Source organism: Erpetoichthys calabaricus, chromosome 6 (assembly GCF_900747795.2).
Source record: "Erpetoichthys calabaricus chromosome 6, fErpCal1.3, whole genome shotgun sequence".
NCBI classification, from domain to species: domain Eukaryota; kingdom Metazoa; phylum Chordata; class Cladistia; order Polypteriformes; family Polypteridae; genus Erpetoichthys; species Erpetoichthys calabaricus.
The window spans coordinates 77,781,313-77,853,401 of NC_041399.2; the positions used below are offsets into that span (position 1 = coordinate 77,781,313).

At 36.8% G+C, this 72,089-nt stretch overlaps 1 protein-coding gene across 1 annotated transcript; it reads right to left on the reverse strand.

Moving 5' to 3' along the window:
* Window positions 1-3,068: 3,068 nt before the first annotated feature.
* On the reverse strand, window positions 3,069-28,972 carry LOC114653419 (uncharacterized). The gene is made up of 7 exons (XM_028803740.2): window positions 28,709-28,972; window positions 19,518-19,610; window positions 17,896-18,050; window positions 16,106-16,242; window positions 15,267-15,424; window positions 11,486-11,598; window positions 3,069-5,047 (listed from the first exon to the last, which is right to left on the reverse strand). Exons 1-7 carry the CDS (start codon window positions 28,761-28,763, stop codon window positions 3,833-3,835), a joined length of 1,926 nt encoding a protein of 641 aa, XP_028659573.2. The 5' UTR covers window positions 28,764-28,972; the 3' UTR covers window positions 3,069-3,832.
* Window positions 28,973-72,089: the final 43,117 nt, after the last annotated feature.

The following is a 72,089-nucleotide window of genomic DNA, read 5'->3' on the forward strand; positions in this document are numbered from 1 at the left end:
AAAACTGAGCATTAAGACCTGTTGTGTTTCAGATAGTAAAATTTTCTCATGGTGGATTCAAAATCATCCACAACATCCTACCCGATTTATTTTAAGGACAGAAAAGGAATGAGATTTTCAGACATTAGATGACATCAGCTGCGCTTTCTATTTGTGTTCTTTGTTTTTAAATGGTCTTCTTCTGAAATATTGCCTTTTCCAGCATTTTGGAAAATGGCTAATACATCACAAAAGTGTGTAGCATCAAATCCCAGCATTCATTCACTATGCAGGTCACTTCCAGTGCTTTTCCTTGAAAATTCTCTGTGCAACCCCATGATGCATAGCTAAACCAGCGTGACATTATAGAGTTATAACATCCATGCCTGATGGACATATTCCTAGTTGATCTGCACCAAAGATACAGACACATACACACCACCTTATACAACAGTTATTCACAACATTAAAAACCACCATCAGGTGAAGTGAATAACATTGAATATATCAGTAGAATGGCACCTGTCAAGGGGTGGTATAGATTAAGCACCAAATGAACAGTCAGCTCTTGAAGGTGATGCATTCTAAGCAGTCAAAATGGGAAACCATAAGGATTGGAGTGACGTGGATGAGGAACACATTGTAATGGCTGGATGACTTGGTCAGAGCTTCTCCAAAATAGCACGTCGTGTGGGGTGTTTTCAGTATGCAGCGGTTAGTACCTACCAACAGCAGTCTAAGAAAGGATAACTGGTGAACCAGTGACAGGATCAATGGGGCCGAAGGCTTATTCATGCACAGGGTGAGTGACGGCTAGACCATCTGTTCCAGTCCCACAGTAGTGCTACGGTAGCACAATTTGCTGAATACCTTAATATGGGCCATGAGAGAAAAGTGTTAGAGCATATGGTGCGTTGCAGCTTGCTGCATAGCCGCAGACCAATCAGAGTGCCCTTGCTGATCCCTGTCCACTGCTGAAAGCACTTACAATGGGAACAGAAGCATCAACACTGGACCAAGAAAGAAGGTGGTCTGGTCAGATGAATCACATTTTCTTTTAAATCATGTGGATGGCTGGGTGCAAATGTGTTGCTTACTTGGGGAAAAAGATAGCACCAGCATGCACTATGGGAAGACGGCAAGCCGGCAGATGCACTGTTATGGTCTGTGCAGTGTTATGTTGGGAAACCTTGTGCGCTGGCCTTCATATGGATGTTACTGTGCCACAAACCCTCTAGCTAAAGACTATAGCAGACCATTTACACCCCTTCACCACAACGCCCACTTTCAGCTGGACACTGCCCTAATAATAATCAGGAATGGTTTGGGGAACCTTGCCAAGGAGTTGAAGGTGTTGACTTGGCCCCTGCAGTCACTCCAATCAAGCATATGTGTGATGAGCTGGAAAAATCAAGTCTGATGGATCGAGGTCCCATTTCACAACCTTATACAACATAGTAACTTCTGCGAACTTCATGGTGTCAGATACCACAGGATACCTTCAGCAGTCTCGTGGAGTCCATGCTTCAACTAGTCAGACTGTTTAGGTGGTACGAGGAGAGCCTACACAATATTAGGCAGGTGGTTTCAATGTAGTGGATTAGTGTATAACAATGCTTTCTGGTGCTAACCAATCTGAATAAATGACAATGCATGCATGATATCACTAGCTGAGTATTTTCATTTGAGAGATACATTAACTGACCATAATGAGACTGGATTAAGCACATTATGCTCCTTGTTAAGCAGTACAGATCAGGTAGTGACAGAGACCGACCCCACATCCCCAGTAGATAACACTGATCCCTTGCATCAATGGCTCTGTGGGGTGTAGGTAATCATGGTGATGAAAACCTCAGGAGATGCAGAGAAAGATAAAAGACTAGGATTCAAATTTTTCTCAAGGATGCATGGTGATACAGTGGTTAGCACTTTTGTTGCACAGTTCAGGTCACATTTATGTCTACAATAATCTGCCTAGAACAGTTAGAAGATGCTTCCCTAGCACTCAGGAATAATTAAAACTGCACCATTATAATCAGTTCTGTTTCTCCTTGCCGTTAATGCATTTCACCGAAATTCAAATACATCTATGCTTTTGCTGAATTTAAGGTTAAGAAAATTCACTAGTCCCTTTATACATATCTACCCAGCAAATCCACTCAGATTCATTAAGAATCTCAATGGCAAAGCCTTTTCAATAGCACACAAGGCAACAAGTGAATCTAGCTAGGGCAGAGATCCATCACCGGGCCCAACCACTTGTGCAGATTTAATTTAGCCTGCCACTAACCCAAGCACCGAGGAAAAAAACAGGGTTCCCCAAGAAACCTCAGATAGTGACCGAGACAAGATTTAAATGCAGTGTCCTGGTCCAACCATGCCACTGTGCACCTGAATCAATAATGGGAGATTAAAATCAACCTGCTAAGGTGTTTATATATTAAAAAAAAATAAAATACAGTATATAAAGTATTTTAGAATAGAAGTTGCTTTAGAAAGGTTGCATTCATGGTCTAAAGATAAACTTGGCAAAGAAAGTTTGAGATTGGAGACTTCAAGAAATTTAGGATAGACCAAAAAAATATCTAAATTTGCTTTGGCTCCAGGTTGTCCTCAGTTTATCCTAGTGCTATGCTGATTGAATGGTCCAACCTAAACAAGGAAGGTTTCTGCTTTTGAATTAAAATTACTAGGCAAACAATAGATCTGTTGTATTAAACTTTTTCAGGGCACTGTTATGCAATTGGAGATTAATCCTCAATTTAAAGTGTACTGTATGCACACGATCATACCAACATAAGTCAAAGGTAGATTTCAGTCACGCTTTAGTCTTTCCTGTTTACTCAAAGAGCCATTAGGGCCTCATTTCTCTCTCTACTCCCTCTAGAAAAAAAATGCTAAAAAAATATCAGTCTTTCTCCAGTTACATAAAAAGCTATTCTTTCACTGCCACCTGCAGGAAATACCACACATCACATTGCACCTTCTAGAGCCAATGGAGTTATGCAATATTCCTCCAAGCCTTTCGTTTGATGCCATGCTTGTTTGCAAAACAATGATGAAAATATAGTACATCACACAAAAAATGAAATGCAGTGCTTTAATTCAAGACACTCAAGTGAATGCAGTTCTTGTTCAAATTAAATATATTTAAGTTTCTCCAGTTCCAGCTTCTATTTTCAAAGGCTGACATGTCAAAAAGATTTGTTTTAGTTCAATGAAATCAAAGAGAAAACAAAGTATTCTTAGATAAACTCATAATCCTCAAGTTGATCAGATAGTGCAGTAATCTCACACTCTAAACTGCTGCTCTACACACCTGTATAAAAAGCAGTTTATACATTTCACTGTTCCCTTAAAACTAAAATCAGCTTTATGTGAATTAACCAACATTAGTTGTAATTTCACCATAACATTAAACAAAATACAAAAATTGTTTGTGGCATGCCTTGTACAAGACATCTAGTCAAACTGCAGATATGTTAACTAACATTTCATGTTCCTTTAAATAGTTTTTTTTTTTTTTTTTTAATTTAAGCTTAGCCAAGACAGCTTCTTGAATTATTTCAGTAAACATAAGGGTTTTGTAAAATCCCCAAATTAAACAAAAACGTTCACATTTCTGAAAATGCTTTCAGTTCTCTGGCTTGTTTAACAAAGTTCAATTTTTACGTAAATTGCAATGTTAATATTTTGCATCATCTTTCTTTCTAAATATTCGATTCTGATTTGGCAAGTGATCCATTTAAGGTAGACCATTAAAAGCAGTCCAGGTTTTTGTGTGTATCATCTGTGCTGCCCACAGCTTAGGCTTTTAAGTGACTAATTTGAGAACCACTACAGACAGCATTTATACATTGCCTGATTCATCCATGTTCTTATCATGTAGTTCCACTTTGGCAAGTGACCCATTTAAGATTGACTCTTTATACTCCAAATTTTTATTTTTTGCTTCATTCACATTCCTACCATCAAGTTCCAACTTGGAATGGGACTCACATGAGATAGAGCATAAGGATTCCAGTTTTACTTCGTTGTTGATCTTGTCATCAGTTTCTGCTTTTGAAGGTGACGGATATAAGACAGAGCAATTGTCCAGGTTTTCATTTTCTTTGTCTACCCTGCTTTCAAGAACGTCCCCTTTGGCAAATGACTTATCCGAGACAGAGCAGGAGTCACATTTTATACTTTCTGCATGGTCCACCTTACTATCCTCGATTTCCACTTTGGAATGCAACTCACAAGAAACCAAACATAAGGAGCCCAGTTCTTGTGCCTCATGTATCTTCTCACCAGTTTGCCCTTTGGAGAGTGATAAATCTGAGATAGAACACATAGAATCCAAATTATGTTCTGCGTTCACCACCTTCCTATCACAAACTTCTGTTCTGGCAAGTGAGTCAGAGGAGGAGGAGCATAAGGAGTCCCAGTTTTTATTTTCTGCATCATCTACCTTGCTATTCATAGCTTCCACTTTGGCAAGAAACTCATTTGAGTCAAAGTAGGAGTCAGGGTTTATAATGTCTTCATTGTCCATCTTCCTATCAATTTCCACTTTGGAAGACGGCCCATTTGAGACACAGCATAAGCTTTTATTTTCTGCATCATCTGTTTCACTTACAACACCTTCAACTTTGGCAATGGACTCATTTGAAACCAGGTATAAGGAGTCTGTGTTTTTATTTTTTGCATCATGCACTCTGCTAGCAACAGCTTTTGCCTTTTCAGGTGAGTCCTCATTTTCAGCTGTGGTGCAATAAGGCGAGAAACTGTTCAGAACTTTCAGGTGCCCATCAGATGTGTCCAGAAGTTCCTTACCATTAAGACCCAGTTGATGTGTAGTGTCAGTCACCTCAGCAGTGCTGGCAGGTAGAGTAGAGGTTTGCACAAAGTCAGAAGCTGTATCAGCACTGGCGTTACTGCTGAAATCCAGAAGCAGAGAGCCATTACACACGTATGCTCCTGAAGCCTCCTTTTTGTGCATAGAGCAGAGATCAATGCGATTGAATAACTCTGTACCAAAAGCCACTTCTTCATATTCTTTGTAGAGTGCAGCCTTTAATCTCTTAAAGATAAAATACAAACATAATAATTTATATAAAAACACACACCTTTGAAAGTAATAATCAAATGAATATTTATCTTCTACGCATAGTAGAACATATGAAGATCTTACTTTCAATAGAATGCATACATTTTCTACACATGCATCCTGTGGAGAAGTTTCAGAATTATTTTGGATGAACTAGACTCTGCAGGGTTGCTTTTCTGTCTCTTCTTTATGGACACCCTGATGACATAGATTTAGTCATTTTGCAGCTTTATAGTATGTTTGTCATTTTTTTTTTTTTTTTTTTTAATTATTCTCACCTAACAGTATTTCAGAAATTCACTGGTCCAGCTAAATACAAAAAGCTTCTTCCCTACCTACTGACATGACCTTTAGATTTTCCTCACTTCCTCTCCATCTAAACCAAGTCAAACATTCAGTTTCTTCCTTTACAAACATGCAAGTGGTCATACTTCCATCCACACATCACATGTAGTTTGTGCTGCAGTGATTACAAGAATTGGAAAAATTTAACTAAAAAAGCATATTAAATTTATCAAAACTGAATCTCTACAGCTACAGTTAGGTTCATAAATATTTGGACAGAGACAACTTTTTTCTAATTTTGGTTCTGTACATTACCACAATGAATTTTAAATGAAACAACTCTGATGCAGTTGAAGTGCAGACTTTCAGCTTTAAATTCAGTGGGGTGAACAAAACGATTGCATAAAAATGTGTGAGGCAACTAAAGCATTTTTTTAACACAATCCCTTCATTTCAGGGGCTCAAAAGTAAATTGGACAAATTAAATAACTGGAAGTAAAATGTTCATTTCTAATACTTTGTTGAAAACCCTTTGCTGGCAATGACAGGCTGAAGTCTTGAACATCACCAGATGCTGGGTTTCCTCCTTTTTAATGCTCTGCCAGGCCTTTACTGCAGCGGCTTTCAGTTGCTGTTTGTTTGTGGGCCTGTCTGTCTGAAGTTTAGTCTTCAACAAGTGAAATGCATGCTCAATTGGGTTAAGATCAGGTGACTGACTTGGCCATTCAAGAATTTTCCACTTCTTTGCTTTAATAAACTCCTGGGTTGCTTTGGCTGTATGTTTTAGGTCATTCTCCATCTGTATCATGAAACGCCGCCCAATCAATTTGACTGCATTTAGCTGGATTTGAGCATACAGTATATCTCTGAACACCTCAGAATTCATTCGGCTGCTTCTGTCCTGTGTCACATCATCAATAAACACTAGTGTCCCAGTGCCACTGGCAGCCATGCACGCCCAAGCCATCACACTGCCTTAACCATGTTTTACAGATGATGTGGTATGCTTTGGATAATGAGCTGTTCCACGCCTTCTCAGTACTTTTTTCTTGCCATCATTCTGGTAGAGATTGATTTTGGTTTCATCTGTCCAAAGAATGTTTTTCCAGAACTGTGCTGGCTTTTTTAGATGTTCTTTAGCCAAGTCCAATCTAGCCTTTCTATTCTTGAGGCTTATGAGTGGCTTGCACCTTGCAGTGCATCCTCTGTATTTACCTTCATGCAGTCTTCTCTTTATGGTAGACTTGGATATCGATACACCTGCCCCCCGGAGAGTGTTGTTCACTTGGTTGGCGGTTGTGAAGGGGTTTCTCTTAACCATGGAAATGATTCTGCGATCATCCACCACTGTTGTCTTCCGTGGACATCCAGGTCTTTTTGTGTTGCTGAGTTCACCAGTGCTTGCTTTCTTTCTCAGGATGTACCAAACTGTAGATTTTGCCACTCGAAATATTGTAGCAATTTCTCAAATGGGTTTTTTCTGTTTTTGCAGCTTAAGGATGGCTTCTTTCACCTGCATGGAGAGCTCCTTTGACCGCATGTAGTCTGTTCACAGCAAAATCGTCCACATACAAGCACCACACCTCAAATCAACTCCAGTCCTTTTATCTGCTTAATTGATAATGACATAACTTGCCCACACCTGCCCATGAAATAGCCTTTGAGTCAATTGTCCAATTACTTTTGAGCCCCTGAAATGAAGGGATTGTGTTAAAAAATGATTTAGTTGCCTCACATTTTTATACAATCGTTTTGTTCACCCCACTGAATTAAAGCTGAAAGTCTGCACTTCAACTGCATCTGAGTTGTTTCATTTAAAATTCATTGTGGTAATGTACAGAACCAAAATTAGAAAAATGTTGTCTGTCCAAATATTTATGGACCTAACTGTATAAAAAGGTATAAATTTTAACTACAAATTCTATGCATAAACTTTCACTATGCGGTCTTCTCTGAAAATAGTATTAAAAAGGTGTGAAAGAACACAGTTTAAGTGAACTAACTTCTGAGTAAGTCAGGGATAAAAGTAACCATTCCAGAAATATAGACAAAAATCATTCTGTAAAGAGAATATTGCAGGATTTTGTTTATAAAAATGGTGTCCCTTATTCATATTTGTTCAACAAGACAGAATATTCAAATAAAATGCTGTTAATTTTGACACAAACCTTACAAAACAGTGATAAATATTTCATGTAATCAATAAATCTTAAAACTGTAAAAAGAATGACAACTGGACAAAAAGATGGAAGTTTAGGATGGCATTCACAAATAGTACAAACAAATACACAACAGAACACACAAGAATCTTAAAACCATCTGAATCAGAGCCAAAAAGCTTGAGACAAATTGTTCATCAGAACTGCAGGTAAATTCCCGCAACCCCCCCCCCCCCGAGCACAGCCAGATTAATAGTCTGCTGTATGAGAAAATTACAGAGTAACCTTAATTTAAAATATTTTTAACTGCCCCCCTACACCCACCCCTTTGAAAATCATATATATGGCGTGACTAAGTGTGCTGAAGGAAAAATTTACAAGTACAGAATGAGTAAACTTTCTACAGCACAACAAGTTAAACCAAAATAGGCTGAAACAATACGCAAAATATACAATGATGAAACATTAGTAATTTAAATAAATTAAAAAAGTGATGTCAAAATACACAGTATTTTGACACCTAATCAGCTCACTAACAAAGCCTACTGCTTTCTCCACTTTTCACTTTAAAGTGACTTAAAAACGTCCAGTGTGTGCATGGGTGCCAAGTTGGAATTGTATACCATGTAGGACCGAATCTTCTCACTTGTGTAATTTGCATATCATATATAGTTAGCATCTAGTGTACAATTGTATCCAGGTTTACACAATGCATAAACCATTCAAAAATCCATTATCCAATGTCCTGAACGTTAACTAAACTTTCATTATACATTTGAAGATCAGCCTATTTTCTCATTTTACTTTTATTGCGAAACTCCAGGTCTAAACATAACCGCTTTTCATTAAATAGGTTTCTGTTTTGCTAATGAAGATGTACACTTACTCTGAATTTTACCTGTAACAAAGCACTGCAGTTCTGTTTAACAAATATTTTGAGAAAGGACTTATAGCTACAAAACTGAAATAAGTAATTCTGTCAATTAAGATGGTTTCAGCTTTTTCTATTTTTAGTATAAAATTTTATAAAGTTTAAAAAAAACAAAAAAAAAAAAAAACAACCTATAGGCCATAAATATGTAAATTGCATGGTACTTCCAGTTTCATCAAAATCTCCTCACTTTTTTTTTTAAATATACCCATATAAAGAAATCAAACTTAAACTAAAATTCAGTTCAACTCCCAGCCAAGAAAAAAAGAGAGGAAGGCCAATGGCCAGAGGAGAATGCCCCCCTAAAAATATAAAAAGCTTATTCTAAAATGTTATTGATTAAATCCTGTCAGGTTTTAAAAAAAAGTTTTGAACAGATCCTCTAAGTGAGAATTACATTCCCCCCCCCCCCCCCCCCCCCCAATTTCAAATAATATATAACCATTGGTTACCCACTGACTTCAAAGAGGTGGGCTAGGGTTCTTCCAGTTAAGCAATAGAAGGCTATGTGCTAATAGTGAAGTAAAGGCAATTACAGTTTGTCCTTCTCCACTTTAACTCCATCTTGGAGTACACCAAACACAGCGATTAATGGATTAGGAGCGATTGTGACACCAAGGCTATCTGATAGGCATTTAAAAAGATTTTAGTCCAGAATTATGTTAATTTGGTACACAATCAAAACATGACCTAATGAGGCTGGAGCTCGATTGCAACGTTTGTGTTGGCTCTTGTCCTGGAAACATTTTTAACAAGACAGATATGCTTGATAAAAGATGTTGAATAATTATATGCTTTGCGCATATGGAGCTCGAGTGAATTCTATGCATGGCTGCCTTCCACTTCTTTTTGAAATGTGAGTAAGATGTCCTTTTCCCACTGCACTCTAGGATCTTTGAAAGGAAGGTACTTTAAAATGGTTTTATATATTATAGAAATGCTGGTCGAGTCCTCAAGACTGATCAGTATTTCTTCTGGAAGTGATACAGGTGGGATGTGAGGAAAATTGGGCAGATTTAGTTTTGCAAAGTTTCTGATTTGGAAATAGTAGGAAAAAATTGTGTTGATGGGAAGCTAAAGTTGGAATGTAATTATTCATAGGATGCAAAGACATTATCTATGTACAAATCTCTAAGTGATTTAATCCTGTACATTTTCCAAACATTAAAAACTATGTCTGAGAGGATGAAAAAAAAAAAAGGTGGTTATCATGCAGAGGTGCCACAGATAAAAGCTCTTCTCTATTTTGAAGTGCTTCTTACATTGGTTTCATATTTTGAGTAAATGAAGGACAGTTGGGTTGTTAGTGTATTGATGATATCTTGCATCTACTGGGACAAAAAAAAAAAAAAAAAAAACACAAATACTTCAGGATTTAAATTTCTATTGCAGACCAAGCCAGTGTGTGTTCATCTGTTTGTGTGAATGTTCAGGTTTTTAATAGCTTGTGTAGTTGCCAGTCAATAATAAAACAAAGTTAGGTAGAGCCATGCCACCTTCTGCTTTAGGTCAATGTAGGTCACCCTTTGGATGCGTGGATGTTTTGAATTCCAAAAAAAATTAGGTTATGATTGAATCTAATTTCTTACAAATGTATATGGGGATGCTTTAAAATAGAAAAAAAGTGTAGGAAGGCTATTCATCTTGACAGTGTTGGTTTACCTTCTCACCTTAGCAGGGAGAAGGTAAACCATCTATGCACGTCTTGTTTAGGTTTTCCAGACAGCAACATTTTGTGTGTGTGTCGGGGGGAGTTTGTTTACTTGGGATGTTTATCTCCTCACTTTTTCTATACTGTGGTAAACATATCATGACACACACAAAGTACTCCCTGGCCCCAATTTAAAAAACACTCTTTAAAAGTTAATCCCAAGCAAATGCTGATAATCACAGTTGAACGTTTACATAAGCCAATGAAAAGAAGGAGGTTGACATGAGTAAGCCTTTATGAATAATTTGAATAATATGCTTATTCAAGAATATGCTTGCTATAGTTCCATTTTTTTTTTATTCATTTTGTATTATGTGGCTGAAACCTTAAAAATAATTGAAAATTAAATTTTCTTCAGTTATCTATGTGATTATGTTACCAGTGTGATGTATATAAATTTAAAGGCTTCACAATTTTGTTTTGTGCTCAGAAGACTCAGTTAATGCAAGCAAATTTATATTATGTATTTCAATATAATCATTTTTGTACTTCGCAAATGGCTTTTTAAATCTATTCCTCTATGAAAAAAACAAACTTGTAAAAATTACAATACTGTAATTCCAAAGCAATGTTCTAGTACTTGGGTGTTGTACCGTGTCGGCCATTATGGATGTAAGGGGCAAAAGTTGCCTCAAAAGCTTGAATATTGTAATCTTTCTAGTTGGCCAATAAAAGGTGTCATTTTGCTTAACTTCTCACAACAAAAGCAGTCATGCAAAAGGAGAATGTTTCTGTATCAACACTAGATGGCAGGATCCAACAAGTTTCTCCCAAAAGCTACACTGTTAATAAGTTCTTGATGCAAACAATGCATTTATCAAGTGTGACGCAAAAAATGTGATTAAATATACACATACACTATATGAATGATTGATTTACTTCTGTAATTACACTAGACTAATTTGTTAAGGGTGGAGAAACCTTATAGCAATAACACAAGGAAAGAACACCTCACACATTTTTCTTCCTCTTACTCTCCCAAAAATGAGTTACACAATTTAAAATATTTTTCCAAACCATCAAACTCTCAAATAATTTGGCATGAAAAGCTTATGTTAAAATGCTTACCTTCAAAACAAATCTCTAGAGTAAAAAAAAAAATTAAAAAAAAAAAAAATATATATATATATATATATATATATATATATATATATATAATAATAGTAATAACATCTGTAGTTTATCAAGTTCACAGTTACAGTTAAGATTAAACTGTACCAGGTGCACACCTGCCACAAAACAAAATCTTTGGTAGATGCATTTTTTCTGTTAATATAACCTGTAGAGATAAAAAGATGCTCACGTCTGTGTAAAAATGTATTTACCCTTTGCTTCAGTGCTGGGACTTTAGAGAGCTTCAATATAGTCAGATGAGGCTTAAATTCTTTGCTGCCAGAGATATTGATGTCCAGATTTTCAAAACTCCGCTTTACTGCCTCTGGAAATAGATTAAGCAAAGTGTTACCCACAGCACAACAAAACGGCCATAGAGGGTACAGTCCCTGCTCTGCCAAGGGTCTTGTACATTAGTATTTTCACAGAATGCTTTTTCACTCATTCTTTACACCTTGTTCCTTCAATAAACATGGCATCCAAAGTAACACATCACAGTCAAATACATACAATCACTTGAATCCTCCCATAAAGGGAGTGAAGGTTTTGTAGACACAAATGCTTTCTTATACCCCACTTATTAATAAAAATGTCTACTTTAACTCTTTCAATATTTGTCTTCAGCAAAATGTTTTGAGTAAAAGTTAAATATCTCGGATAGTTTTTTGGCACATGGTATTGAGAGAAAGAAAAAAAAAAAAGGTTTGTTCCATTAACATTTTCCCATTTATGCGACGCGCAATCACTTGCTCTAACACCAAGCAAAAGGTAATACACTCCCCGCTAGAAAGCGTCTCACCCAACTGTTCAATCATATAGCGTCCACTTTCTCCTAAATATTACAGGAAAAACACACACACGCGCACAAATTGCTCTAGTAAATGGATGGACAGATCCAATTATTCAGTTTCAATTTACCCTTCATTATTCATGTATTGTACTTAGCCTGGTCAGGTTAGTGGTAACAACACTTTGGATGCATCAGACCACCTTTCCCTAGTTTAAGAAAATGTTTCTATGAAATGGCAAGTTAATCCCAGGCCATCCAAATGATAATACTTACTCTGTATCCTACCTTTGCACTTACATCTCATTCTAATGTAGAGGACATCTGGCCTAGGTGCCCCTAGGCATTAAAGGTTTAAAGCAAACCTATCGTAGCTTATTTATAATTCACAGTGATTCACAAATCATTCTTGTCTTTAAAAAAACCCCACAATACAGACACACACTTATGTTCCACAAAGTCATGCCACTTTCAACTTTTTGGTCTTGCATCAGGACCTAAATAACAAGATGTAAAATCGGTGGGGTTTGGGGGGGTGGGGAGTGGTGGCTGACAGACTAAGGCCACATACACACTCCACCCATGTGTAGTTTACCAGTTTGATTTGTTCTGAACAATTCAAAAGTAAAAAAAAAAAAAAAAGTACATATACCCTGAAACAATTGGAAAGGCTGTCAGACAAAAAACAAAGACAAATTCTCCACTACCTGTTTATGCATATTTTGCTGCCTTTTGAGTTGGCTAAAGAGAAATTTCTCTATTCTTCACTGTCTATTTGAGCTCTTATTGAATTTAGTTTTAACATTTAGAGTTGGATCAAGCAGACTTGGTAAAAGTGCTTTTTTTTTTAAAAAAAAAAATAAATTTTTTAAATTAAACACCAGAATTCCAAGGAAGCCCTCTGCTGGAGACAACTGGCTCCACCGATTAGTCTAAGTATTGTGACTGTAGGAGGGTACCTAACAGGCTAAACTCCATATTCCACTCCTAAGCCTTTGCCAAGGACAGCAACTTCACATGGTTTCCTTATAAAATGTTGGCCACTGTATGTACAGCAAAAAAAGTTGTTACTTTTAGCACTTTGCAACCTAGTTGCAGCAAAATCCAATGCATTTTTCTCAGCTATACTGTAAATCTCCATCTATTATGTGAATAATAGAATCATCAAGGTTAGTTTATTCTTCCATAAAATGATGGAGTCAAGAACACATCATCCAAAAATATCTATCCTTACAGTTCCTCCAATGAAAATAATGCAGGTACTACCATCCCTTCCCAGACACTCAAAATGGTAATTCTTCAGCCGGGTCTAAACAAGGCAGGGCCAACAATGCATCATACTTGGGAAACCTGGTTGAAAGACCCAAGAGTTACATGGGTTCTGTAAGGGTTTCCTCATTCCATACCTCTGGATTGGGAGACCCTGAAAGTACCTGCAACCAGTGGCGTAGCAAGGTCTGGTGGCATCCGGTGCGGAGTTTAAACTTGTCACCTCCATGTCCACCAAAATATAAAATTTATTGAGAAAGCAATTTTTTTATTCAATTGGTTAAGACGGCATAATGTTAATTATTTTGTAAACAATTTTTATGAATAAAAAAAAAAAAAAAAGTAAAATGCCTTTATTAATAAGCCAGTTTAATGTACAATATAAGAAATCTTTTCATAGTGATAGTACCTAGTGCATAACTTATTATTATAATACAATTTAATGAAAACTCAATTGTTTACAAGTTTCGTTCTCTAGGCTCTAATCCAACAAACTGTACTTTAACATGATACTTAGAATCTCTTCTAACTTTTTGTTCTGCAAATTTTGAAACTGCGTCATCAAAATCGATACCTTCAGCTACCCTATTTTCAACTGACAAAATGGCTAAGCTAGAGAGTCATGCTTGGTTCATAGTGGATCTGAGATAATTCTTAGTTTGAGTTTTGAAAAACTCCTCTCACATGAACAGAAAACACAAAGTTAAGAGAAATCTTAATGCTAAGGTGAGATTGGGAACAGAGTCTAAAAGTTCATATTCAACCACAAACTCTAAGAATCTTAAGGAAGTCCAACCAAGAGACTCTTCTTTTGGAACTTTGGCGGCCTTCCTACGCTACTGCCTGCAACCAATGTTCGTTCTCTAGCAATGTTCAAGGCCTATACCATTGGTGTAGGTGGGCTTAATTTCTTCCCGGAAGTGCCAAGTACTCACCTTACCTCTTCCCTCCAAAACCAACATCCTGCCACTAGCAGTTTCATAGTGACTACTGTGAATAGACATTTTTGTCCATAAAACCAAATGTTTATATCAGAGAATATTGCAGCTATCAAGAATTCAAAGATAAATCTAAATACAAAGTCAGGTGTAAGCAGTAATTGATTTTCTGTAATGCTTGGATTAGATTACCAATTGAGATTTGATTTCTTTGCAAAGAGTCTTCCATTGTTTAGATCAGCAAGTGACACTCTGGTGCACACACACCCAGAAAAAAAAAAAAAAAACTACAAAAATGTTAGAGATCATCGGAGATTTAAAAACACACACACACACACACACACACACACACACACACACACACACACACAATGCAAAACACACTCACACAGTCTCCTAAATCAAATGACACCAAGAACATCTAGAATCTTATAACTAATGGCTTTAGAGACCAAAGCAGGGAGTATCAGGAGTCTGCATAAAGAACAGGTCTATATTTTTCAAAGTCAAAGTGAACTTTGTCATCTCAACCATATGCAAGTATACAGATAGACGAAATTGCGAATTAACATGTTATATCCATTTGATTAGCATTTTGATTATCTATTTGTATGAGTGACTATTTAGTGCTTGCTTTTGTACAGAACAAAACCACTCAATTTTTGTACTTGCTATTAAAAATTTCACCAAGCTTGTCTAGACTGGATTTTTGTTCAATTCTTATGATTTACTACGCTGCAGCCTGGGTGCATTTTTAAAAGTGTCACTGTATAATGTAAACATAATATCACAAGCAAAAGGGCTAGCTAATTAAAAACAAATCGAGCACAGCAGTATTTAAAACTGAATCATGTCTGGCAGTACTTGTGTTTAGAGACACATTCAGGTATCCTCACTAAATCAATTACACAATGAATGGAAAGGGTGCGATTTTTGTCTTAACTACAGCCATGACTTTGCTTCATATAATGAACTAGGGTGCACCATAGTTTTACTAACCTGACACTTCGTGGAGTGTTGGCTGTTCTGTGTCTGTCATTTTGACATATAGCACTTTACTGTGAAAATGGCCAATTCCATGAAATGTCATTTGTGGCAAACGACCCTTCAGGATTTCTTCAATTTGACCTCTGCACTGCAGAAGAGCACATGATGCCCTGCAAGAGAATCTCCAATTTTCAGAATTACATAAAAATGCACTTTTGGCTGCCAAAAGCATTTATTTTAAGTGAACAACTAGTGGAAAGTCAATATTAGAATCCATAATCTTGACAAAAGACTTCTAAAAGCATTGATCCATACTCAAGGTATGTTATAAAACCATGCATCTTTATAGTAAAAGTCACTTACTAGAACTAGACATCAGCAGATTTAAATGTGATGATCACATTATTCAAGAGGTATCACAATGTTAAAAAAAAAAATCTAAATATTTTAAAATGTGTGTAACATTACATAATTCAAAAAAATTGAAACTCACTAAACAAACCTAATTTATTCATGAATGCCTATGCTATAGTTAATCTAAAATAGGAATTAACATTTTTGGTGAAAATTCTGAGAACTTAGAAGAACTTACAGTATCTCACAGCAGTCAACTATAAAATATAGGAAACTAAAGAGTACAGCCTGAATAAGTTTTGCCCTGTAACAGACTGGCAACTTATAGCATCTGGATTCCCTTGATGCTGTACTGGAAAAAGTGGGTTAAAAATATTTTGTATACATACACATACATATGCAATAGATAGGGAAACTGACTTTTTGGAAAGATTAGACAGACAACAATTTGATTCCGATTTACAACTGTCATGGAAATAAGCCCATATATCACGTACCTTTTGACATCATCTTCATTTTTCAGATTTGCCACCAAGATTGTTAGATGTAGCTTCTCTGCCGAAATTAATGCCTTTTTTAGCACTTTTTCCTTTGATATCATCATCTTTTGAATATCTCCAATTTTTTCTAAAATCTAAGAGCAATAAATGTTGGTCCTTCAATGGTTTTACATTGTCCTGGTAAAGCCACAATTAGACAATTACAGGTTCCTCATCCTTTAACATACCACATTTTCAGAGAGCTACCGACAAGAGTCACGAACTTAGACAAATTAAATATTTTATAGCATCTCAATTTTAAAAACGCCATACTGGTATACATGAAAGCTTCATTTTCAGACAAACTACATCCATGGAGTATTAGAAAAGTGAAATGAAAACAGTTACATATACAGGGCGAGTCAAAATTATGTTGAATGGCAGAAACATTTTAATCACAAAACGTACTTCATATGTGCAAGATGATTTACAGGAATGTCTCAACTTGTTCAACACACAAAAACCATTGAGCAACAGTACCATTTAAAGCCCAGACACACATTTCACAGAGAATAGATGATACCGCAGTTCGTATTCTATCCTTCAAGTCATTGGTATCCTGAACTTTCCTGCTATACACGCGCTCCTTCACCATACCGCAGAAGCAGAAATCACAGTGTGTCAAATTAGGGAAGTGTGGAGGCCATGGCAATGGTCCACCATGACCAATCCATCAACCTGGAAAGGTGTGGTCGAGATAAAAATAATCCATTAGTGTTAAATAATTTTGACTCACCCTGTATTTTATATTATATATAAAAAAATATATTAAAAAAATCCTAAGCCTAAAAGTGCAACGATTTAGTGTCATGTTTTTAGTCGCACTTTAAAATGGGGCTTATTTTAAAACCTACATATATACGTTTGGTATCATTCTTTTCAGAATTTATAGATTCAGATTCTTATTCCGTTTTTAAAATATAAGCTAAAAAATATCAAGCACTCACATCCCGTGAAACGATACTTTGTGCCAAAACATTTAACCACGCCCGGGACCAGAAATAAAAGACAAAAAGTAGGACAGCTGCTGTACAGGCTTTTAAATGTTCGAAGCGCTGCGTGAGATGCAGATCAAGCAGCACAGCAACAGCAGCAAGCCAGCAGCTGATCAAGCAAAGAGGAGGGAAACAAACTATTTGTTTCCCATTATATCACCATTTAAGGGGGGGGGGGGGTAGGGGAGGGGTTTTCAGAGGAGCGACAGTGTCTCCTTGGGGTGCGTTCAGCCCCCCTCTTCACAACGCGAGCAGCAGAGATGCGAAGTGGCAGGTGCATAGCGCAGGCCTGGGGGGTTGGTGAGCGCAGTGAGCGGGGTGACCCCCTAGTGTGTAATTATATAATAAAAAAAGACAAATTCACTATTACCAAGTACAGAACATTATAAAGTTAGTAATAGGATATAAAGCTTAGACAAATTAGTGCCCTGGACTGACATTGTCATTTAAGACAAAAAGTTATTTCCAAAAAATAAACACACACCCCTAGCCCCTCACACATGTCAACAATACTAAACATCAGATTGATAAAGGGATAACAATAATTCCAATCCAACCCAATCAAAAGATTGCTTAACTGGAGTCCATATGAGATGTATATAGATATACTATTGAAACTTTACAGAATTTGACAAAAAGGTAAAGAAAGAAAAAACATTTCATACACAGTTTTAACTATTTTAAAAAGTGCATTAAAAGTGGAATATTGACCGAAGACAAATAAAAATGCTACCCCTAAAAAACTAGCGATACCTGCTTGTCCTTTATTGGGATGGACACAAAATAATTGGGTCTTTTCCTCACTGGCTTGTCAGTATTTTTTTCTTCATCTTTGTTTCTTGGAGTTGTCATTCGTCTCCGAAAACGTCTCCGTTTGCCACGCACAATGGAGTTCTTTTTTGTTTTAACTGTGTGGAGGGAAGAGAAAAAAAAAAAACCAAAAAAAAAAAAAACACTTGCCACACTTATTTTAATACGAAAACTCTACCTGAAAATTGAGGGGGTAACCACAGTCTCTAATGGTTGAGATTACAATGGTGTCTTGTAACTGCTCAAGATAGGATTATAGGAATTTGTAAAAATTTGAACTGGAACAGAACTACATTTATTGCTTAGGGGTAGAACACCATACTAAAATCATGTCTGAAAATGACTGACTATCTACCAACTTCATATTTGAAAACATGAGATTTGTTTCAACATCATGTGAAATTTGCACTACAATAAATTGACTTTTTTGTTTTTTTATTTTTTTAAAAACTAAATGCCACCCTCATTAATCAGTATACTTTGCAGAAGTTTCTGGATTCTGTATAAACGCATCCTATGTCCAGGTCTTCATTCTTTTGAGCAAACTCGTTCATTATGAAATTTAGATTAAGTTCTACTACCAGAATATGGAAATGAGCCACTAATGGCATTATTTAGCAACAGATTCAAAAAAGCAAATTGCACAACACAAGGACATAGATAAGGCCATGTTAAACTAAGGTCATGCAAAAACTGGATCCAAGAGCAGCAACTGGTCAAAAACTGATTTTAAAAAAGAAAAAATATTAAAAGGAATACTGTACAAAGCCAAGCCATCTCAGCATTAGGATCCGAGCTCAGCTGTGCAATGTGTGACACTTCAGCACCATTGTATCAGTGCATGCTCCCAACCTCCCTCCCCTACTCTCTCTTTGTACAAAGTATTAAATATCATTTTATCTGTTCTGAAATTAAAATGCATCTAATTTTCATTTACTGTAGAACCCTTTTCTGCTTCTTATAACCAACCCACCAAAACTTTAGAAAGCATTGATAATTATACAAGAAGTAGGTTCACTTTAAGCTAGATGCAATTAAATGGGACATGTAGGGGGAAGAAGCAAGATTAATGTTGAAGGCAGACAGTTTCCGATTTGTAATATACACATCATGCACAACTACCCCTTCATCAAGTCATCTTTATGGACTTTTCTCTCCTTAGTGAAAAAGTGACAGATGGGGAGCAGGGCAGGATTAAAACCAGTAGTGTCAAAACAGTACTGAAAAGCACAGAATTGTTTTCCTGTGTGACTGATAGATTCATAACAAAAAAATTTTACACCAGTATTTAAACATGCATATGAATCAAAACGACAATAGTAACTTGTGTGTGAAAACCTCTGACTTAAACATTTGTTCCTTGTGTTAAACACATAGTTGCATGGCTGTTGTGATATACATATAGATAAAAGATACTAAACTAAAACTATGGAGCTCTGTTATTGGTTGCACCTTCTAGGAAGCCACCATCCTTAGGTAGCACCAAAACTAGACAAAGAAACCATAACCTAGTGAATAAAGTTTTAATGGGGGTGGAGTAATAAATGAATGCATTTGCAACTTACTTTCAAAAAGTTCTGCGATGTTCTGAACATAATGAAATGGTAGCTCTACCAGCTCTGAGGAGTAAACATCAGTCAGCTCCATTGAATTTAAGTCTAAAGAAAAAAAAAAAACAAACAAAAAAACGCATCGTCTTACTCTGAGGAGCTCATTTATATAACCCATTTTTTGGTGAAATTTAAATTTGGTGAAATTCTAAACTGTGACACTTTTAGCTTATGTAACAAGATTTAGAAAACCTCTTAGCTACCACCCCTTAACTTCCACTTTAAAAGCTTGCAAAGCAGATGCACATATTTCACACGCTTTACTGGACAGGAGTGGCACTGTAGCAATGAATGTTAATGTGTACGCCTCAGCCCTGTGAAGGTTTCCAACCCAGTCATCATGTTGAATTCACTGATTAATGTTTGTGTGGGCTCTCTCTGGGCAATTTGATCTCCTCTGATATTCACACCATGTTAAATGGCCACTCTAACTGACCCAGTATGAATGTGGTTCCAGCAGCCCATCCAAGGCTAGTCATATACAATGCCTTCTAAATTGTCAGGGAAAAGGCAGTTTAAAAAAAAATAAAGTACAGATTGTTAAATGACCTGTCCACTTCATATTCTGCAGAAAACAAAAATTGCATAATAGATGAGTTATCCAGTTACCATTAACAAGTTCCTCTAAAATGCAATTTCTAGAGAGGTAAACTTACAGGATATTAGAGACACTATTAGCAATTAGAATTCCAGAATTTCAGCTTCTAAGGAAGATGAGAATCATAACTGCTGCAAGGAACAAAGGCTGTGGAAATGTGAAAGATAAGATTTGATCACCTGCTGAGCTGTAAATATGAAGCCATATTTTTCTGTGCAAAATGGCACATTATATGAACAATAACAAAAGGCTGACATCTCTTCTGAGCAACATAAATATTGAGTGTCTTTTTGTTAGAAGAATGACATAGCACTGAGCAAAATGTAGCAGTCTGCCAGCCTACAGCATTCAAAGGAAAGTAAAAATGGGAAAGAGAGGCACTTTTTTGGAAGTGGGGTTTCAAAATGTATTACAAAAACAAAGACTCTAGTTTGAAGCAAATGACAGCAGCATTTATTTCAACAGCATTAAGGTTATAGTAAGGTTAAGATGTTCTTTTGCCAATATGACTCCATTAAGAGCATGGCACACAAACAGAATATTAAATATAACCCAAGTATAGCCATTAGTGTTTTGAATGCACAAGATATATATATTATAATATAATATAATATAATATGGCTGTATAGATAGATAGATAGATAGATAGAGACACTTGTGTATAATCTGCCAAGAAATTTTTCTTCATACTGTAAAGCAGCAACTCATCATAATAGCTACAGCTTTTGGCAAAGTTGATGTTGTAGTTGTATACAAATTGCAGCAGAATTAGGAGCAGAATTAGGTTGGGCAAAGTTTAAGAAAACTGGTGTACTACTTTAAGCACACAGGAGTTTTTTTTTTTTTTTTTTTTTTTTTTTTTATATAAATACTACTGAAGAAAATAACTAAGCCTCTGTTGGCTTCCAAGGAACTATATTCATTAATTTACTAAGCAAAAAAAAAAAAAACCCACACACAAACACCACACAATTTGCCTCAAACTGCATTGTAAAAAGAATCCAGCTTAAATCGAGTTCTACAAATATACTTAGGCAAGCTATATAGAATAAAATAATGACATCAATTCCAGTTACATTAATTTCCAGGTCACCTCTTTACCTACTTGGTTGACCCACCCCCACCCCTCCCTCCCATCTTATTCTTCAGGTAACATTTATTTTAGATCCAACTAATAGATAATTGGGTGCCTCTGTGAAGACCCAAAGGCAGAGCAAACTACATTCAGAAGCATTTGTATGAGGGCATTGGGGGCTCCAGCAGGCTTGGGTCATAAATCATTGCATACAATGGCCTACTTATTGCGACCTCCTATTCCAAAAATTCACAGTAAGTTGGGTAAAGATTCATTTTAACAATTTAAAATCTTATAATACTAAATAAACACTCTCAAGATGCCCTACATACTGTACGGCAGCTCATTTTTTTTTTTTTTCATATAAAACTAAAAAAAAAAAAAAAAAAAAAAAAAAAAACCTTGCTGTGTTGCAAGGCATTTCCTAACCCTGAATGGTGTGCCAGTCCATCACATTTGGTGCACTTATTGAAGACACTGTATAGTAAAATTCAGTTTTTGTTAAGACATCTTGAATAGTGTGTGCTGTACACATTTTATACCGGGGAAAAAAAAAAAAAAAAAAAAAACTGCCAAGGAACTAGCAAATCATCCATCTTAAAACAAAGATTCACTGTGAGCTCAAATACTGATTTACTTTTTCAAAAAAGTACATTGACAGTGGTCATTTCAACTTGTATAATTTTCCTCTTTTGCACATCTAACAGCTGCTCTTGACAGTAATACAGATCCCCAATACAAGTCATTCTAATGGCAACAGTGTCATGCATATGAGCTGGAAAATGCCTTTAAAGCAGTGACTTCTGCAAAAGAATCGTGCCATGCAAGTTAATGATCTTCATAACTGTCAAAGTAAAAAGAAAGGAAAGCAAAAAGTCATTTATCTAGAAATGAATGGGAACACAGCTCCCAAAGTGTGGCAAAGTAAAACATTATACATAAAGTGAATTGTACTTAGTATTTACATTAAACTAAAAACAACCTCATGTCTGCATTTTAATGATAAGGATTCAGTGTTTCACTATTCCTGATTTACCAGCAGAGTGCCACAATGACTAGTGTTTACACATCAATAAACACTATGCTTGCCGACAATTTTACCTTGAGCGATGCAGTAAATAAATTTTAAAAATGCTCCAACTTTCAAAACATTAACTATGTCCACAAACACACCTGAACATTAGGACATATATTTTGTATAGTCTATTTCCCTCCTTGGTATTCTATTCATCTGTAGTATTTGGACCCCGGCTACTTGACCAACCCTCCATTTCTAGTCAAGATGTTGGAGTAACTATTAATGTTAAAATATAAATAGTTAACATAGCACCAGGGGAAAGAAAGAAAAAACACATTACACTACAGTTGCAAAGTTCAGCATGCACATATGAAATTGTGCAGCTACGTGGCCTAGGTTAGCAAAAACACATTGGTTTATTCTGAACAACCATGAACCACCACCCACACCAAAAAAACTCTTCCAAGTTAAACAAGAAATACTATTACAGTTTGTTTTCCCTCTTTACTGTCAACTGCCGAACTCTTTGGATGTAGAGTATGACATCAATTGCATTTTAACAAATTTACTTCAGCTTACCTTTATTGACCTGGATAAGTGTGATTATGTATATAAAAGTTGTAAGGGTGTGCATTTTACTGTTGCTGTAGTATTTAGAACCTGTAGGATTTTTGGTAGTTGCCATACACAGGTGTGATTTTATATAAAAATTTCTAAATGAAATTTATGGTTAAATCTTGGTAAAAAACTGAGAAGCTGTTTATTTAAATCCATACTCCATGAACAGCACTAAAAAGAAGAATTAACCTAACTGTTTGAATTGAAAATTGTCCCTACACATGAAAATACAAAACAAGAGGCGGGCATCAGACAGCCATTGGTAAAGAGTCAACATAACTGAAAGTTGTAGATTTATCACATATTGTAAAATTAACAATTTAATGTTGCTGTAACTTCACAGAAGAGTTGCATAGGCGCAAAACCACATCACAAGTTAGTCTAAATATGGGAGTACAATACCACTTTAGATTATCAATTATACCAGTCCACTTTGGAACTAGTCCTTTCTAAAGGAAAATGCATGCCGTTGTAAATATCTAAAATTGGATCAGCGTTACCATATTGTGGACAAAGTTTCACAAGCTCATAAACCTTTATGGCAATGCGCTAGTTACCTTGCAGAATGTGCTCATCAACTAGATAATAGGCTGAGCTGTTGAAATTTCATTTAAATCTGAGACAACTTCAGGCCTTTTACCTCTGAGACACCAATCAAATGCATTTCTCTGTGCGATAGTCTTTCAGATAGCATCATTTGGATGTCATGAAATTTGATAATTTCATATTCTAACCTTCAGTTTTGAAAAGGTCACTTTTCCAATCTTTCCATTCATTACAGTACAAAAAAGAAAAAGAGATGCTGCAAAACAATTTTACATCAGTGAAATGAGGCGAATATATTGAGGCAGTGTAATCTGCCAGTTATTCACCCCATCTAGAGCTTAAACAAACTGGTAGAAACTTTTGAAGAAGAAAAAAAATTGTGGGGTTTAGTATAAACATAAGTTTAACCATAATACATATCAATCAACGCTTCTGTTGTGCTAGCACTAATTGTTAAAATCAGAATATCTTTCTCATTGTAACAAACAACGAAATTAGGTGCAGTACCTGCAAAGCTCGTTTCATTGATAATTTAAGTGTATCCACAGCTCAGACTAAAAGGTTCTCCAAATACTACAATTTCCATTGAAGGATTACTGGCTACAGTTCTTACTAATAGGCTGTAAAGAAGACCTACCACTGCAGAAGTGCTGTAAAGACATACGCTATCAGTGTGACTAGAAAGTTCAAGATTGATATTTTTTATCCCCCCCCCCCCCCCCCCCCTGTAATAGAACATTAACAGAGTTATTCTGTTACACTGGTAGAAGTGGTACTTAACACAGATTGCTAACATTGTATGCCCAATTCCATCTTCAGTTCATTCCTTAAGCTCAATGCTGATATCAGGCAGCTCTATCCCCTCAAGACCTTAACACAGAAAAATATTTGAAAACTTAAACAGTATCTATATACCACTAACACTAATTTTAAATGTTGATGCATGCTTTTGGACTTTTAACACTTCAATATTTGAATAATCTGCTAATCTGTGGTTTACAATAACTGGAAGGTCTTTCCATTAATCACCACCTCCTTGCTCACCTTGGTACTTGAGGGACAGACTGTCTCAATGAAATTGGGTCAAGCATTTTGATAGCAGGTTCTTAGTGGAAAGCAGTAGAAGTGTCAGCTATAGTGACAAATCAGTAATAACTACAGATTTGAAAACAAAAGCCACCACACTATTAAGCCAAGCACTAGCTTCAAACTTAAATAAGCCACTACTACCCTGATTGGATTATTTGTTTTAAAAACACAACAAATCAGAAATCCATTAGAGAATTTGCATTTGTAATTTAGGATTAAAATAAATACTTTAATAACTGGTAAAAATACAAATTATGGGGATGAAAATGTAGTTACTACTACTGCCAGTTTCACAGACCCGTTTTGAATAACTTTGAATTTTCTCTTGGTACTACGACATCCTCCGAACAACATGCATTTTAGTTTAACTGATATGCCTAAACTTACCTAGCTGTGTGGTGAACATAGCATACATTTTGATATTTTCTCCCCATTTAAATTTTCAGGGATTTGTTTGACAAAGCCATGAATTTCTGTTAAAATGTCAATGTAAAATGTCAAAATAAACCTCATCTTGGTTTGTTGTTATGGTACACCATTCTCTTTTAAACCACCTTCTTATAATTTTTCATTTTTACAATCATCTATGTTATCACCCAAAGTCAAAGTTTAAGAGGTATCTGGCCCTTCCAACAGATGCACTAATTATAATAATTCTTTACATTTATATAGTGCTTTTCTCACTACTCAAAGTGCTCTCCACAAAGGGAGGACCCAGGAAGCGAACCCACAATCTCCTTACTGCAAAGCAGCAGCACTACCACTGTGCCACTTATGAGGATGGCTCTATGCTACTAAAATAAATCTCCAATAAAGGGTAAGTTTTTTCAGTTTTTTTTTTTTTTTTTTTTTTTTTTAATAAAGCCATCTTACTTGAGCTTCTCTCTTTTGCAAGTTGCCTACACTTAAAAGAAACAGACACATTCTGCACTATATCAATTATGGATTAGTTTACCATTTCAGATTTTGCTGGAGAGAGGTCACTTCAACTTGTGTATTTTGTACACCGTATTTTCCCCTTTCACATGTCAGACAGCCACCTCGGTCAGTAAACTGATCCTCAGTCATCAGTACAAGCTGTTTAAATGACTGCAAAGTCATGCCTGTGTCTTATGCTTGAATGTGGTGCCTGCGCAAACAGCAAGTCACACACACCGCAGTGACAAAATAATTAAAAATGCCCCTTTAATTAACAAAATAAAAAATGAAAATGCTCCAACTTTCCATCAGTCCATTCATTTTGTAAATCTGCTTATCTAGGGAAGAGACACAAGGTGGCTGTAGTCTAATCCAGAAGGCATAAGGCGCAAGATAGGAACAATTCCAGTGTGCCAGATCATCGCACACAGGGCCAGTTTATCATTTCCAACCCACCTAAGCAGCATGTTTTTCAAAACAGTTAACCCAATCCCAGAAGACCTGTAAATTATGCCATGCACACATTTTCTAACTTGCTCAGAAAAAGTTGACATTTCAAGATTGTTAATGGAACTTGTGCACTTCATAATGTTAAAGTTTTGAATTTATAATTTCAGTGATTTCTAGATTATATTGTAATTTTATATTAGGAACGATTTATGATTGACTTGGAATATAATGTAAATATGTAGCAATACACTTGCGCAAAAAAAAAAAAAAAAAAAAAAAAAAAAGGATGGTTTGTGAGCAATCCGCTTCCCCAGTGTCAAACCCCCCACCCGTGTCAAACCTCACCCTCATCCCAGGTATTTCCTCAAGAATGGAAAGTAGTCAAGCAATGCCCATAATCTCAGGTTTTGTTTTCATGCATAAACTATTTGTTCCAGTACCTGTAAATTGACACCCTGATGCTTCTATAGCTCAGCTTTACTGGTTTCTAGTACAGCTTGGTTAAAGGCATCTCTTCAGGGCAATACTGGACACCTCTGATCAGATTAACTATTTAAATCTTATTTAGGTCCAGGCAGCCTGATGCATTAACATGGACAATGGGTTTTTCTAGGATTAGTTCTGAATGGCCTCTGTGGCTGAGGGCTTTTACTCAAACCAACTTCACAATCCGTGAGTCAATTCACCTTTATTTATTTATTTATTTAGTTGTATCCCACTGCCCCCTAGCCTGCTCTTATTTTTTCATTCAAAAAAAGTGCAGTAATGCGATTACAAATTGGAAGAAATATTTTGTTATATATTTCAGTGCTTACTCAATGCTGCCCTTTTCTTTTAACGCATTCTCTTTGGAGTTTACCATCTTATCAGTATTTTACTGCAGACAATTAAAATGAGCTGAGCCGTTGGCCCCTGATAAAGGCCCTTAACCTGCAATTGCTCCGTCCTGGGTATGACGTTAATCTGCATCCAGCCCTGCAAGCAGGTCCTCCAATTTGCTGGGAAAATTTGGGGGCTGGTGGCAGGATTTGCCATCCACCGTACAAAAAAAAAACAAAAAAAAAAAACACTCGTACTGTTCAGGGTGGTGCGGAGGTTGTTACTCATTGCATGGCTGCACTCAGGTCTCTGCACTCTGGTGGTTCACCGTGTGGTGGGTGTGCAACGTACTGTAATCAACGCATGTCTCGGAGCAGAAACCAATGCAAAACATTATTTCACTATTGCGTAGTTGTGGGCTGATAAGTAACACAAATATAAAAAAAATATATTAAAAAGCTCAGCATGTGATTTCTGGATTGATTACCACAAAACTGGAAAATAATTGCTTGCTTAAATAAAGCCAGAGTCCAATTAAAAGCAGAACCTGTTTGGGATGAAACCAGCAGTCACAAAGGTCCCCCAGAACAAGGATAACAGAACGCCAGTCATCCGTGTCTTCCGATTGCTCCGTACACAATGAAAACATCTTAAAGCGCAGCACAGAAGCGGCTCTTCGCTGCTTTGCTGGAAATGCAAGGTGGAGTTGGAGTTGGTCCAAATCCATCCACTCCAGTTACAGTTAAACAAGGCGATGTCAAAGAGCAACAATACTTATTTTTTATGCATTATGTGCGACATAGTTACTTACCAGATGTTAATTTCACTAAATTTTTATTTGTGTAGCGAGGGGTTCCTTACGAAATACAGTAATCCCTCCTCCATCGCGGGGGTTGCGTTCCAGAGCCACCCGCGAAGTAGGAAAATCCGCGAAGTAGAAACCATACGTTTATATGGTTATTTTTAGAATGTCATGCTTGGGTCACAGATTTGCGCAGAAACACAGGAGGTTGTAGAGAGACAGGAACGTTATTCAAACACTGCAAACAAACATTTGTCTCTTTTTCAAAAGTTTAAACTGTGCTCCATGACAAGACAGAGATGACAGTTCTGTCTCACAATTAAAAGAATGCAAACATATCTTCCTTTTCAAAGGAGTGCAAAGCAAGCAGTCAAAAAAAAAAATCAATACGGCTTTTAAGTATGCGAAGCACCGCCGGTACAAAGCTGTTGAAGGCGGCAGCTCACACCCCCTCTGTCAGGAGCAGGAAGACAGAGAGATAGCGAGAGACAGATAAAAAAAATCAATACGTGCCCTTTGAGCTTTTAAGTATGCGAAGCTCCGTGCAGCCTGTCCTTCAGGAAGCAGCTGCACACAGCCCCCCCTGCTCACACCCCCCTACGTCAGCGCAAGAGAGAGAGAGAGAGAGAGAGAGAGAGAAAGTTAGCTGGATAGCTTTTCAGCCATCTGCCAATAGCGTCCCTTGTATGAAATCAACTGGGCAAACCAACTGAGGAAGCATGTACCAGAAATTAAAAGACCCATTGTCCTCAGAAATCCGCGAAGCAGCGAAAAATCCGCGATATATATTTAAATATGCTTACATATAAAATCCGCGATGGAGTGAAGCCGCGAAAGGCGAAGCGCGATATAGCGAGGGATCACTGTAATGAAATCATGGAGAGGGGTGAAGGACTCCATCACTAGAATTTTGCTTCTATAGCACGGCCTCAATACCTTTTTGGCTGAAACGGCGCCCCGTATATTGACAGCTAAGCTGCGTTTATATTCGGATTTACTTGACTTTGACCTTACCGCCAAGGTGTAGGTGAGCGCAGGTGGTGTTGTATTATTTTAAAGCTGACCTAACCTTAAACAACTTTTATTCAAAGACGCGTTTATTGTTAAGCTTATGTGGCTATTGTTTAAGACATCAGAAATGTGTTAAAATTGAAAACTAATACAAAAGCGGTATCTATTAAACCCGTACGCTTACTAGAGTGTTCACTCTTACCTAAAGCGTGGCTGCTTGTGAGCTCACTTCCCCCGTTGATGTTGCAACTGGACATCAGTTTTATATTCAGTTCATTTCCGTAGTCAATTAGCTTCTAACAGACCACCAAAATTTTTTTTATTATTATTATTTTTAAATATATGCTGTGAACGCGCCAAACTGCTAACGCAAAGGTAATCGCGCTGTATCTTAATTAGCTGATCTAAGTACACGCTTCGTCTTCTATAAAGGCAGCAAGATCAAACAATCAAAACGACACCTATTACCTACTGCAGCTTGTTTTATCCCAGAATATTATGCAAAGCAGTTCAGGTTAGGTGAATTGGCGTTGATAATTTGGCCCAAGTATGTGTGTGCCTGTGGGTTCACCTTTTGATGACCTGGCGTTCAGTCTACAGATTGTGCTCAATACTTGCTAGGATAGGCTTCATTATCCCCGTGACCCTGCTTATCTTAAGTGGGGTTGGAACATGGTTTGCTGGATTGCTGTGGAAGGCTCCTCTGTATATAGATATTCCGGTTTACGTTGCGCATGTAGGGGTAGTGCTTGTTAGGTTTATTAGAAAACGCAAATTGGCTCCATTAGGCGTGGGCGTGAGTGGACTTTGTGTTAAACTGGCACAACGCCCAGGATTACGTACTTTTGCTTAATGATGCCCTTCGTGACCTAGACTGAATTGAATTAAGAGAACGCTGTGCTTTGTTCTGATTGACCCTTAACTGGGTACTTTTTTATGTATCGATTGATCGATTGATTGATGGATGATTGGACGGATTGATGATACGTATTTATTGTAGCAGGCAGAGCAGTGTGCTGTAGTATTTAAAGCTTTGGACTCAAACCCCGAGGTTGTGTGTCTAAATCCTGTTACTAATACTGTGTGACTATTGTGTCACCTGCCTGTGTTCCAATTGGAAAACCAAAAGAAAAGCAAGGTTTCAAGCCTTGTAGGTTCATTTCTCACCTCTGCCTAACAGTATCGTCTGCACAGCTCATTAATGTGGCAAAGACATAGAAATTATTTTGTGCACGGTGCAATGGATATAACTAATACTTATGTTGGCACTGTGATTTTTGGTTATGGAGAAATGTATGGTTTGTAAATGTTTTTACATAGATTTATACATAGTGCCATCATATAAAATATTTTACATTGTAAAAAAGATTAGAACTAAAAGTCAGGCAAAAAATCATTTATATACCTAAGAACTTACTGCAATATTCCATCGCACCCAGCTGCTGCTGTAATTTTGTTTTCATTTTTTAACACTGGACTGCCATTTAGAAAATATGACCTTGCTTTCTCTCTTAGCTTAGCTACTGTAGCACAGCTGAAGAGCCAAAAAACGTAGAAACAGACAAGAATCAGAAACAAAGACCACCCCGCCATTTTGAAGAGTTGTGTTCCATTTAAAGAAGTTGGAAGTGGTCACTGGAGAACGACTTCAAAGGAGAGGCCTACGTAATAGCACTGACAAGTTGCATCAGCCAGGGGTGAGTCACCCATAGTATGAGCTGGCATTCCATCATGTAAATGAGCAGCTTCAGAGCTAGCTGCAGGTGTCCCAAAAAATTGGCAAGCATGTATTAAAATTTACATTTAATTACATTTAGTGCGGCAACAGCAAGCTGTTCTTTTAAGGATAGTGAGCCATCTAAAAGAGTCATGTAAAGATCAAAAGGACCCATTCTGGCACTTGACATTGGCGCTACAATATTTCGACTGATATCTATATTACTGGCTTCATGAAAAAAAAATTTTAAATAGATTCATATGACGGAAGATAAATACTAGTAATTTTAGTTCTCAATAAATCTCATATGTCTTTATATGAAGTAAGTAAAAGTGACGTGTTCCAGGAAAAATAGTATCTTCCAACAGTCATTTATGTAAACATCTTTAAATCCAGGAGAGAATCCAGGGAGAAAATAGCAGAATGGTTTTAGACTGTAATTTGCAGCTATCAAGCATTTGCACTGAGAGAAAACTGCTCTTCTCAAAGTGCACTGTACTCAAAATGTGTCTGCCCTTTATAACCAAGAACAGAGCCCGGATGTCAGTGGGCATAATCAGTCAATTTTGCAATCTGTATTGACTATGAGTGGGCTCAGAAATGGTTGGTTGGCTTTCACAGTGAGTGCTGTTCTGTGGCACATCACGCTAGTTTTTAAAGTAAACTTTCTTGGTCTGCAGTATGAAATTAGATCAGAATTCCCTGGAAACAACCTTACATGTTAGCTTGAATGTTTACTAGATCTCATATTTTATCCAAGGAGTGTCACCAATCTTAACATTGAGTTGCACTATATCTAATTAATTCACATGAAATTACTGTCAACCTTTATAGAATATTGTTTATAGTAAATTCTATCAAAAACACCATTCTGAAAGTAAACTAAAACATTAAAATGCAAAAGTGATCTGCTTTCTTTTATTTTAGTAGATTATTGTAGCCACCAGATGTACAGTATTATGATGAATATGTGTATGTCTATCATTCTGGACCATTTAACTAATGAACTACAGTAGACATTAATAGCAATAAATGCTTTGTTTGTCCAGTGCGGCATTTTGCCATTTCATTGGAAATGGAGGTTAACTACAGTAGCTCTCCTGCGCTGTTGTGTTGCCTAGGAAACGGAATTAATTATAGCATTATTCTGGACAGCATCTTACATGTATTCTTTTACCTTCTAATTCTAAACAAAGAATGTAATATTCTCATTAGATCTGGCATTTATTCCTTCCTAAAGTTTCAAATTGGAAAGTGGGTTTTTTCTCAGGCAGACTGCCTTCTTAATGAATTCTTTAGTATACAGGTTTTCATTAAATACTTTATTTTCTGATGAGAATGGAACTGACTTTATGGTCAATAAAATATTTTTTGTATAATACTAGATAATAATCCAGTGACTGAGTGTCATCGTCTTACACTTAAGCAGAATTGCATTATGAATGGCATGGTGTAACTGAATTTGTATAGAGGCCCTGTACTGTACCTCTCCAGCCCAATGGGTGAGTACCCCTGGATAATGTAGTTCTTAAAAGCTTTTTAAAAGTATTGTGAGTTCATCCATTATCAAATCTGGTTTATCCAATCAAGAACCAAGGGAACCAGAGCATGAATTGCAAAGCAGGTGCCAAGGTCACACTCATGCATGCACTCATAATCACTCATAATAGGGCAATTTAGAGTTACCTGTTAATTGAATTTGAATGAGTTTGGGGGTCTAGAGACAAAAAATTCACATAGACACAAGGAGAGTGAGCAAATTTCACATAGTCCATGCTAGAGGTAGGATTCTGATCCAACAATCTAGAGCTGCCATTTTCTAGCCCAATTGTGTATGTATATAATATATTGTGGTATATGGCTGGCTGTTCATCCCGGCCAATACCCCCACGCCGCCAGGTGGAGCCCTTCTTGTAACATGGAGGTGCCCCGAGTTCCAGGAGGGCATCATGGACAGTGGAGTTTTACATCACAGCCCTGCTGGATACCATGGGGGCCTTCAGGGGACGCTGCAGGAAGGCACGAGGATTTTTCTTATAGCCCGGAAGTACTTTCTAGTCACGGGAATGGAATTAACAAAGTACTTCCGGGATGAAGAAAAGGAGTTTTCACCGGACCCGGAAGTGTTATGAAATCACCTGGACTGAGAGAAAGAAGCACTTCCGGGTCAAGGACTATAAAGGACTCTGGGAAAACCCAGTAAGTTGAGCCAAGTTGGGAGGAAGGGTGACTGAGCTGCTGGGAGTGGAGGATTGTGTTTATTGATTAATTATTGAGTTATTATTGGAGTATTGTGGAGTGGAGGGTGCTTTGTGCACATTTTGTTATAATAAATTTAATTCTGGACTTTTACCTGGTGTTTGATGTGTTGTCTGAGGGTTCCTGTTCCAAATATCAATAACACACATAGTATTCATCTCTGCCCCTCCGAAACATTAAATATGGCACTATTAAATGTTAGAGCTTTAACTAACAAGACGTTTTTTATCAACGATTTTATTAGTGATAGAAAAATAGATTTTATTGCACTAAGTGAAACATGGCTTAGCCCAGATGGTGCGGCTGTTTTAATCGAATCTGCGCCTCCGGATTACAGTTTTACTCATGTGGATCGCCAAGGAAAGAGAGGCGGCGGCTTGTCAAATATTTACTCAAGCCGGTTAAAATGTAAAGATGTCAATTTTGGTAAATTCAAGTCCTTTGAGTATCTTGCCGTTGTTATCCATGGAGATTCTCACGTTCTAGTATTATCCGTGTATAGACCTCCTAAATTCAACGCGTCTTTTTTTGAGGAATTCTCTGACTTAATGTCAATTTTAATTACGAACTATGACACACTCTTAATAGTCGGCGACTTTAATTTTCATATAGATAATCAATATGACCAAAAAGTAAAAGAATTTATGAACCTTCTGGACCCCTTTGATTTGAGACAGCTCGTTAATCAGCCTACACATAAAGCAGGTCATACGTTAGACTTAGTTATTACTAAAGGACTAAAAGTTGATATAAAGCAGGTCATTGATACGGGTCTATTGGACCATTTTCTTCTACTTTTTAATATAGAAATAATGATAGAAAACACTCATGAGAAGCATATTGTTAAAAAACGCTACTTTGACTCTTCAGCAGCTTTAAAACTTACAAACATTCTAAGCAATCAATGACTTGCGGATAAATGCAGACAGAGGCCATTTATCTGTTCTCATCCTCTTAGATCTGAGTGCCGCATTTGACACCATTGATCATAATATTCTCAGAAATCGCCTTAGTCAATGGGTGGGCCTCTCTGGCAGTGTCTTAAATTGGTTTGAATCCTACCTGGCAGGGAGAAAATTCTTTGTTAGTTGTGGTAATTACAACTCAAAGACACATGATATCCTATATGTTGTTCCACAAGGCTCTATCCTGGGTCTGCTGCTCTTCTCAATCTACATACTTCTGTTAGGTCAGATTATCTCAGGGCACAACGTGAGCTACCACAGCTATGCTGATGACACACAGCTGTATTTATCAATAGCTCCTGATGACCCCGATTCTCTTGATTCACTAACACAATGTCTAACTTGTATCTCAGAATGGATGAATAGTAACTTTCTCAAGTTAAATAAGGAGAAAACTGAAATCTTAGTGATTGGCAATAATGGATACAGTGAGGCTATTAGAAATAAACTGGATACATTAGGATTAAAAGTCAAGACAGGTAAAAAGCTTAGGGGTAACTGTTGACTGTAATCTAAATTTTAAATCGCATATTAATCAGATCACCAGGACAGTATTTTTTCACTTAAGAAACATAGCAAAAGTTAGACCTTTTATATCATTGAAAAATGCTGAGAAATTAGTTCACGCTTTTGTTTTCAGTTGACTAGATTACAGTAACGCACTCCTCTTAGGACTACCCAAACAAGACATAAATCGTTTGCAACTAGTGCAGAATGCATCTGCTAGAATCCTAACCAGGAAAAGAAAATCCGAGCACATTTCTCCAGTTTTGATGTCGCTACACTGGTTACCTGTGTCATTCAGGATTGACTTTAAAATTCTGCTTATAGTTTATAAAGCCTTAAATAATCTCGCCCCATCTTATACTGTATATCAGAATGTCTGACACCTTATATTCCAAATCGTAACCTCAGATCCTCAAATGAGTGTCTCCTTAGAATTCTAAGAGCAAAACTTAAAAGAAGTGGTGAGGCGGCCTTCTGCTGTTATGCACCTAAAATCTGGAATAGCCTGCCAGTAGGAATTCGCCAGGCTAATATAGTGGAGCACTTCAAAAAACTGCTGAAAACACATTATTTTAACATGGCCTTCTCATAACTTCACTGTAATTTAAATCCTGATACTCTGTATATCCAATTCATTATAATAACTATTCATGGTGGCTCTAAAATCTGTACTAACCCCTACTCTCTCTTCTGTTTCCTTTTCCGGTGTCCTTTTGGTGGTGGATCTACTCAAAGCACCGTGATGTTCCAACAATGATGGATGGATTAAAAGCAAGAAGTCTGTATGACCATCAGCATCAAGTGACTCTGTGAGAACCCTAACTACAAAGAGGACTATTTCATTTATGTTAGGTAGAATGCCCAGAGGGGACTGGGCTGTCTCGTGGCCTGGAACTCCTGCAGATTTTATTTTTTTCTCCAGCCGTCTGGAGTTTTTTTTTTGTTTTTTCTGTCCACCCTGGCCATCGGACCTTACTCCTTTTCTGTGTCAACTAATGTTGTCTTATTTTAATTTCTTATTTTGTCTTTTATTTTTCTTTTCTTCATTATGTAAAGCACTTTGAGCTACTTTTTGTATGAAAATGTGCAATTTACATTTACATTTACATCATTTAGCAGACACTCTTATCCAGAGCGACTTACAACAGTGCTTAGTAGTCTACGACTGTTCTTCAGTCTTTAAGGCTAGGATTAAATCTACTGTCATTAAACAAGTTACCGCTGACCAAGTTATACACAAAACCATGCTAGAAGAAAATAGTAAGTTGTTAGTACAAAAATTTATTTTTTTTTTTTTTTGAGAAAAAGGGTAGAAAAAAAGTATGGGGACTTTAGTCCAAGTGCTGTTGAAAGAAGTGTGTCTTCAGACGACGTTTGAAGACAGTGAGGGTCTCCGCTGTTCGTACAGCAAGAGGAAGTTCATTCCACCACTGAGGAGCCAACACTGCAAAGAGTCTTGATGCATGTCGTCCTCTTCTTTTAAGTAAGGGTGGTTCGAGACGAGCAGTGCTTGATGTTCTGAGAGAGCGAGAAGTGACACGCTGCTTAACCAGTGCTGATATGTAAGGTGGTGCAGTTCCAGTTTTGGCCTTAAAGGCAAGGGTTAGGGTTTTGAACCTGATGCGGGCAGCCACAGGGAGCCAGTGCAGGTTCCGCAGCAGAGGTGTAGTGTGTGAGAATTTGGGAATATTAAAAATATATTAAATAAATGTTGTTGTTGTTGTTCAAGGGGATGACAGCGCCCCCTATCTGTCACTATATATAAAAGATTAAGATGTCTCCCTAAAAAAATATATGAATAAGCTGTGTGTTCTAGACCATCATCATCAGAAAGACAGAAATGTAACCCTGTATGTGTTACCACTCCATCACCGGGCAGGGCCAGATTAAGATGAAATTGGGCCTGGTGCTGCAGCGCAAAAAAGGCGTATTTTTTCTCGGCATTGCTGCATGTGCATTCGACACTCACCGTACTTGCGCACTCAGACCGACCAAGGAGCATTAATTGCTTGCAACGCAACCATCCAGCCTTTATTGAACATGAATAATAATAATGATGTAGTATTGTAACAACTCGAGATTAACATCAAACTATGTAACGTCACGTGAAAACCTAACAATGAAATACACAAAATTTTGCAATTCTCTTACGAAATAGAGTAAGAAAAAATGAATTTGCAGAGACATTGGGTCAAAGTGACTCAGTTCAGGCTCTTGATGGTAAAAATTTGTCCATGATTTAAATTTCATAATAGACCAGAATCCTGTCGAGGATTTAAAAAATTCTAGACATCCATGGTGGGCCGGCTTTTAGTTTTACTTTTACAGATAACCATTTAAATAGCCATCGATTTTTACCGTACAGCTAACTTTCAAGGTGAAAAATTTACTACGTGGCACTTACCGAACAATAATAAAGTGGCAAGAATCCCCAAGATATTGCAAAAAACGCAGCTAAATTACTAAGTAAACTGTTTAACGTAAAATTAATAGCATTAACTTGAAATCTTCGGTTAACAATAAACACAACAACGTTATAGTTACATCACAGCGCAAAGAACAATAGTAACTGTATAATAAGTAACGCTGTGTGTAGGCGTCCGAAAGTCGGACTCCAAATTTCATTATAAGAATTATTTTGAGGTTAATATAGCAAAGGAAAACTGTTCAGCTTCCGGAAAATTCTCGTCTGTTTTCATCTGGGCCTATTTCAGGAATGGGCCTAATACTGCAGCATCAATAGCACCCACCTTAATCCGGCCATGTCACCGGGTACACTCACTCCAATACCAACACAATTTGCTTTTGCCAGTCAATCTTACTTGTACATCCTTAGTATGTGAAAGTAAACTAGACATACAGAAAGTGTTTAAACTCTACACAGACAAAAACTGTGCACAGAATCCAAACCTAGGACTCTAAATCTGTGAGCCAGCTCTAACTACGGTACTGTGCTACAAAGTGCTTGTATGCCTAGTGAAGTGCAACATTCACCTCTGTCAACAAGTCTGTGCTAAATCCTTTTTGGAATTATAAATTTACCCTGACCTGTTTATTGTTTTCAGATAAAAATGGTGTGTCTCAGTTGAGACCAACTAATTTAATCAAAACCTTGGGCCTTACCTTTAGGTACACCTTTTGGTTGTCACAGCAAACACAATTCAAATCCATTGTTTAAAGGGTAGTAAAAAAGACACTCCATGAATTATCTTCACATTCCTTGGATAAATGCACATTACTGTCACACTCTACAACTTTAAAAGCATGTAAATACTAGATATATTATGTCATCTTTTTTATTATACACTCTATAGCTACTGGGCAGCACAATGGCTCAATGAATATCGTCCTGGATTTGAATTCCACACTTAGTTGCCTATGCATTTGCAGCTAGTCATATTCTATACTCTGTTGAATCTCGATGGTAGGGAAATATGTTTGCAGAAGTATAATGTAGTGACTAAAATTGTAATTTGCAAAGCTGTTGGTCATTGAGCAAGTTATTTAACCTACCAGTGTTCCACTTTTTTGAAAGTCATTTGGTACTGAAAGTTTTGTGATTATTTTCTCTGATTAAAAACTTGAGTTAAAAAAAGAAACCTGCATTTCAGATGCAGATAAATTTAAGAAAACTATCTGACATAAATGTTTTGAAAGCCATAATATGCAAGAAGTAATATTTCTATTAGAAGAGGTAATTGGTGAATCAATCCATACATTCGTTCTTTTTCTAATCTGTTTATACAATTTAGGGACACAGGAAACATAGGCTAAAAATGAAGCATGGTGCACAAGGCGAGGACCAGAACTGGAACAGAAGCCAGGTGATCACAGGGCAAACTGGCACACATACCCACATCAGGACAATTATGGACTGACAGTTTCCTTCAAGTCTTTGCGATGTAAGAACATATATTCAGTTACAGGTGAACTAGCTCACTTGGAAGTCTGTTCGTTTGTATACTGTATAGTATTAGAGTTGAACACTATAGTGTTTCTATCCCTTAATGCAGGGGTCCCCAACCCCCGGTCCGCGGCCCACTACCGGTCCGCAGCCGTCTGACAGCCGGGCCGCGAGAGAACTGCCGGCAACGACGACTCACTCAGACTTTTCAGAACGCTTGGCGGGCGGGGCTTTGCAGCGGTGCAGAGAGAGGAGAGAGACCGAGGTGAGAGACTATTACAACAAAGTATTTTTATGGTCCCGACAGTTTCCCCATATGACATGAGTCTATAGAAATCACGTTACTACGAAGTACATTCAACAGATGCTTTCATTACAACGAAGTGACCTTGAAATGCTTGAACGAATCATCCACAGAGCAGTTAGATCTGTGGTCGCAGCTCAGTTGTGCACGTTTGCACAATGATCCCCAAACAGAAACATTGTAAAAAAATCACTTTCTTCGAACTTTCCTCGTACTGTTTTTTTCTTTTGCTGTTTTTGTTGTCTGTGGTTTTCATTGATTCCTTTTGCTTATTGCTTGTCAACATTTGAAAAACATCCATTGGAATTTAACTCATTGTCACCCTCCTATAGAAATGGCAGACACGAAAAAAAGATTGCAGTGTTAATGTTTGTGATGTGCAATCTGTTGGATTGGCAAATGTAAAGCATATGTTTTTGTTATATGCAAAAAAAGAAGAAAAATCTCAGATTGCAAACATATGCGAACTGCTTAATAACTTTAATAATAATAGAAATGTTATGTAAATTGTGTATAAAACTGCCCCCCCCCCCCACACCAACCCCCCCCGACCGGTCAGTGGAAAAATTTGCATCTAATAAAGTGGTCCTTGCTGTCAAAAAGGTTGGGGACCACTGCCTTAATGGACTTGGGAAACTAAAATGCAATGGAAATATGCAGTAAGCTTGTTTTAATGCTGATGGTAAATAAGTACTTCTGTAAGAAGACCATATGCCTAACCACAGTAATCAAACACAAATGCAGTGTTACAAACAAAGGTTTTGGTTAAAAGTGAAAGTGGAAGCTTTCCTGCCATCACTATTTTTATATGTTTTTATACACTTCCACTGTAGCTGACAGTGCTAATAATGAAAAATACAATGAATTTGTTCCATTCTGTCTCAAAAATTGAAATTTTCTATTATATTTTAATACCAGCCAATAATAGTTTGTAAGACTTGGTTTCTTTGTAAATATTTCTACTACTGGTGCAAGACAATCTGTGCTTTTTCTGTTAAACTCTATTTCTAAATATATTTTAGATGCATTAATGGCACAGAGAGACAATAAATGAAAAATAAACATACATTCTCAAATGCAAACAACTGTAATGCTTAACATCTAATTACTACTCATATTTTCCAAGATCTAGAGAGGCCATTAAAATAATCAACCAACTGGCTTAATGCATAGTTGTTAATCATTTGGTAAATAAGCCATTTTCTCTGTATATTTAAAACTGTATGATGATCTCATAATTTAAAAAGATTTAAACTTTAATAATAGTCTGTTCCTTTAAACAGTTATAAATGCACATTATTCCATTACTAATGGCCAGGCAAAGTTCATTGCATTTGGAATTTACAAAGAAGGCCCCACAGTTTTAATTGAGTTCATTTAATCTGTCCTAAGGCATTTAATCACTAATTTCAATCTAGTCTGTTGCTGTACATTCTAATTCTGTCACCTTATTAGGCAGTCTAAGACAATCACAGAAAGTAAAGAATATAGAATTGTTTATGTTTCCAGCTTTAAATGCATGAAAGAAATTAAATTGTGTTTGTAATTTTTTTTGGTTCTTCTCATCTAGAACCTTTTCAAATACTGCTTTGCTGGTAGTGAAATATGGTGGCTTAGTTGGTGGTGCTGTCACCTCATGGATCCAACATTCTGGGTTCAAAGCTGCACTCTGCTGTTCCCCATTTGAAGGCTGCGCATTGTCTTTGTGTCTGCATGTGTTTTCCTCCCAAATCCCCAAAGACATGCTGTTTAGGTTGATCAGTGACTCCAAATTAGCCTTATGTGAGAGTAAGTGTTGGTGTATGCATGAGTGGGCCATGAAGTTGGTTGGTGCCATGTCCAGGGTTGTTTCCTGCCCAGTGCCCATTGTTGCATTGACTTTGGCCCACCATGATTAAAATTTAGATTAGGTGGGTTGAAGAGAGTAAAGTAATGATACTATGAAAAGAAATCTCTGACTGTGGTCTTAATAACATATTTCTGTAAAATTACCAAAATGGAATATTAAAAGTCTCATGTTGCTGCAGCTTCCAAATGTTTTATATCACTAAGTGCCTACATATATAACACTCATTTCCCAGTATGCAAAATGTTGTTAATATTTCCTTCTGTAAGCTTGCACAGCTGTCATCTTTAATAAAATCCCTTTTTTTGCCTTAAAAATGCAATGTTGACAAACCAAGGATATCTCTTAACTACAGGAGGCATAGATGCCAATGTGAGGCTTAAGCAGGGAAAAAATTCAGCAACTCCTGGAGATAGAATTCTTTTGATGCAGCTTAATTCTATTTTGTCATATTTAAAGACTGGAAATTTTACACAAATTATTTGGGAATATAAAGGTTCTGTTAATGATAGAATAAGACTGTTGCGACTTTGAAGTCATAGGAGTTTGGGTATTATATAATAATACGTTATGTCAATATGGCAATTACTGTAGTAATTATACTTCATATTTTCTTAGTAAGGTTAAGTTGTGTCAGTTCCTCAGTTGAAGTATAAGAATAGTTGGGGATGTTTGGTTTAACTGTAGTTCCAAAGATAGTTGAAATTGTTCATTTCCTGTGCTTGCAAAAATAAAATGTTATTTGATTTTCCACTGTATATCATGTCCAAAACAAATGTTAAAAAAGTTCTGAAGAAAATCCTTCATTTAATGTTTATTTTTTTTACATAGAAGTCAATTTTATCAAGAAAAAACGATAATAAAATATACATTTATTTAATTGTTGTTTTAAATAAAGTGCTTGTTTCTTCTTATTACTAGTAAGTTTTGAATATAAATTAGTCAGTCAGTCATTTTTTAACCTGCTTAGTCCTGAACAGGGTCATGGAGTTCTGTTGGAGCCTATCTCAGCTAACATAGGGTGCAAGGCAGGAAAAAAACCCTGGACAAGGCATCAGTCCATCGCAGGACAAAGACACACATCAACTCCAACTACACATCCAATTTAGGATTCCCAAGTCGCCTAGCCTGCCTGTCTTTGGACTGTATCAGGAAACTGGAGCACCCGCAGAAAACTCATGCAGACACCAGGGGCCTCATGTATAACGCCGTGCATAGAACTCACACTATAACATGGTGTAAGCACAAAAGTGGGAATGTGCGTACGCGCAGAAAAATCCAGATGCAGGAATCTGTATGTACGCAAACTTCCACGTTCTTCCGCTACATAAATCCCGATCAGCGTGAAAAGTAACACACGTGCACGCGCCTTCTGTCCTGCCCCAACTCCTCCCAGAATTATGCCTCTTTGAATATGCAAATCAATATAAATAGCCCTTAAGCTCAGCCTACTGTGAAAAGACAATGGAAAAAGCATGGGGGAAAATATAAGAGTTTCAGCGAATACCAAGTGGAGGCAAGGAAAAACGTACTATTTGTTGGTTTAAACAGTGGTATAAACAAGAAAAGGAAGTTGATCGAGTGACAGTGTTGGAGAAACTCGAAAGCTCAAGTTCACAAAGTCGCATGTTGTCAGATATCAAAGTCGCCGTGAAAAGGCGAGTCGTAGCCTACCGTCTGAGTTTCATATGAAAGCTTATTAGGGTACAGAGAAAAAAATAGGTGCATAGTGTGAAAAATGCATGAAATGTCAACTTTAATCTCGAAATTTCCACTTTGATCACGTAGTTTATTTTGTCATTAAAGTAGAACATCACAAACTTCATCTTAAAATCATTTAATTTACTAGTTTCTCAAATCCCATAGTAACTAAAGTAGCACGTTAAATGCTTTGTTTTGTATTTGATCTTCTATGTGCTTTATGTGTGTGAATCACTACGTGCTTACCGGCTTTCTCTTCCTCCAACAGGACACAAAATCCATTACATTCAGAATATTACAGCTCTCTGAATAATTAAAATACTACAATGTATGCTTGATATAATTTTCATGATGATAGGAGTTAAAGCATGTTATTAAACATGGGAACACGGTGGCGCAGTGAAATTGTGAAATAATTTATTGTAGAAGTTCTGTCTCTTTCAAACGTACTAACCCCCAATTCCTGTCCTTCCTTTTCTTTCTCCAAATACCCAATCGCCACACAATCAGCTCTGTAATAGACGTTAAGCCATCTGTATGCTCATAACGCAGATTCTTCAAAACTTTTAATTTTTAACAGTGCGAGGCAGGAACAATCCGTGAACAGAGCGCCAGATCCTTGCTACCGTAGCAACACCGTGTCCTTTAATTATTATCAATATAGATTATTTAAATGAAGTTAAAGTTTTATCTGTATAATATAATAAACATATTTTGCTGCATTTCATCTTAAAAATGATATCTCATCATATGTAAATACACGCTTTATAAAGTGGCTCAGGTTGTACAATATTATAACTGTAGTGCAAGTTTACAGTGAGGTGATTGTACTTATAAGTACAAACAGTTCTACAAGGAGCACTTGATAGACTGATTGATTGCATTTAGAGCTCTTGGGGTGAAATTCTTTCTGAACCGCGAGGTATGTACAGGAAAGGTTTTGAAGCGTTTGCCGTGTGAGAAGCAGTTCAAATAGGAAACATGGCTGAGGCAGCATGTGCTTGATGCTGTATACCGATAATCCTCTTTCCGATCAGCTGCTCCGAGTGGTGCAGTGATAGTAATATGGAAAAAGATGATCTGCTGTGGCAACCCTTAACGGGAGCAGCTGAAAGAAGTAAAAGAAGGTGCAGTGAGAGTAACAACGCTAAAGCAGTTATGGTATTTGTAATAGTTTGACCATTCTGTGGACCACTATATTGTTACAGGTTAATTACAATCAGATGCATTTAACTAATTAACAATATGTGGTTAATTTCAGTGTATTTATAAAGCCGCGTCAGGGAAGTGGTTCTGAAAAAGAAAGGGTAATCACACAGGAACAGTAGCACTGCTTTGACGCTGGGTGCCGCCAGTCTGCAAAACCGAGCGGAGAACTTGCGTACGCCAGGGTATGAGGTACTGTGGAAATGTGCGTGGCTTTATGCCAAGTTTAGGTTTTATACATCGCGATTTCAGCGTGGAAACGTTCGTACGCAACATTTCTGTGTGTACACACCGTTTATACATGAGACCACCCCAGGAGAACAAACAAACTCCTCGTAGTTAGGACCTGTGATGTAAATCTCAGTCACCTTACTGCAAGGTAGCAATGCCATGCCATCCTGATTACAAATTAGCTTTAACAAATAACGGAAAAGCAAGGGGTTATTTTTAAAGCTTTTAATTAAAATTTGTTTAACCAACAATGGTCCCCAAAAGTAAAAAGTAGAAAAGGTTTGAAACCAGAGAAATTATAAATATTCTACAACATAACACATAAAATCCTCAAACCCACATTATTTAAATCAGTGCCTTGGAGTGCTGGAGCCTATCCTGGAAGCACTGGACACAAGGTTGGAGTCAGTACTGGACCAAGCCCCACTTCATTGTCGAGTCCAATCATATACACAACCCCAAACCCACATGTGCCCAGTTTTCAATTGCCAGTGTGTAAGAAATAAACTGGTAATAAATTAAAGAACAAAATTTTGGCCTCAACTAGGACCTCTTTAAGTATTTAAATAATCAAATCAACCCGAAGATTCAGGCAGGAGGAAGCTTGTTCATTGCATATTTTATTTCTCTTCATGAAGAGACATGCATGGTCACAGAATAAAGAAGAGGCACATACTTATTGATAACTGAATCTGCATAACAGTGCTGAATTAATCCTGACATTTACCCCTATTGGTTAAAAGACATATCCTAAAATAAAAGTCTCATTCCATTATATTCTTGTTGATTGTAGCTGGCTGTGTTAGTCTATGAGAAAATGTAAAAAAGAAAAAGAAGAAAATTATCTCCTGGAAATCTCGACCAAACCTTTGCCTCTGTCATGGATAAAAAAACCTGCAATGTAGCCTTTACACCATTAGTGACCCTGCAGTTGGGTGTTCTTTAGCAGGCTAAGAGATTTTCTGCATATCTCTTCAGAATCCTAGGAATATTTAAAAAGTAGGAAAAATATATGCAGTTAAAGAAAACTTTTCTGTTTTCCTTCACTTAATTATAAGACTAAGTGCAGAAAAAATGATAACACTCATACATTTAATTACCATTGTCTTGAAAGCTTCTCGTTCCTAATTACATGCTGTCTATTAAGAGAGCCCAATATGTTTTAGAATAATGTGCTGTATTTACTTAAAGTGAAACATAAAATTAACATCCTCTCATCAAATGACAACACATTAGAATAAATTGTGTAACTGCTAATGCACATGTTAAGTACAGCATTGTTACACAGGGGTTGTCTGGGTTGGCATAATACTTGAGAGCTGCTTTGTAAATTATAGGCAGTAAAAGCCTAAACATTTCCCTAAGACCCAGGTTCTAAACTTTAACATTTAGTGGGGAACACAAGGTTTATAAAGATAATACACATAAGCTTTACGTTTCCCAGCAGTGTGCTGCATGAAAGGTGAAGTTTATAGCACCGTTGCTGATGAGTTGAGTCAGAAGTTTGAAATGAATTAGGTGTAGTTTTGAAGGTGGAATTAGCTAAGTGCCTTTATCAAAGTTATATATGAACATAATTTATAAATGGGAGATCACTGTATAAAGTCTTATTTAAAGGTTTTAGAAATACATTAGAAAAGTTTAAATATATTTCTGTATTGAGAATCTACAGTTCTTGCAGAGATAATCAATTCATTTGTAAAATGCTAGTACAATGTGCACTGTGCAGCATTTTCTGAAAAGCTGCCTGAAAAATGAAACGATATGTGCTTTCAGATAACCTTCAAGAAGGGAAGATATGAGTGAAAAAAGAAATGTAACCTTCCACAGGAGGACAAAAATTGGAGATTGCTCAATGTGAATATAGAAGCTGAGCTGTACTGTACACATGAAACCTTCTCAGATGTTGTCCCCCCCCATATAGTACTTAATGAAAGGTAGACTTTTTATTTACTTCATTCCTAGCATTGACACTAATGCAATACATTTTGATATTGTTTTAACTCTTTAAAGATAAAAAAAAGATTTGGCTTTTAATGGGTTTTACTTTGTGTGGTTCACGCATGTAGCATTCATCACTTAGTGTTGAAGTTGCCATGTGCTCTTTGTTTGCCCTCTTTATTCAACAGTAGTGCTACCCTTCTGCTTTATTTCGTGAAGCACTTAATCAATACATATTGTTCAGCTGACTTTCAGCACAATATTAATTTCAGCTATGATTTAACCCATATAGCAGCTAATCTACTCTGTGAATCTGAACAGTGGTTCTCAGATTGAATTTTAAGGGGTCTGTATTGCTATAGGTTTTCGTCATAACCAGGTTGCCCTTTTAATTGCATTACATCAATTAAACAGTCTGGTATTTTCAATTTTCAGTGTTGCAGTGCTAATCCAGAAAATAAAATTGGAATTTGCTACATTTTATTGGAATCTACAATATTACATTACATGAGATAATTGTTTTTATATTGTTTAAAGATTTTCATCATAATTATGATTTTCATTTTACGTATTCAAGTGTTCTGGTTATTCAAGCTGTTATTTACTTATGAGCAAACCACTGGGCATGACACTGATATAGCTGCAGCCTTTCAACGTTCAATGTTGTTTGCTGCTCTGCTTGTTGTTAATTGTCATTATAGTGATCTAATTAAGTATGCAAACACCACAGTAAAAGGATGAGTTAATAGGAACAATAAGACAATAAAAGATTTAAAAACATAATCTAAATTAAACAATAACATTAATTAGAGGTAAAATGACTCACAAATTTTGATACTTTTTGAAACAAAAACCTCTAGCCACAAATTATATTTTTCAAGCATTTCTAAACATTACATTAGCAGAATTTGTTATTTAAAAACCTACCATTTGCTCACATTTATAATGGATAATTGAAAATAATCTATTCTTTGAATTCATAACATGTGAAAGCCTGCTATATTGCAAGCTTTACTTCAGTTTATCCCATTTTCTGTTTAATAAATAATTAACTCAACTGTAAATTGAAGGCAGCTTAAAATGAGGGAGTTCTTTAACCTGCTTGTTTTTGCTGTAGAAATGCAAAATGTTTTTCTCCTTTACAGTCCAGGTACTATTTGCCTAAAAGGCTTACATTTAGAATGAATCATATGATTCACAAAATCTAACTGTAGTCAAAAACTGAAGCTAGAAAGGTAGAAAATGCCTCTACATGAAATGATAGTGAAACACACTTATAAAAATATTAAGCTACATTATTAATTTTACTATTGTTGTTCAATACCTACTGTGTTTGACATGATATTGGTATTTTATTAAATGAGACTGAAAACACACTGGACTGTTAACAGTAAAGAAAATTTTTCTCCTGTTTTGGTAATAATAAAATCTAGAGTAGCTCCAAGTTTTGCAAGATTTGTGGAGTAGAAGAGCCATAAAGCAGGGACCTTTGGTTCCTTATTTTGATGACAAAACCAAACTGCTGATAAGAGAAACATTTTGCTTAGGTTGATAATGCCAGTCAAAAGTGACATTAACTTCTTATTTAGTGATTCTTGCTTTGTGTGGAATTTGATCAGGTTTTATTACCAACATTTATACAATACACTAAACAATTAAAGTTACCAATTGTTATTTATTTTACATAGCTCCTTCTTGAGAAAGCAATGTTAGAAAACATATTTATAAAAATAAAGAAATAAAGCACTTCATTCAGTACCTGTTGAAAGTACAACAGTCACAGCGTTAAACAAAGCTGTCAGATGTTGTGTACTACGTATATCCAGGTGGAGCTACACATTGGTGGTGGCTGATGTGGTTCCCCATTTTCTATGTAAAGCGCCTTGAGTAGGTTAGGAAAATGCCATATAAATGTAATTAATTAATTATTACTATTGTTTTGCCCACTGTATAACAACTCATGATGTCATTAATTTCTGCTTATTTCAATTAAGGGTCATTGGAGGCTGAAGTCTTTTCTGATAGCATCAGGCACAATGTACGAACTGAGTGTATAAATCCATTATAAGGCATACAGAAGACATATTTTGACTCACTAATCAGCATAAAGTGTTTACTTTTGGGATTTGAGAAAAAGTAGGTAAAACTGCCTTTTACAGGGTGAAACCTCTCCTGGAGCCATGAGCCAACAGCACTAAACACTATACAATCATACTTCTGTAGGAACTTGTAAAGGGATTTAAATATGAAAGGTTGCTAGAAACTGTTGAAAACTTGACTAGTTTATTATCATTGCTTCATATTTATTTAATCACATTTCAGCTTGTAAGATTGTTAGACTGCATACAAAATGTAATTAACATTAAGCATCTTTTTTTGCTATCTAATTTGATTTACAATGTCGCATGGGTCTTAATTGTACATTAAATAATTTATTTACACTTGAAATCTCTCTTTTTGCATTACTCTTCATTATTGGCACTTAGTTACTAATGTAAATCCTGCTAAACATAAAAAACACTAAAATATGTAATATTCCAGGTTAGCCAAGTGTTGCCAAATGTATTTGTTATTTTCATATTCCATGATAGTTGACCAGTGATTTTAAATAATATTATTTTGTTTTCAAGATCCAGAGATAGAATTGCTGATTGCTTGAAGCATCATGTTTGAAAGCCACAGCTATACAACTTGTAGAGCCAGTTTGGTAATTACCTCATTTCGGAAATGTTTTCTTCTCCCAGCTATTATTGAGGCTGGCAGGAAAAATTAGTTTGCAAATGTCGTTATCAACATTCAAACACTACACCAATTTATTCAATACTTTAATATTTTTTTTTAATTAACATTCTTACATTTAGTCCTGCCAGGTTCATACTGCCAGTGATTTCACATGCATATATTTATAAGCATGGAGATTCTGGATGTGTGTGGACTTGATTATGTTCTGCTTTATGACTGTTAGAATTGTCTCTTTGGTTTGTAGTGTTTTTAATTTTTGTGAACCTTGTTATTTTCCCCTCATTCCCTTGTTGGTTTTATGTTAGTATTTTTTGTAGTATTTGTAATTTTACAGCAGTCTCTTACTATGTAATTATCTATTTAGGACTTTCAGGTCTAACCTGATAGCCCTATATACAGTATTCCACCTGATTACCTCAGCTCTTTGCTGTGGCATTATCAAGAGTTCCTTGCCTTTGTTGCAAGTCTTGTTGGTCTTTTGACCATTTTCATTTAGATTTTTGATTATTGGTCATTTTTCAAGTGTATGTATTGAGTTTTGACTTATTTGGTTTTGATTTTCTTATATATATTGTGAAATAAATAGCCTCGACACACAGAAAAAAGTTTAGGGCAGCCACCTGTTTACTTGAGCCCTTATTTGGCTCATCAGGCATACACACTCCACTGCACCTCTTGCGGGGATCGAACCTCGGACGTCAGCGTCAGAGGCGAAGCTCCTTTACGTTGCACCAAGGGCGAAACACGTGTTACATACTCTTTGCATTAATTGACAGTAAAACTATATAACATTCTATGATCTGCTTCTCGCAACTGAGAGGGCGTGGCGGACGTTTGCCGACTTGCAGACCAACCACATGCGTTACCTGGTAGGTAACCACCCATACAATCAGATTATGTTTCAGACTACGAATGCTATGAAATATATATATATATATATATATATATATATATATATATATATATATATATATATATATATATATATATATATACTAGCTGTGTATGCCCGTGCTGTAAAAAGCCTGGGCTCCTAGAAACCATGGATTCTGGCACTTCAATCAATCAATCGCATCAGTTGTGCATCACCAGTTAAGCACTTTTCTTGGCGGTTTTGTTTTGCCGCCGATATGCTCGTCTCTGTTGTTTATCAGTGGCTAAGTAAGTTTCTCTCTCCACAGAAGTTTCATTTTGCCGATGTGCTTGCCTTGCTTGTGTATTAGCAGCTAAGCAAGTTTCTTTCTATTCTTGGCGGTTTCACTTTGGCGACAGAGTCACTCTTTGAGCTTCATGCTGCAGCCTCGCACTTTCGGGCCGGACGGACAGACACACACACTTCAATGCCTGGATGTTTATATATGAGAATACAGATGTATAGTACTTGCCAAATAATATAAAGAGTACACGGCATGTGTTTCATCCTAATTGGGGCTTATCAGGTTAGCTTCCCCTTGCGGAAAAAGCCTCAGATGTTTTGACATGCTGGCCGGCTCACTTACTTGACAGGGTGTAGATCGGAGTATTACATACAGTTCATAAGTCTGATCACAAACTGATATTTGGGTGGTTACCTGATGTACATGGTGAGCTGTTTTCCTGTCAGTGTTAAAGACACCAGAGATACTGAGAACCTTGAAAGCTAAGGATGAAAAAAATCTGTCATTATGTTAATTTTCCTATCATGAATGTATACTGCAGAATACCCAGTAGGGGGTGGATAGCCAGTTAGCCTAGGTCTGCAGAACGGTAGAAGTATCTGACTTTGTCTTTAGACTTTATGTTATAACTGACTGTGAACCCCCAGAGGTTTTTTCCCCAGCAATGCTGCTGAGTGGAATTTTTGTTTTCCTCCTATGTTTTGGATAAGCTTTGTTTTCCTGTTATTCTGAAATAGATGGATGGATGAATAGAGCTGCAAAACTTAGTTTGCACCGTCTTCTCAAATTTCCTTCTTTGAAATCCTGACTTCCCAATGTGTGTACAGTAATCTGAAAACTTAAACTTTTTTGTTTGTTAGAGAAGAGAAGAAAACATTGACCTTATGAATATATTTTATATCATCTCTAGTAAAGAAATTGCAAATTTGATATTATAACAGTCAAAACAAGTTCTAGTAAAAACAAAACAAAATAAAAAGAACAGAAAATCTCCAGTCTGTACATATGTCAGTTGCTTTGAACCAAGGGTTTGGAAAGCTATCTTGCTTTTTCAGTGTGGTAAGTGGTAATATGCCACATGCAAATCAGAGAATAATACCTTACTGTATGTTCGCACTTGGTTGTACCAAACCTCTTGCTCTGTGGACAGAGGATTCTGATTTGACAGACTTTCAACTGAATTCTGTAACTGCAATTAACGCCATAGCCCCACAGGTAAAATAATAAATAGCTGGATAAAATTGAACTGAATAATCTTTATGAAAGACTTTTTAAGGTGCAGTAATAGCATTTCTCCCACAGATCAGAGCTACAGTATGTTAACTGTTTAGGCTACTGAAATCTCCTTCTTTTGTTTAGCTTATTAGGCCACTTTTGTGCCAGCTCTTTGGCAGATCTGGGAGTGTAAGGGCAATGTTAAGAACTAATTACTGACCTAATCTCTTTTACAATGGTGTCCACAACAGTGGAACATTTAACAATGCTTTGATGAGTTCATAGTTGCACAACTCCTGCAGATGATATCAGTTCTAATTGCCTGGGCAAAAGATGTTTAACTCATCCACTTAGATTGCTTGTGGTTAAGTTCCATGGTAAGATTAAAACTGCAAAGGCTGAGGTTTGATTTTACGTGGAGGCAAGGCACATTTAAGACTGAAATAGACCCCAATCTCTGTCGTAACATAGTGTTAATTGGTTACAGTAAATAAGAATAAGGCTGGGGGCATTCAAAGGTATACCTAATAGTGTTAAACAATGTTAAACCAGTGCAGTCTCTTTTACATTTGTTTATTAATTTTGCACTAACATTAAGTATATTTTGGGGAAAACATATATTGTCAAAGATTATCATTCTACAGATGATTCCACAGTGTGAAACATAAATCCCTGAGCCTGCTTAATCCACATCAGCATCACAGAGCTTTGATTTGTCAACTCTGGGTAAAAGGAAGGAACTAAACCTGACTGACATCAGTCCATTACAGGACTTGACGGTCAAGCATGAATCCACACTCACATATGCTGGGTCAGTTCAGAATCACCAACTAAGAAAATATGCATGTCTTTGGTATATGAGAAGGAAGTAAGTGTATCAAGAGGAAAAAAAACATGGGGAATACATGCAAAACCCGCAAAGATAGTGACTGAGCTGGGATTTAAATGCTTAAGCTTTGAGGCAGTATAGCTTACAAATGTGACACTCACACAAAAACATCAACAAAAATATTTTCTTTTTAGAAACTGAAACATAAAAAATGCTAGCTGTCAAGCTTTATTCTGTTGAGGCTTTTGTAAAGGAAATTAGAAATAATAAATAAAAAATTCCGTGAGCAGTCAGTAATCAGTACACATTCCTCATGAATAAAACAACATACTACATAAACATGCGTGTACATTTATAGGCTGTAAAGTACCGTGAAAAAAATTGTAGGCTTTTTTCTTGATGTAGCATAATTGACTTATCAAAAATACTACCTGACATGTCATTTGAAAATATTTCATTTTTATATTTAAACTATAAAGATTTTGATGGGCTATAAATAAAGATAATTACCCTGAAATGGTGTGATGCATTTAAAAATGTAAACTTTCTGTTAACTACAGGAAAGTTATAAATGAAAAATACTGCACATTTCTTCATTTTAAAAATGTTTTTCAACCTATTAAATTTTAAAAGTCAAAAAAAGAGTCAAATATGTTCATTCTGGATCCATTCATTCTTATAATAACTGAATTCTTTTTTCTGTGAAGCACCCATATATGATTCCTCAAGTGTTTTGCCCTTAGGTCTGGCTCTAGTTTTGTTTAGTCTCACTGGGGTTACAGATTTTTGTTTTTGTTTTGTCATGTTTGTTTGTTACATTAATTTGTAGTAGTAAATTGGCCCAATATCAAGTTAGTTTGCTCTGCAATTAAATGGAGCTTCATTGCGGGCTGGTCTTGCTTTGTGCCCAGTGCCACTAGGATAGGCTCCAACTCCCCTAACACATGACAATACAGTTAGGCAAAGTGATCCTAGGTCGTTGGTGCCTATCCTGGCATTATCAGGCACATGATAGGAACTAGTCCTGAATAGAGTACTATTCTTTTACAGTATGATCGATATATGGTGAATAGGCACGTTTTATACAGTGACTATTACAAGGTAAAGGAGGGATTTAATTGGAAGATGTATGAAGGGTGCTCAAATTTTTAACTTATGGATATGTTGCAGCTGCTTTCAAATATCCAAAGAGTTAAAAAATGTTATGCAATAGTAACTGATCTGTTTATCACCAACAACTTTATCAACGATATAAATTGTTCTCCAATTTTATTTCTGTCTATATGTTACAGATTAGTTTAATGAAATTGTTTTTGAGACTTTCATAAAATATATGAAAGTAAACTGATAATAGACCAAATACGAGTTGTATTGAGCTATATGTCTCATAAGAAAAATATTTTCATAAAAAGATGTATGTATACAGTATGTGTATCTATATGTACATCTTTGGAAATGCCAATCTCAACCTACACAATTTTAGATCCTACCAAACAGCTTAAAAGAACATTATGACACTCTGTTTCTAAACAACAACAACAACATTTATTTATATAGCACATTTTAATACAAAAAAGTAGCTCAAAGTGCTTTACATAATGAAGAAAAGAAAAATAAAAGACAAAATAAGAAATTAAAATTAGACAACATTAGTTAACATAGAAAAAGAGTAAGGTCCGATGGCCTGGGAGGACAGAAAAAACAAACAAAAAATAACTCCAGACGGCTGGAGAAAAAATAAAATCTGTAGGGGTTCCAGGCCACAAGACCGCCCAGTCCCCTCTGGGCATTCTACCTAACATAAATGAAATAGTCCTCTTTGTATTTAGGGTTCTCACGGAAGGACTTGATGATGATGGTCATGTAGACTTCTGGCTTTTAATCCATCACTGTTGGAACATTACGGTGTTTTGAGTTGCGCCACCACCAAAAGGACACCGGAAAAAGAAACAGAAGAAAGAGTAGGGGTTAGTACAGATTTTAGAGCCACCATGAAAAGTTATTAAAATGAATTGGATATACAGAGTATCAGGATTTAAATTACAGTGAAGTTATGAGAAGGCCATGTTAAAGTAATGTGTTTTCAGCAGTTTTTTGAAGTGCTCCACTGTATTAGCCTGGCGAATTCCTATTGGCAGGCTATTCCAGATTTTAGGTGCATAACAGCAGAAGGCCGTCTCACCACTTCTTTTAAGTTTTGCTCTTGGAATTCTAAGGAGACACGATTAAGATTCAACCTTGGCGATATTTGGATGACTTTTTATTTGGACTTTGCACTGAGCAGCACACTGGCTTCCTGAATATACAGTAGTCACAAAATTATAAATCTTTATTAGTTTCTAAGTAACCACACACACAAACAAAGGAAGATAAGGATAATTTTGTGCAACATTTTGGGCATTCCCTGCTTTGACATAGTATAGATAAGACTGTGACTTCCCGTGTCTCTGAGTTTGGGTTAAGTGGGTTGGAAAATGAATAAGTTGATGAATGGGCTTTTTTCTAAGAACTGGTACCATATCCAGGACTGGATCTTATCTAACATATAATGCACCCTTAACTGGCAAAAGCTCCATCCACCTGCAAAATGTGTTAAAGGAGATTTATTAAATCTATAGACTGTTTTTCCCATAGTTATTTTTATAGGCAATAAAGTGACACAATGGATACATTTTGTTTCTTTATAGAGTTGCATGATGTTGATGTGGTCTTTGTCCGGGAACTCCATTTTCTATCTATAGTCACATCTAAAACTGATTGGCAACACTAAATTGGCCAAATCAGGGATATGTATAAGATTGTGCTTTACAATTGATCGGTGATCTATCAATGGTTGTTTTCTGCTTCGCCCCAAATGTTGTCAGGCTGGAACTCCATTCCTGGAGACCCTGTACAAAACTGTTTTCATATATTAGATATTTATTATATATTATAAATACAAATGGTACCCTGTCAAACACTTAACTTTGAGTGGACTCATTGCTGCTGGACGTTTACATTGAAACCTGGAGACACAAGAGAGGAGCCAGGACTAGGGAGAGTGAAATATGGATGTTTGAGAAGACAGAGGGGGCGTTGAATTACTTATAGCAACATAAGTTTACAAAACTGTCTCAGAAAAAATGCACTTTCTCAGAAACCATGTAAGGAATTAGGCTGTATTAGCAGTCTTGATTTATTTATTTACATTTTTTGCGTTTAATGTTTCTCTAAAGAAAAAAAGAAATTTGTTTCAAATAATCAAATTAACACTTAAATTGTTATGATCTTGTAGGTCTTTATTTAAACCGCTAGCCAAACAGGTACTTTATGATGATAGTAACAGTCTAGTTATATTCTTACCAAGGCAACTTCATGAACATACCTGTATACATTTCATTTAAATTATTAAAAAATTGAAAAACAAAATTTAATAAAATTGATTTATAATTATCTTTAAACATGTTCACATAATTTCTACATATTTACTGTATTCTTGTATATGCAAATAATGGAATATAACTATTCAATCATTTCCCAATTTCAGAACATTTTTCAAGCAAGACAGGAACTATGGGGAAATTTTTTTAGCATGCTAAGACCAAATTGCATAAATGGCAGTGAACAATGGAAAATTATATTTGCCCAGTTTTAATATTTAATGTAAGGTCATTTGGGGAATGATTATAGTTGGAGCTAAATCAACTTTTAGCAATGCATTCAAGAGCTGTAGTCCTGTATCCCTTTTGGTCATTTAATTTTATTTTCAAATGTTTGGTTCTCCTATGCTATACAACTTTGAGGATTATTAGCAATATCATTGTTCCTGTTATTATCTAATAATAATATAATAGGTTGCAAGCACCCAGTTTACGACAATTCAGCACCCATGAGAACAAAACTAAAACTATGAACCTGTACCTAAAGAAAACAAAGAAATGTACAGAAGCTCTGTGTGGTGCATCCTAGAATTTGGAAGACCATGAACAGATCAATATAATCAACAAACATTAAGACGATCATTGCTAGTACACAAAAATAATACGGTATAAAACAATATAATTGGACAGTTATATTGAATCCGAGTGTCTGTGTTCATTCCGCACCCCAAATTTTGCCACCACTTAATTCGCCTAAATGGTAGAGCTGGCCCTGATTATGGGAAATGTCTTAGGGGAGCCTGGCAGTGTAGCTCCTTGACCTGCATTTGTTATTTTAGCTCACCTGTTCTGAGAATATGACTGCCAACTATTCCCTGCCTCTAACTCACAATGTTCAGCATGTCACTTAATCATCCAGTGATGCAGTAGTAAAAAATGTAAATAATTATATTATACTGTAGTTGTGTATTTATAAAGCACTGTGAGATGAGGGCGACTATAAAATAAACTTGGTTTCTCTTTGTTTGCATAAAAGAAAAAAAGAACTCCAACAGGGTCTTCTGCTAAAGTTAACAACTGTAAAATGAGGCTTTTAAAGAGATTTATAGTAAGGCAGGTAGGGGTCTGAGCCTGTTTAATGTAGAGAAAACAAATGCATAGTCATATTGGCTTTGCATAGGTTATCCTCAGGTACTCCAGTTTCCACTTCCATTGGCACATGCCTGCATGTGGGTCACTCTTAATCAGACGGGTGCAAGTAAGTACACAGTGTTGGACTGAAGCCTATCCATAGTTGCTTCCTAGTCTTCTTTTAGTGCTGTAAATGAAGACAGAAGGTGCTAAGAAAAATACTGTTTTTGAAAGTGGATGAATTGAAATATCTTGACAAAAACAAAATATAACACAGAAAGCTATTTATTAATTATTTAATGAATATCATCTCTATATTTCAGAACATGATAAACAATATATTAGAATTGTTTGGAAGTAAAATGCCTATAAAAGACTCTTAATTTCTATACAAGAAGGCCTAACAGGTGAAAGATGTATCAAAATTCACCCTTTTAACACTGTCAAGGAAAAGAGTGCCATTTGTAAAACAAGAAACAAAAAATTCATAATGTCAAAGATTATAATTCATAGCTTGCTGAATGCAATTTTGTCTGCTGAATCCCTTTATTGAAATTTTAAATGATCAGAAGCCCACACAGCTGCTTGGCTCCAGCTTGTGACTTGCTTTCTGTTTCTTTTTTTGTGCTTGCTGTTACCTCCGGGTTTATTTAAATGATAAGCGATTTAAATTAACAGGCATTTTATAATTAAAAATAGTTGCTGCAAACTAAATAGGCAAAGGCATGTTTAATCTTCAAGTCGGAAATGCACAATAGACACATTGCAGGAGGCTGCTAATTAGAAAACTCCTGTCTAAGCCCATTAATGTTCTTACAGTGCTGCCTACTGCTAAAAACATTCCCTCCTGCTCTGCTGTTTTTTGCTGAAAAGCCACTACAGGATCAGCAGAAAAAGTGAATCCTACAAAAGATCTGGAATGTATTAATTTTTGCCTGATTTATCCTAATGCCATGTGTTAATATCGATAACTATTTAAATTTTTGATACTATGCACAAATTAAACTCTGACATTAACTTATGTGTATAATTAATACATCTATTTTAGACTGTTAGAACTAGCTAAACTGCATTTATTTATACATGATAAAAATGCAAAGTGTCATTTTAATTAAATAACTTCACCACAAAAAAGAAACACATAGAGGAAGCTGTTATTGTATCTGACTGAAAGCCTTCTCTTGATTCTTTTGATTTTGCAGCCATACAATTTAACATTCACTTTCCCTGATTTACCATAGATTTAAATTAGATTGCAAGGTACATATGACATGTCATAATGATTAAAGCATTTTGAACTGATGACATAAAATAATGAAACAGTCTAAAGATGCAATAGACATTAATAAACAGAATGTTGCTGAAAATGTTTGAAGTGGTTTCAGACAGTATTATGTTAATATTCATTATCGAGGAGGCGCAGCCAGCATTTGCTTCATCAGATACTTGAAAAAGGTTTGATGTGAATCAGGCTATTATAATGATTTTTTATCTTTGTATAAGTGATAATGCTTTAGGTACTCTATCTCAATTAATGTATGTGTTGTGAATTCTTTTAACAGAAAAAAAGAAACTCAAAAGCTAAAACTAACAACTGTAAAATTCCAAGCTTTTAAAGAAAGTTATAGTAAAGCAGGTAGGGGTTCAAGCCTGTAAAATGAAAGCAAATGCAAAAGCAAAACCTGTTTAGTCACAAAAGTATCCAAAAGTTGACACCCTAACTCTAACTGGTTACCACTTTTATAATTAGTGCTAGTATTTTATATTGCCTTCTTTTATAAAGTTAGTGTGGTGACATCTATTCTACCTACTCTAGAGAGAAGGCAGAATTCTTTTTATTTTTAGAGGGACCGGAAGATGAATTGAAATCAACAGCTGAGTCTAATTCAAAAACTATTAAAGTCTTGAAAATAAAGTCTGAAAAGTATTTACAAAGCAGATATGAATTTTACACTTTTCAAAACCTTGATATTGCATCTCTGATAGAGAAGCACTGGAATCATTGGGTAGAAGGGTCCTTTTATCAGATTGGCTGGCCCAGCACTGACTCAGCTGTGGAATGACCTTTAGGGGGGAGGCAGCTTGATGGCTGAGGTCTCCAGGACTCTGAACAAATCAGAATCCTGTTATATGATACAATCTACTCTTGCATTTTTCTCTGTACTTTGTACTATTACTATTGTACTAATTTATTGAGGATTACTTGTGTACTGTTCTGTGTATTGTAATGTATTGTATTTACCCCATTTTTGAGCCAATTTTTTGACCCACTGCACTCATAATCTACCTGGAAATGGGTCTTTCTCTGATTTGCCTTTCCTGAGATTTCTTCGATTTTTTTCCCTACAAGGTTTTTTTTTTGGGGAGTTTTTTCTTGTCTTCTTAGTGATTCAAGGCTGGTGGGGATGTCCAAAAACAGAGCCCGTTAAAGTCCATTGCAGCACTCTTTGTGTGATTTTGGGCTATACAAAAATAAATTGTATTGTATTGTAAACTGTATTCATATAATGATAAAGGAAAAAAAAAATATACAGAAATAGCAGAAAATTTCTCATTATGACAAGCATACTACATGATACTACAAAGAAATGAGGAGCACTCTAGTAACCAGGGGCCTCATGTATAAACGGTGCGTACGCACAGAAATGTTGCGTACGAACCTTTCCACGCTCAAATCACGATGTATAAAACCTAAACTTGGCGTAAAGCCACGCACATTTCCACGGTAACTCATACCTTGGCGTACGCAATTTCTCCGCTCGGTATTGCAGACTGGCGGCACCCAGCGTCAAAGCAGTGCTACTGTTCCTGTGTGGTTACTCTTTCGTAGATTCACATCCACGGTGGGGCTTCATCAAATACACTGAAATTAACTGCATATTATTTATTAGTGTAATGCATCTGATTGTAATTAACCTGTAGCAATATAATGGGCCAGGGAATAGCCATAGTATTCAAAATACCATAACTGCTTTAGCGTTGTAACTCTCACTGCATCTTCTTTCAGCTGATCCCGTTAAGGGTTGCCACAGCAGATCATCTTTTTCCACATTACTCTCACTGCACCACTTGGAGTATTTATATCACTGTATCTGAGTGGGAAATCACAGCAGCAGCTGATTGGAAAGAGAATTATCGGTACACAGCATGAAGCAGATGCTGCCTGAGCCACAGCAAACGCTTTAGTCCCTGTATGGACTTCGCGGTTTAGAAACAGTTTCATCCCAAGAACTCTAAACGCACTAAATCAGTCTATCAAGTGCTCCTTGTAGAACTGTTTGTACTTATAAGTACAATTACCCCACTGTAAACTTGCACTACAGTTATAATATTGCACAACCTGCGCCACTTTATAAAGCGCGTATTTACATATGATGACGGTATTCATTTCTAAGACGAAATGCAGCAAAACCTGTTGATTATATTATACAGATAAAACTTTAACTTCATTTAAATAATCTGTATTGTTAATAATTAAACATGTGAGGACACGGTGCCGCAGCGCTAGCTAGTTCAGTAATTGTTCCTGCCTTGCGCTGTATTCTTGCTGGTGCTGACGCGACACTGGAAAGATAGACGGATATATTAATTAAACACGTACTACTAAGATATTTCAATGTTCCTTAAAAGTTTTGAAGAATCGAAGTTCTAAGCTTACAGATGGCTTCACGTCTATTACATAACTTATTGTGTGGTGATTGAGTTTTTGGAGAAAGAAAAGTAAGGACAGGAATTGGAGGTTAGTACGTTTGAAAGAGACAGTACTGCTGTGATAAATTATTTCATTGAAGGTTGCGCATGGCGCAGCAAGCCTCTTGCGTGAGACATGAACAAGCACTGCGCCACCGTGTTCCCATGTTTAATAACATGCTTTCATTCCTATCATCATGAAAAAGATATCACGTATACATCTCAGTATTTTAATTATTCAGAGAGCTGTAATATCACGAATGTAATGGATTATGTGTCCTGTCGGAGAAAGAGAAAGCCCGTTTAAAAAGCAGGTAGTGATTCATACACATAGAGCACATAGAAGATCAAATACAGAACAAAGCATTTAACATGCCACTTTAGTTACAATGGGATTTGAGAAACTAGTAAATTAAACGATTTTAAGATGAAGTTTATGATGTTCTACTTTAATGGCAAAATAAACTACGTGATTAAAGTGGAAATTTCGAAATTAAAGTTGACATTTCGTGCTTTTTTCCCCACTGTGTGTCTTTTTTTTTGTCTGTACCCTAATAAGCTTTCATATGACACTCAGACGGTGGGCTACGACTCGCTTTTTCATGGCGACTTTGATATGTGATTTCTTTTTTATTTCGGGCACTGTGCGACTTTGTGAAGTTGAGCCTTCGAGTTTCTCCGACACTCTGTCACTCGATCAACTTCCTTTTGTTGATTATACCACTGTTTAAACCAACAAATAGTACGTTTTTCCTTTGCCTCCACTTGGTATTTGCTGAAATTCTTATATTTTCTCCCGTGCTTTTCCCATTGTCTTTTCACAGAAGGCTATTTATATTGATTTGCATATTCAAAGAGGCGTAATTCTGGGAGGAGTTGGGGCAGGACAGAAGGTGCGTGCACGTGCGTTACTTTTCACGCTGATCGGGATTTATGTAGTGGAAGAACGTGAAAGTATGCGTGCGCACAGATTCCTGCATCTGGATTTTTCTGTGCGTACGCACAATCCCGCTTTTGTGCTTACGCCATGTTATAGTGTGAGTTCTACGCACGGCGTTATACATGAGGCCCCAAGTCATAAAATGGCAACACCCATAGAAAAACATCAAAGAAAATGGCAACACAACATCATGGAAATAACAATAACGCAAAGTGATTCACATTGACACCAAATGAGTTTACACTTTCTCTACATTTTCAAACAGGATAAACTTATAAGCCAGATCATGAAACTGACTGCACTACTTTGCTGTCAGTTGAATCTTCACCACAAATGATCACTGATGTGAGATTTGCTCAGCTCATTCTGCTCTGGGACTATTGCCTGGTTAACTTCCCACTAGGGTTTATGCCCGCACTTTTCCCAGAATTTTATTATGGGTCAGGAGTGGTTCCACTAGGTTTGGGAACCCCAGGCCTAGTCAAGGCTTCAGGAATTCATCATGGTGGCCTTCACAGCTGACACTGTTTGCCATGCCTTCTCTGTTCCAACTGTATTTCCTGTTACTTGGAAACAGTGCAACTTATCATGTGCCAAAACAAGTTTGATACTTGGTCATGCTTCATAGATTACTTTCTGCATTTTTCAATCTTATTATGCCCCCTCTGTTTTGTAATTTAGTGTGTGTGTTTGTATTTTAGTCTGTGTGTGTGTGTTTGTGTGGGATGTGTATTGTCAGACACAAGAATGTAGAGCATGCCTTACAGGTAGGGGGCTGAAAAAATGTATGGGGAAGAATATGAGTATAACATTAACAGTTTTTGTTTGCTTTAGAATGAAGGAGAACTATTTGGAGGACCAGTGACGTCACTTCTGCCCAAATCAACAACTACCCTGCCTCTTCTGCTTCCACCTGTCTATGTAAACCCAGTGCATCCTTGTCAGTTTGGACCTACAGTTCATGAAGGACAGAAGTCTGTGGAGGAGCTGAATTAAAATATGGAAATTAAGCAAGAATCACCTGCTGGTGCCCCAACATATATGCAGTGTATACTACTGTATGTATATACAGTATATGTATTTGTACAGTATATATTGTCACAAAGGCAGTCACCAGACATTAAAAAGGTTTGGGGCAGCCATCTGTATAATATGCCCTTGCTGCAAATGGGTAATTTTGCTGAGATATTCACAGGTTTGAGTCCAACACAGAACTGATTTGATGGTGAAAATATGGTGGCTTTAAAGACCAGTACAGGAAGTGAAGTCATCGGCCTTGGAACTGGAAGTAATGAACAACTGAACACCAGCAAAACCAAAGAGCTGGTAGTGGATTTTAGGAGGCCCAGGCCCCTCACGGACCCCGTGATTATCAGAGGTGACTGTGTGCAGTGGGTACAGACCTATAAATACCTTGGAGTGCAGTTGGATGATAAACTGGACTGGACTGCCAATACTGATGCTCTGTGTAAGAGAGGACAGAGCCAATTATACTTCCTTAGAAGGCTGGCATCCTTCAACATCTGCAATAACATTGCTGCAGATGTTCTATGAGATGGTTGTGACGAGCGCCCTCTTCTACGTGGTGTTGTGCTGGGGAGGCAGCATAAAGAAGAGGGACGCCTCATGCCTGGACAAACTGGTGAGGAAGGCAGGCTCTATTGTAGGCACGGAGCTGGACAGTTTGACATCTGTGGCGGAGCGACGGGCGCTGAGCAGGCTCCTGTCAATCATGGAGAATCCACTGCATTCACTGAACAGTATAATCTCCAGACAGAGGAGCAGCTCCAGCGATAGACTGCTGTCACTGTCCTGCTTCACTGACAGACTGAGGAGATTGTTCCTCCCGCACACTATGTGACTCTTCAATTCCACCACTGGAGGGTAAACGTTAACCTTATACACTGTTATTGACAGTTGTACCTGCCTCGCACTCTCCACCTTGCATTTTTTAACTTGCACTGCATTTTTATCACTCTTTAATTAATATTGTTTTTATCAGTATGCTGCTGCTGGAGTATGTGAATTTCCCCTTGGGGATTAATAAAGTATCTATCTATCTATCTATCTATCTATCTATCTATCTATCTATCTATCTATCTATCTATCTATCTATCTATCTATCTATCTATCTATCTATCTATCTATCTATCTATCTATCTATCTATTGTCATCAACAGTGCTGGAACCAGAAAGTGCCATCATCATCGGTGCCGGTTTTGTCAGTGACGTCATCAATGGCTCTGGTAACAGAAGTGATGTCATCAATGGCGCCGGGACCTAGTGGGATTTCCCATGGATGGTCTGCAGGGAATTCTCAGTGCAGCTCGTCACCCTCTAGTCTGGCGTGGTACTCCTATTATTCAGGCCCTTTAGCTGCCTCCCAGTCGCATGTGTGTGACAATATGTATATATATGTAAAGCCCCACATAATGGTTATTTGCATAAAAATAAGCATTATGTAAAATAAAAAAGGTGAGCTAAGACCTTATATGTTAACTTTAGAATTAAACTGCCACATTTTTAAAAGGTTCTGAATAGATCCTCTTAAAATGAATTTTATTTAATTTTTTTTTTCAGTTTATAGAACATCACTTTTCTGCAGAGTTAGAGAGGGTAGGATTCTTCTGGCTGAGTAAAATAAATCTTTGTGCAAGTACTGTGGCATAGGATTTTACAGCTGATTTTCTATAGCATACTTTAGCCGTGTGTTATATTGCTCCAGATATTTCCTCAAATGGTTTAAATGTTAGATCATTCTCAAAACGTGACCTAGCAATGCAAGTGCTTCATAGCATTGCTAAGAGGCTGAATCTTGCCCTTGGTACACTTTGGGCAATTTTAGACGAAGATATGTGTAATTTTTAGTTGAATTAGGACATGCTTGGCCCATATTAAACTAAAGTGTGCTGTATTTTGTGAATGGCTGAAGTCCATTCCTTTTTTTGAGTTTTAATTGAGTAATCTCTTTCCCTTCATTCATTTATAAGATGAGTAAGGAAGGGTAAGTTCCATCATTTTTTTATATATTCTGGAGATGCTGTCTGAATCTTCATTCAAACCAGCTAATATCATCTCAGGGACAGATGTAGGTGAAAGATGAAGGAAGTTTGCTTTTAACAACATTTCTGATTTCAATGTAGAAGAAAAATTGTCTTACTGGAAGACTAAATTTAGTGCTTGTTATTTCAAATGATGCAAATACATTATTAATATAGAGATATCTAAATTTTACAATTGATAGCATCTCCTATAGATTGAATACTGCATATGTTAAAGAAGGCTAAAACAGATTATAATGTTTATGTACAGCAGATGGAAGCTTCTCTGTCATAAGATGTGTACTGCATTGGTTCCATATTTTTAATAACTTGTGAATCAATGGGTTGGTAGCAAATTGTTGATTACTGTTGTCTAGAACAAAGAAAAGCATATGAAGATAATTTAGAACAAGATTTTCTTTCCATTGTGAAAAATAAATATTCAAACCCACAATACTGAATTATGAGCTAAAAAACAGATTTCTGTTCCATTGTGAAAAATATTCAAACTCACGATACTGAATTATGAGCTAAAAAATAAAGTATACACTTTAACAAAGACTGTAACCATGTAAAAATCTAATCTGTATGAACTAACTCTGATTAAACCTCCAGCATTCAAGACCTGAAATGTACTCTTTTGGAACCATTATCAAATAAACTCAAGCTCTCTACACATTTATTTAAACTCTAAATCTCTTTCATATATACCTAAATGGGGAACTAAGTCATGATTGTACTTATTGAAATCTTTATTTGATATTTTGCATCTTTTAACTAATGTTAGTACAAACTGCTAGATATTGATTATTCATATAATCTTTGATAAATTTATTTGAATAAAGGTCTTTTATGTGAATTAATGTTGCCTATACAATAGACAAAGGAACAAATAAGAAAGAAGAAGAGGAGAGAAGATTGTTACCCATTCAAGATACAGCATCTAAATTCCCAAAGAAATTGGCATGACCTCTGGACTGAACAGAAAACATCTTCCATCATATGACTTTTTATGTAAGTACATTTTAAATCTATTTTTCTACTACCTTCCAATACCATTTCATCTTAAAGAAATACTAGACCCAAAAAATATTTTTTTAAATGTTACTTTACCTTACCCCATTAATTTAAATATTGCATCAATAGGGGATCAGTGCTGGACAGTACAAAACAAAGTCAAAAACCATCCATGGAAAAAAGAAAAAAAATTCTCATTTAACTTGTGTCCCATAATCCACATGCCCAATATCCATTTGTATGGTCTTGGGGACAAAAAAAGTATCTATCTATCTATCTATCTATCTATCTATCTATCTATCTATCTATCTATCTATCTATCTATCTATCTATCTATCTATCTATCTATCTATCTATCTATCTATCTATCGTGTAAAATGTGTTGTTTTTTTTTTTTGGCACTTCAGAGTAGATCCCCTATTGATGGCGCTGAATTTGAATATTCAATGTTTAATTTCTCCACGACAAAGTCAGATTAAAAATTTTTCTCAGTCGTCACTGCAGAAGAAATTAGGTAACTAACATTAAACAAGCATCATTTTTGGTCGGGGTATTCTGTTAAGTCTCCTGTAATATTTTTATAAGTGATGATTGTTTGGAATCCTTTGCCCGACTCAGTCTCTAGAAGTGGACTAAATTGACAATGCATATTATATATGTACATCTCACAGAGAAAAATGTGAATATTCTGGTTAATTAAATTCATTATAAATAGCAGGTATGGCAGCAGAGTTAATGTGCTGGAAGATGCAGTATAGAGTAAGCAGACATAAAGACCCCTTTGCCCAAAGCAAATGCTGACAACATTTCAAACGCAGAAGGGCTCTTTTCATGTTTATAGCCTTTATGTTCTGTGTAAGTTTGACATACATTTAAAAAAAGTTCTCTACTAGTATTATTTTTATTACTTGTAGTCACTAAATAAAGCTTTCGGAGACCTTGCAGAACCTTATCTAGACCAAACTGCCACAATTTTGACCCACTATTAATAATAATTTAAAAGAAGCCTAGTGAAGTGGTGTCTAAAATGGCAGAAGCCTGTAAGGGGCAAGTGCATCATCATCAACATGGCACAGGGACTAGGAATATCCCCAGGCAGTCCTACACAAAAGAGAGAGACATCTATACTGGCAGAGTGATTGGGAATGCCAATATTGGAAGGCATTTGTTGCTAGGGGGCAAGAAATTGTCTCTGGCATCAGCCCAGGGTGTCATAGCAGAACAGAGATTGGTGGTCTAGGAAGAAACATGTAAAGTTGCTTCAGAATGCTAGAAGGAAAGCAACCCAGTGTACAGGCACATTAACTTTAACTTTAAAGTAGAAAGAAATATAAGGAGAGAAACTGATGGCATGAAGGTCCGGGAAGATGGCAGAAGATCATTTGGTTAACAGGTGGAAGAGCAGCATCCTTACTTGAGAAATCCTGGGCCAGTGTACATTTAAGTCAATGTTCAGGAAAGGCTGGCAGAAAGTCAGTACCCTATCCCTGAAATTCCCAGAGACAGTCCATATTATAATTTTAAGAGAACTGACAGCTAGTGTGCAAGCTAGGAGATCTGTGCCTTTAAGTGCCACTGAGATTTCAAGAATCTTGTCCATAGGAACACTGGAATGGGGTTTGAAACTGCATAAATGCCGCAGTCAAGTGTAGAGTCTGGGGTGAAGGCTCACTGGCAGAAGGACAAGAATCCATTTGAGAGAGAAAAAGAGGGGGAAGAGTTGACATGAGAATAAATTGAGGTTTGCCTAGAGAGGTAGACAAATGGGCAAGCTGCACCACCAGGTAAAAAGGGGTTCAAATAACGTGCATATAGGATAGTGAGGAAGCCAGATTTTATTCAGCATTGACCCTTTATTTATAGTTTGTTTCTTCCTTTCCCTGTATTCTTTATTTAAATAAGTAAAATCATAAAACAGATTTTGCATGTGCACTGCCATTGGTCCAATTTAAAATTTAGACTATATGGCATATCTGGGAGAGGGTGTGAGGTCAATCCAAAAACTAGTACCATTGTGGGGACTACAGTACTCATTTTAGTGAGTTTCTGTTGTGTTTCAGCCAGGGTTCCCCCTTACCTGAGTTTCAAATTTGTCATGTCTATTTTGTTCATGTTAATATTGATGATCATTTAGTTTCTATATGTATATATATCTTTTTCTATGTGTAATGGAGGGACCACCTGCCCATTGTCAACGGACTGCCCTCAGCCCTATGAAGGATGAGGAGAACCCACAGTCCCTTGCAGTTTATGGAATGCACTGGCATTGGTAAGTTTCTATTACGATTATGGTGTGATTTTGTATATTTCTGGAGTGTTTAACTGATGCTTTGCTTTTGACTTCATATTCTAGATTTGAATATTGGGACTTGTTTGCCTTGGATTGTCTTTGCCTTTTCAGGCACCCCCTGCTGTGCCTTTTGTGCATTTTTTTGTGTTAATAATTTTTTTATTTATAAAAATTCTACGTTTGTGTTTTTCATAAGTAGCCAGAGTTTGATGGTTCCACCCCCCCAACCCCAATGGGTATTTATGAGTCATTTTTGGTACTTTTAATGCTTAGGGACCCCAAGCTCTTGACACTTTCACAGTTGCAAAATCAAATATGAAATTAAGATTAGCATCAATTTCATGAAACTCTATGTGAAAGGAAATTCAGCTGTTTTGCTCACCACTACATTGTATTTTGTTATGTTATCCATCTTACTAACCGAAGGTTGTAAACCGGATATGGACGCAGGGCGCTGGGCACATCGAGGCGCACGGCCACTGCCGCCCGCCACAGAGCAAAAAAAGAAACGAGTGGATTCGAAGGTTGTATTACAGAAAGGTAACCCCAGAGGCCCATGCTGCGCACTAACGCCCTGCAACGCTGGGCGCAGGGCTCACCGGATCTACGGAATCCCCACAGGTCCATGCTGTGACAACGCGCGCGCCTACAACGTGCTTGCGAAAGGAGTCACGCACGGCTCAAACCAACTGTGACAATGCGCGCGCCTACAACGCACTTGCGAAAGGAGTCACGGCTCAAACCAAAGAAAACACAGAAACGAGACTACGACCTGTGAACTACACCTGAGGTAAAGCGTGCACGCCAGGTTGTACAGCTGCCCAGACACGACCGCCCACGCAACCACATATACCTTCCATGATATGTCTTCACGCAGTGGCTTCCCACCGAGGCGCATATTGCGCTGTGGCGCTTGCCCCACAGTCAAGACGCAGCGGCTTCCCAGAGTCAGTAGGCGGCCCCCAAACAACACAACCTGTTCAAGCAGTCGGTGTCAGTGAAGGCAACAGACTCACGTCTCCACAAAACGAAACCGCTTTAGTACAGATATGCTTATTGGATTAAATGACATTTCCCCAGACGCACCCGCCCTCCATGATATGTCATCCATCCACATATCGGACGGAACAGAAACTGATTGCCATTCTAGGATTTCCAATTCGCTGGCGAATCACGGGGTTACTTGTATTATGCATAAGCAAGAGAGTAAGATTCTTATCATCAACCAAGGACAGTGGTGGCCTGCTCTGTGTTGGTCAAACATGCAAATAGGAATTTCATTGCACGGTGTACATGTGACAAAAACTCTGAAATGGAGTGATGAATCTTCATTTTTTGTCAAGGCAAAACCTTACATTTTACAAAAGCCAACACTACTGTACACCTTTGTATCATTACTATGAGTGATAGAGATGCACAATGAAACATGATTTTTACTACAAGCCAAGTTGCTGTTCAAAATTTTGTGTATAAAGAACGATTGAGAATGACATTAGTTACTTTTACTGTTTCTTGATGGTAGACATTTATTCAAGTACAGTTACAAAATCAATACATCATTGTTAAGCTGATGCCACAATATGTGACTTCAAGTTGTGGGGTATGTCAAACCTGCCAACTGCAGTTGCTGACCTTGTCGCCTGACTATTTCAGTTTACACAACTGAAAATTGCAGGTCATGTCAAATTTAGAGATTGGTGATGATTTTCCAGCACAGTGTTGCTCTCCCCTTTTTCTGACAGCCAATAGTTTGCTGCTTGATGAAGCCGCTGTTCATAGAGGTAACAATTATGCCGAGTTCAGACTTCTTTTTTCCATTCTATCATGGTACATAAAATACAGGACATCAGACAGACGAGCTTCTCTTCTATTTGTGAGGTCCAAAACAACAGATTTTTTATTCATTGTTTTTGGAACTTTTTAGCGCTTTGAACACCAAGTCCATAACACTGTCTGTTTTGTCTTGGTAGAGCAATATATTGCTCTACTTTCCCCATTTGTATTATTACTTTGTAGCCTTGGTCAGAATGCCTCAAATCTTAGACTTACCACTGTTTATAAGGTATTGTACTATAGATAGATAGATAGATAACCTCTCCCCACCTTCCCTTCTGCATTTATAACCTCAGGCAATTAGGTGTAGTAAAAGACAAGCAGGAGTTAAGTTACACTTTAAATAAAGTGTTATTGATAATATTCATAAATAATAACACTATGCAAAGTACAAGTGAATATTGGCAACCATACAACCTAATAAATGCTGATGTGTAGTTTCAGGTGGCACACAGACTTGTTACTTAAAATGTCTCTAGTTAAGGTTTCATATGGCTGTCTCAATATGGCTGCTGAGCTGTACTTCTCAATGTGGATCTTTTTCAGTTCATGGTGTATGAGATGCTCCTTCATTAGATAGTAGAAGAGGGAGAGAGGGAGGGGTAAAGCAAGCAAATTTATAGACCCTCTGTCCAAACCCTACAGCCAATAGGGCATTGTGGTACTTATTGGCTTCTGATACAAGCCAATCCCAAACAACCATACATCAGACCAATGGGACACACAATACCTTTCACACCTGCCCCCAAAACTATCTGTTGAGCTGATGTTTGCCAGCTAGGCAGTCTGCCTTTTCTGTGGGATTGACTGAGAGAGTCCTGCAGAGAATCACTTGCCAAACTGATTTCAGGCACTTCCCCAACCCTGTCATAAAATTACAAAGAGACTCAGTCCTAAAAGGGGGGGTGGGGTTCTTAACCATCAAACCATTGTAGTTATCAATGATAGACATTAGTGTTATAAGTTACAAATAAAGACAAAATATTTCTCAACTTATATGCAGAATTTCACACCATAACACTGTCCAACTGAGCAACCATTTTGAAAAACTCAACCCCTTTGCGCACATACTCACAGAGAAAGCTCTGCAAGCTTAGGCCAGGCTGTACAACCACAATGCAGCATTGTGCAGATTTCAGCCATTGGCTGTAGTAATGGCACTCGTTCTCACCTCACACTTGAAGCTGTTAGCACTCTGCCAAGATATAGATTTGGTATATTATGTGCCAAGACAACTGGAAAAGATGGCCCTTGGAACGAATTGACAGTATCAATATACTAAAACCCTGGAAGGCTTGGGAGGATTGTCCAGCAGCTCCAAAGTCCACCCTTGATTTTTCTTTTGTAGGTAATCTAAATAATGGGAGCCAACTGTCTCCCTAACAGAGGCCAGTTGCAATAGGTATTAGCCAAGTTGAATGACATCCTTGACAGTAATCCCATTTTTGCATGTTTGATCTCACTATGGAAGGGTTATAGTTGTGAACAACATCATTGTTTCCCTGGGGTGAAATGACTTAAGAGGCTAAAACTCAGGATTACTGAAGAGAGTAACAGTTTATGCTCCAGGCCTGCTGTACTAGTACCAAAACCTAACAAGTCTTGGCATTTTTGGAATGACTTCTGGTGATTCACCCAGGTTTCTCAATTTGATGCATAGGAACCTAGGAAATGCTCATTTCCTAACCACTACTGATATGACAAAAGGTTATTTGCAAATACCCTTAATCCCCCCAGGTCAATGAAAAATGTTCACCCCCAGTAGATACTATAAGTACTGTATACTTCCTTTTGGGCTCCATGGGTCTCCAACAACCTTCCAACAACTGGTGGATGGACTGCTAAAGCCCAACAGAACCTATAGTGCTGCCTACCTTCGCAAGATCACTGTCTATTCCAGCACATTAAAGGCCAGTTACGCCTTTTGGAAGAAAGAGTAATGTACCTAAAACAATCTACTTGACATCTGAACAAATGCTACTCTGGATTGGCAGAGGCAAATTTGGGATGTAGGTCAAAGACAATAAAGTGTCAATTTTTCAGAGTTGCTTCTATACCAAATTGGCCTTGGCCACCAATTAAAGCAAATTCTAGCCTTTCAAGGAATAGCCAGGCACTATTGAAAGTTTGTACCCTGTTTTATTAAAGGAGCTGGTCCTTTGAGGAGACTAACCAGAAAATGCCTATTCAGTGTAGGGGAATGTAACTCTAAGGCTGAGCATGCATTCTGTGACCTTAATAAAGCCCTAACTTCTGTGCCTGTATTGATTTCTCCTAACTCGTCTTGTACTTTTGTTCTCCAGCCGGACACATGTGAGACTGGCCTTGGTTTTGACCTTGGTATGTATTATGATTACAAGTTTGTTTATTGTTTGGGTAATTTCATTATGTGTTAAACATAACATTCTCAAATCCAGCTAGTCCATTTCAAAAATAATTATACACATATTGTCACTTGTTCATTTGTTTATGGGCAAATTTGTCGGGTCATAACATTAAGTACATTGACTACTAGAGAGAAGATGAACAAGCCCACACACTGATTTTCCTCAAGAAGAGAGTAAGGTTTAATGACTTGACAAATCTACTGTCAAAAAATTAGAGCATAGTGCTGGACGATGACCGATCATGTCCAAGTAAGGTGCCAAATGACCTTTTTCCCTCCATTTTATCAAGGTTTTTACGCCAAAACATTTAACAGTGATGCAATGAGATCATCACTCCTGTAATGTAGAGTGTTTTTTGACCATAATTTTCATCTGACTTCACTGGATGGCAACTGGCTTTTCCCACAATGTAGGCAGTGCTTACCATAATGTCAAATATTGGTCAGCTTTTTCCGACACTTAAACCCATCACTTCAAGAAGTGTAAGCAGCTTCTTTGCCATGTTGTGATAGTACACCTGTACTAGTCAGAAACAGACTGCCTCCTATTAGTGGTAGTTCCCTCTTTATTCCGCATGGATCTTGACTCTCTTCAATAGCATTTGGGAGTGTAGTGAACGCACTAGAAAAGTATTAGGACCAAAAATCTTGATCCGCACATCAGTTAGGTTGTCTGTATACTCATAATATTAAAAAATACCAATTTAATGCAAAGCTGCAATAAGTCAACATCAACTTAAAGATATGAGAGATGCACTATATGTTTTCTACAGAAATGCATCACAGAGCATACCATGACAAGGAGTACAGTTCAAAGTAACACGACTATTCAATACAATACATAACCTTAAAGTCTGTCAAAAAAATAGCATGCTAGAAAAGAAAACTACATTTCAAAAATACCCTACACATGATTGAAACATTTTCTGCAATGCAATTTAATTCTTTCTAGGCTTTTTTGATTGTGATTTACCTTTTCTACCTGTTACCCACTAGTTTAATTGGCCTCCAACCAGTGGTTTACTCTTCTGCTGTCTGCTTAGCACAGATCCTTCTCTTTTACTATATACATTCGTTTAATTGACTTTACAAGTTTATTATGTAGGAAGGATTTTTATTACCATATTACCCACACCTGGCTGATATTGTTTCAGGATTTTATAATGTAGTTTTAATCACCATTTGAAACACTGCTAAGTAAAGTATGAGTTACAAAGGTTTTGGTACATTTACATTTTACAGTAGAAAAACTGCTACAAAGATTTTAAAATCAAATTAGTGATCTCCCTGCTGTATATGGAATACATTTACTTTGATTGCTTAAATTGATCTTGTATGTAAATTGAGCCAGTGACCTTGTGTGTAAGAAGCT

Bases quoted from the DNA above. Each gene is read 5' to 3' on its own strand.
- LOC114653419 (XM_028803740.2), bottom strand. From the start codon at position 28,763: ATGTCCAGTTGCAACATCAACGGGGGAAGTGAGCTCACAAGCAGCCAC. The intron at 15,425-16,105 runs GTACGTGATATA...ATTCTCTTGCAG, and splicing joins AATGAAGATGATGTCAAAAG to GGCATCATGTGCTCTTCTGC. The intron at 5,048-11,485 runs GTAAATACATTT...TTTATCTTTAAG, and splicing joins TCCCAGCACTGAAGCAAAGG to AGATTAAAGGCTGCACTCTA.